We start from the raw sequence: 72,089 nt of genomic DNA on the forward strand, positions 1-72,089 counted from the left end.
AACAAGGAGACATTAATATTAATTTACAAAAAAAAAAATATTTGAAAATTAAAAACTATTTAAAAAAAATAAAAAATATTTTAAAATAAAAAATTAAAAAAAAAATATTTAAAATAAAAAATTAAAAAAAATATTTAAAAAAATATTTAAAAAAAATATTTAAATAAAATATTTAAAAAAATATTTAAAAAAATATTTAAAAAAATATTTAAAAAAAAATTATAAGAAATCAAAATCCATTTGGGTAACATCAATATTTCGGTAACTTCGAGTTATCGAAAATTATCGATAAACGATAATTAAAAATCCTTTCCCACAGGAAAGTTAATAAAAGATTTACAAACAAATTAAAACATTCGATTTCCATAATAGTCCAGATCTATAGTTATTTATCGAAAATTATCGATAAATTATTTATTGAAAATTATCGATATTTTAATTATTGAAAAATTTTGATAAATTAATGTTTAAAACTTTTCAATAAAATATTAAAAAAAAAAATCAAAATCCATTTCGGTAACTTCAATATAATTCAAAAATATTCAATATTTAAATATTTTAATAAAAAAAAAATAATTTAATAAAAAAAATCAAAATCCATTTCGGTAAATTCAATATTATTCAAAAATATTTCATATTTAAGCATAAAAAAATTCAGATTGGCACACAAAGTGCTTTAAAATCGCCATTTTAAGGAGTAATTACATTTCGATAACTCTCGATAACACAATGGATTACGAAAATTTGTGATTTTTTCGCCTTATTATTCCCGGGAAATAATAATTTATAATAAGAAGCCCTCCGAAATGAAAAAATTCATTAATGCGATAGTTGTGCTTTTCGATAACTTTCGATAAACGCATTATTTTGGCAAAATTTAGCTAATTTTATCATATTTATTCCAGGGGAGTCATAATTTTACTGCTTTTAAGAAAGCTCAGACCTTTGGATACACAATTTTTCCCCCATTCATTAATTTTTACATTTCGATAACTATCGATAAAATCAATATTTTTGGGGAAATACATGTAAATTTTTCACATTTATTGCAGAGGAAGCAATAAAGAAGCCTTTCAAAACGGAAATTTTTACTTATGCCATAGTTGTGCATTTCGATAACTTTCGATAAATGCATTATTTTAGCCAAATTCAGCTAATTTTATCATAATTAATCCAGGGGAACAATAATTTTACTGCTTTTAAGAAAGCTCAGACCTTTGGATACACAATTTTCCCCCATTCATTAATTTTTACATTTCGATAACTATCGATAAAATCAATATTTTTGGGGAAATACATGTAAATTTTTCACATTTATTGCAGAGGAAGCAATAAAGAAGCCTTTCAAAACGGAAATTTTTACTTATGCCATAGTTGTGCATTTCGATAACTTTCGATAAATGCATTATTTCAGTAAAATTTAACTAATTTTATCATAATTATTTCAGGGGAGTCATAATTTTACTGCTTTGAAGAAAGCTCAGACCTTTTGGATACATAATTTTCCCCCATTCAATGGTTTTTACATTTCGATAACTATCGATAAACTCGATATTTTTCGAAATTTGTTTACATTTTATACGGGTAAAGAAAATGCAACCTTCCGAAACAGAAATTTTCAATTATGCGATAATTGTGCATTTCGATAACTTTCGATAAATGCATTATTTCGGCAAAATGTAGCTAATTTTGACATATTTATTCCAGGGGAACAATAATTTTACTGCCTTGAAGAAAACACAGGCCTTTGGATACACAATTTTCCCTATTCATTGATTTTTACATTTCGATAACTATCGATAAAGTCAATTTTTTGAGAAAAAATATATGTAAATTGTTTACATTTATTGTAGGGAATGAAAATATAACCTTCCGAAACGAAAATTTTCACTAATGTAATATTTGTGCATTTCGATAACATTCGATAAATGCATTATTTTAGCAAAATTCAGCTAATTTTATCATAAAAATGCCAGGGAAGCAATAAGTTTGCTGCTTTGAAGAAAACTCAGGCCTTTGGATAGATAATTTCTCCCGTTCATTAATTTTTACATTTCGATAACTATCGATAAAGTCAATTTTTTTGAGAAAAAAATGTATGTAAATTGTCAATATTTTTGGGAAAATATATAAAAATTGTTTACATTTATTGTAGGGAACGAAAAATTAACCTTCCGAAACGAAAACTTTCACATATGCGGTAGTTGTGCATTTCGATAACTTTCGATAAATGCATTATTTCGGCAAAATTTTCCTAATTTTATTATATTTATTCCAGGGAAACAATAATTCTGTTGCCTTTAAGAAAACAGAGACACTTGAAATGGAAATATACATTTCCCTAAAATTTCCATAGAAACGGCATTTATCGAAAGTTATCGAACGACATTTTCCCTTATTATGCTTGATTTTTTCATGAAATATTCTTCAAAATCATGCATATTTATTATATATCTGCACGATATTTTGTTTCCATTGCAATTTATTGCTCTCAATCATTTATCGAAACTTATCGATAACGTTTTTCTCATGTTTTCTCTTCATGTGTATTGAGACATTTCTTAGAAATTAAATGCAATATCTTAAATTCTGTTCAATATTCCACAATTTAAATATTATTTTGCCATTATTTTGATATTTATCGAAAGTTATCGAAAGAGATTTTGATTATTTGCATCATTTTTCAAGGGATTTTTTAAAGATTCCATATATATTTATTAGTTTTGAGCATAAAATTCAATTTAAGTTGTAATTTTAGTGAATTTTTCTACCAGTTATCGAAATTTATCGAAAGCGTTTTTCTTCTGTTTTCTCTATGATTATCAGATATTAAATATAGTTCCATAAATTTAGCTCAAAATTCCACAAGTTGAATATTAATTTGCCATAATATTTACATTTATCGAAAGTTATCGAAAAAAAATTTTTTTTTTGATATTTTTGTGTAATTTTTCCAAAGAATGATTTTGGAACGTTTCTACGATTTGAAATTGAGTCTCATAATTTATATTGTAATTTATTGCATTTTATCAGTTATCGAAATTTATCGAATGTCGTTTCTCCTGATTTCTGTTTATTTTTAGGGTGTTTAGCCCAGAAAATCGATGTAAATCTATAAATTAAGCTCCATTTAAGTATTATTGTCTCCTTGTTAAATAGTTATTTTCCAAAATTTGAAACTTATCGACATTATCGATTATTAGTTTTTAAAGGTGTTGGTTAATATTCTTTAGAAAAAAAATGTCCAAATAATTATTTGTATTTAGAACGTATTATTTGTGTTATTTTAAATCCCAATTTGAAATTAGTTACAAAAATTATCGATCATTTGTTTGTTTGTCGTCTTATCGATCTTATCGAAATTATTGCTTTATCAAAACAAAAAAATTGCTAACATAATTTATGTTTATTTCTATGTATTTTTCACATTCTCTTTCGTACCAAAAACCAAAAACAAAAAATCGAAAACCAAACCATGGCTAAAAATCTCGCACCACAAAATTCTGTCGAAATTCTTCACCCTGAACGTCTGTCTATGTGCTCTCATCTGTCTCTGTGTAATGCTGAAATTTCATCCAAATATTTAAAAACCAAAAAAATATATATTTTTCGAAACAAACAAAAAAAAAACAAAATCGTGTGATCATCGTTCATCATCAACCACCAAAAATCAAATGCCACGAAACATGTTGCTGTATCCGAAATCGTCAAAAAAAAAACAAAAAACCAAAATCCAATTCCGGCGTCTGAAATTGTCCTAACACCCAACATTTCGTTTGTTCCACTCAATTGGCCCGAATTTGTATTTTTGTTGTGATTTTTAACTGCGTTGTAACCTGAAAATTCAAAATCCAAAACTACACACACATATCCACATGCACCACCACTACCAACCAACCAACAAATCTCACAATCCACCCTACATACTTCTCTCCACACCGAAAAAAAAATCAAAAAACAAAAACATTCAAACAACTCAATAATTGGCTCTACAAAATCAAACATGATTATCAAAATCAAACCAAAAAACAGCTGGTGTAAGACCCATGCCCCAGCCCTATTATCCTCCTGCCCCACTTCCGCACTATTCCACGACAACACCACGTCATCGTGATTTAAGTTTGAAATTGGATCAGCAACATTCGAATTTGCGCGTTGGCGAATCGACCGAGGTGGAGTGCTATTCGTCCGATAACAGCTATACCGATGTCGTTTGGGAACGGGCCGATGGCAAACCACTGCCACTACACATTAAGGTGAGTTGGAAACGAATTGAAAATTTCGATAACCGATAACAAGTTATCGGAATTTATCGATAAACGATAACTAAAAATCTTCGGCACAGGAAAGTTGATAAAAGATTTACAAACAAATTGAAAAATTCAATTTCCATAATAGTCCAGATTTATAGGTATTTATCGAAAATTATCGATAATTATTTATTGGAAATTTTCGATAAATTAATATTTAAAAATTTTCAACAATAATTCGAAATTTTGTATATATTAATTTACTTAGAATAAAAAATACAAAATTTCGATAACATTAAATATCGGAAAAAATATGTAACGAAAGTAATCGAAACTGACGATAAATAAATATTAAAAAACATTTGACTAATATTAAAAATAATGTAGGTAGATAAAAAAAATATTTCGATAACATGAAATATCGAAAAAAAATATTTATCGAAATTTATCGATAATTATTTAACAAAAATTTCCGATAAATTAATATTTACATTTTTTAAATTTTCAATGATTTACCTAGAATCAAAATATACATCATTTCGATAACATTAAATATCGACAAAAATATTTTTCGAAAATAATTGAAATAGGAATGTATCGATAAACAATCGAATTTTATCGAAAATTATTTTTTCTAAAATTATCGATAATCATTTATTGAAAATTTCGATAAATTAACGTTTAACATTTTTCAATAAAAATTAGAAATTTTATATATTTTAATTAACCTAGAATCAAAAAATACAAAATTTCGATAACATTAAATAATCGAAAAGTATGTAACGAAAATAATCGAAACTAACGATAAATAAAAATTAAAAAACGTTCGACTAATATTATAAAATAATGTAGGTAGATAGAAAAAAAGAAAACATTTCGATAACATTAAATATCGACAAAATATATTTATCGAAATTTATCGATAATTATTTAACAAAATTTTTCGATAAATTAATATTTTAATTTTTATTTTTTATACAACATTTCGATAACATTAAATTTTAATTATTTATCGAAATTTATCGATAATAAAATTCGATAAATTAATTAATTAATTATTTAAATTAATATTTAAAATTTTTCAATTTTTAATGATTTACTTAGAATCAAAATATACAACATTTCGATAACATTAAATATCGACAAAAAATATTTATCAAAAATAACCGAAATGATCTTCACTAAGGTTATAGGAATGTATCGATAAACAATAACTTTTCACAGAAAACATAAAAAAATGCCAATAAAAAACCTTAGAAACTTAATTTCGATGACATTAAATATCTACAAATGTTTATCGATAATTATTTATCGCCAAAATAATATTTAAATATTTTCGATAAAAATTGACAAAGCATTGTCAATAATTATTAAATTACCTTTATCGATAATTACTATTTATCGAAAAATATCGATATTTTCATTATTAAAAATTTTCGATAAATTAATATTTTACATTAACAAACAATTTTCATTTAAAAGCTTTAGAAACTTAATTACGATAACATTAAAATTTTTTTTCGATAATTATTTATCGATAAAATATTATTTAAATATTTTCGACAAAAATTAAAAGCATTGCCAATATAATATCATGTGAATGGTAATTTAGCCAAATTGGTAGATTACCATTATCCATAATTAGTTATCGAAAATTATCGATATTTTTATTATTAAAAATTTTCGATAAATTAATATTTAACATTTTTCACTAAAAATTCGACATTTTATATATTTTGATTTACCTGGAATCAAAAAATAGAAAATTTCGATAACATTAAATATTGACAGGAAGATATTTATCGAAAATAATCGATATGATTTTCATAGGAATTTATCGGCAGAAAACACTGACAAACTAAAAGCTTTAGAAACTTAATTTCGATAACATTAAACATATAGTGTATGGATAGTCATATCGATATTTTATCGATAACACTGATTTATCGCAATTTACGATTAAACTTGATTTTTTCAGGAAAATTAAAGATGTGATTCGCAAACTTCGAATAAAATGAAAATTTAAATTTATCGATTTTACAAAATTTGAAATGTTCCAATTATGTAATCGATAACACTGATTTATCGAAATCCACTATAAACAAATAAATCTTTTTAATTAAATTTTTCGTTTAAAATAATATTTCCTTATTTAAAAAATCGTATGTTGAGCTGCTTTTGTATAAAATATTATCGATAACATGAATTTATCGAAATCGATTACGGATAAGTTTTATTCATTTTCCAATTTTGTAAATATTTTAAAGGTTGTAAATTTTTAAATGGTTAATTTTTCAATAAATCAATTTTTCGATAACACTAATTATCGAATTATCGATAAAGATTTTAAGTATTTTTTTTCTTTTGTATATATTTCCAAGTATTTTTTACGCGACTTATGTCAAATTAAGTAACTTGAATTACGATAGCTTAAATAACATTTATGTTATCGATAACATGGATTTATCGAAATTCATATTTTTACAATTTCAAATTTTTCAATATTTCAAATATTAAAATTTAAAAGATTTTTAAACTTTTTAAAGGATGTAATACATTTTTTAGATTTTTAAAGTTTTGAATAAATCAATACTTCGATAACACTAATTTATCGATAGCGATTGTAAATAAAATTCAAATATATATTTCTTCAAGTGTTTTTTATCAAATGTTTTTGCAATAATAATATATAATAGTTATTGAAAATTTTTATTTTTTATCGATAACATGGATTTATCGAAATCGATTATTGAGGAAATTACAAAAAATAAATTATTTAATTGTTAAGAGTTTGAAAATGATTAAGTAGAATGAATTTCAAAAGGCACTGGATTTTCCAATTTTATCGATAACATGAATTTATCGAAATCGATTATTTTGGAATTGTTCTTTTTTTCCTTTTTTATTTTAAACATTTAAATCAAAAAATTTTACAGACTTGGAACAATTCAAATTCCTCATTTTATCGATAACACTAATTTATCGAAATCGATTATTAAGAAAAATTAAAAATTTTTAAATTATTTAAATAGTTAAATTCTAATGTTTTCAAAGATCTTTGAATTGATAAAAAATCGAAATCCGTAATTTTTCGATAAATTTTATTTATCGATAACCGATAATTTTTTTTATCGATAACCGATAAATTTATTATTTATTTTATCTTCTTTTCCCCTCCTTAGCAAATTGGCAATCGCCTGATCATCAACCATGTAACACCCGACGATGCCGGCAACTATCTGTGCAAATGCAAGACCGACGAGGGCGACCTCTACACCACCAGCTATGAATTGGCCATTGAAGCCAACACCCATGAATGGAAACATCCCAAAATCGAACATGCCGAGGTGGGTTCAGCTGTAAAACTGCACTGCGATGCCGAAGATGCTCACCTGTCGCCACACTACAGATGGTCCCGCCAATATGGCCAGATGCAAATGGGCACGGATATTTTGAGTGTAAGTGTTCTGAAAATTTTCTGGAAGATTTTTTTTTGAAAAATTAAATTCAATTTTGTTTTCCAGGACACCTTGAGTCTGCAAAATGTCCAGGCCAATGATGCCGGTACCTATGTGTGTACCGCCACCGCTCCCAATGGAGAATCTGTGGACTATCCCACCATCTTGGTTGTGACCGGTGCCATACCCCACTTCCATCAGGAACCCCTCAGCTATATGTCCTTCCCCACCCTCCGTGACTCCTATGTGAAATTCAATTTTGACATCACCTTCCGCCCCGAACAGGGTGATGGTCTGCTACTCTTCAACGGCCAGAAGCGTGGAAACGGTGACTATATCTCCTTGTCCCTGAATGACCAATATCCGGAATTCCGTTTCGATTTGGATGGCAAGACCATGATTGTGCGTGGCGAACAAGCCTTGGCCCTCAATGAGTGGCACACCATTAGGGTACATCGTTTCCGTCGCGATGGCTACATGCAGGTCGATGGTGAACATCCCATTGCCTTCCCCACCTTGTCCGCCTCCTCATCCTTGGATTTGGCTGAAGATTTGTATTTGGGTGGTGTGCCCAGCTGGGATATTCTACCCGAAGAGGCCATTGAACAGCAGGTTGGCTTTGCCGGTTGCATCAGCCGCCTGACCCTGCAGGACAGCATCATTGAGCTGATGAAAGAGGCTAAGATGAAGGAAGGCATTACCGCCTGCAAACCATGTGACTCGAATCCCTGCTCGAACAGCGGCATTTGCCTGGAGAGTCAAACGGAAATGGGTTACACCTGTGTTTGCCAACAGGGCTGGACTGGACGTCATTGTGCCGTTGAGGGTACCCAATGTACGCCCGGCATCTGTGGTACCGGACGTTGTGAAAACACCGAAACCGGCATGGAATGCCTGTGTCCCCTGAACAAGACCGGAGATCGTTGCCAGTACATTGAACACCTGAACGAGAATAGCTTGGCCTTCAAGAAGAACAGTTTCGCCGCCTATGGGTAAGCTATTGGGGCAATTCCGCTCTATTAGACACTAGACTTAATTTGTTTTCTTTTCAGTACCCCCCGGGCCTCCAAACTGAACATCAAATTCCAAGTTCGCCCCAATAGTCTAGAGGATGCCGTGCTCTTGTATGCCGCCGAATCTCGCCTGCCCAGCGGTGACTATGTCGCGGTCGTCTTGCGCAACAAACATGTCGAATTGATCATCAACACCGGAGCTCGTTTGAAACCGGTCGTGGTGAGATCCCTACATCCTTTGCCCGCCAATAAATGGACTGAAATTGAAATTGCCCGTCGCTTCGGTGAGGGTATTTTGCGTGTCGGCACCGATCCCGAACAGAAGGCCAAGGCTGCTGGAGCTGCCAGAACTCTGTACATCAAGACACCAATGTATGTTGGCGGTTTCGATCATGAAAAGATTACCCTGAATCGCGATGTGAATATTACCCAAGGATTTGATGGCTGTATATCGAATGTAAGTAGTCACGGTGGAGGGAAAAAGGGAGCGAAATTGAAATTGGGGAAATTTTGGCATTATTTTTGCCTTGCATTTTTAACAAAAACTTAACATTTTTTGAAAAGTGGGGAACATAAGGGGATTTTGAAAATCTCCCGGGCTAGTGGAATTTGTGGGAAAAATTAGGAAATATTATTCGGAATGTTAGAAAAAATAATTTTTTATTTTTCCACGTTTTTTGAAAAATGGGGAAAATGAGGGGATTTTTGAAAATCTCTCGGATTTTAGTGGATTTTGTGTGAAAAAATTAACAAATTTTATCCAGAATGTTAGAAAACACACACATTTTATTTTTTTCGTTTTTTTGAAAAGTGGGGAAAATGAGGGAATTTTTTAAAATCTCCCGGGCTAGGGGATTTTGTGGAAAAAATTAACCAATATTACCCAGAATGTTCGAAAAACACAATTTTTAAAAATCATTTTAATTTTTTGACAACTGGGGAAATTGAGGGAATTTTTGAAAATCTCTCGGGCTAGTGGATTTTGTAAAAAAAATTCAACAAATATATTATTAGAAAAAGAAAAAATTGAATGTTAGAAAAACATAATTTTTATAAACTATTTAAATTTTTTGAAAAGTGGGGAAAATGAGGGGATTTTTGAAAATCTTTCGGGCTAGTGGATTTTGTGGAAAAAATTAACAAATATTATCCAGAATGTTCGAAAAACACATTTTATACAAATTATTTTAATTTTTTGAAAAGTGGTGAAAATAAGGGGATTTTTGAAAATCTCCCGGACTTGTGGATTTAGTGCAAAAAATTAAGTAATATTTCCCAGAATGTTCGGAAATCACCTTTTTTATTTTTTTCGTTTTTTGAAAAGTGGAAAAAATGAGGGGATTTTTGCAAATCTCTCAGGCTAGTGGATTTTGTGGAAAAAATTAACAAATATTAACCAGAATGTTCGAAAAACACAATTTTTACAAATTATATCAATTTTTTGAAAAGTGGGGAAATGGAGGATATTCGAAAATCTCTCGGGCTAGTGGATTTTGTGGAAAAATAACAAATATTACACAGAATGTTCGAAAATCACAAATTTTTATATTATTTTGGTTTTTTGAAAAGTGGGGAAAATGAGGGGATTTTTAAAAAATTGATGATTTTTGAAAATCTATGGAAATTGTTCATATTTGCAAACCAGTATTTAAGTCAAAAATTTCTTTGAGGTAATTTTGCTAAAAATTGAGATTTTAGGAAGAGTGGGAAAACTGTGGGGATTTTTTGAAAATCTTAAGGGATAGGGAAATTTTTGAAAAAAAAAATTACAATTATTACTCAGATATTTCGACTTTTTTTAAAGTATCGTTTTTTGACAAGTGGGGAAAATGAGGGAATTTTTAAATTGATTTTGGAATTTAAGATTTTGTGAAAAATGACAGAATTATTACGCGGAAATTTCGAAAACAAACATTTTTTGCACTTAATTTTCATTTTATGACAAGTGGGAACATTTTTTGAAAAGTGGGGAAAATGAGGGGATTTTTAAAAATATCTCGGGCTAGTGGATTTTTTGCAAAGAATTAACAAATATGTTCAAAAAAAAAAAATTTACAAATTATTTGAATTTTTGACAAGTGGGGAAAATTAGGGGATTTTTAAAAATTTAATGATTTTTGAAAAATTAAATGTAAATATTTGCAAACAAGTATTTAAGTCAAAAATTACTTTGAGATAATTTTGCCACTAATTGAAATTTTAGGTAGAGTTTGTGGGGATTTTTGAAAATCTCACGGGATAGGGAAATTTTCGGGAAAATTATAATTATTTCTTAGATATTTAGACAACAATTTTTTTTTTTGAAAATATTATTTTTTGATAAGTGTGGAAAATGAGGGAATTTTTCAATTGATTTTGGAATTTAAGACTTTGAGATAAAATGACAATTAAATTAAAAAATTTGTAATATAATGACAATTTTTGCTGTGCGATATCGAAAGCAGATATTTTTCGCGATTAATTTTCATTTTTTGAAAAGTGGGGAAAATACGGTAGTTTTTAAAAATCTCTCGATATAAGAGATTTTATGATAATGTGTCAATTATTACTCAGAAACTTCCACAACAAACATATTTCCCCAATAATTTTCATATTTCCACAAAAGGATTAAAATTTAGGAATTTTTAAAAATCCAAGGGATTATTGAAGTTAAAGGGGAAATTGTTATTTTTTTGCAAATAAATCTTTTATTTTGAAATATTTTTTAATAATTTAAAATAAGCGGGGAGAATTGAGGGATATTTAAAAAAGTTTCAAAAATTTCTTCTTAGATTTCTAAAATTTCTTTACCGGAGAAAATTGAGGACATGTAAAAATTCGAGTTAATTTGGCTCAATATCTGATTCACACCACACCAGGAACATACTTTTTCTAAGAAAACGGCTGTTAATTTGTCAAAATTGCCTGATTTTTAAAAAGTGGGGAAAATGAGGAAATTCTTGAAAAAGTTTGGGAATTAGGGAAAATAGAGAAAAAAAAATTAATTAGCGATATATAATTAAGTTTAAAATCATTTACATTAATTATTTGACAATCCTTGCAAATTTCCACATTTTCCCCATCTGGGGAAATTTGGGAATTTTCTGAAAAATTACGAATTTCTAAAAAAAAAATATAAATATGACTAGCTAATGTATTCAGAAAAGCAATGAAATGAAATTTGTTTGTTTTCTTTATAAAAATTTTCGGATTTTCTAAAAGTGGGGAAAATAAGGGAATTTTTTTGAACAAATGCGATTTTTTTAAAAAATATATAAATCTGACTAGGTAATGTATTCAGAAATCCAATGAAATGAAATTAATAAAATTTTAGAACTTTCAAAAATTTCCCAAAAAAGGAAATTTGTAGATTTTTCGAAAAATGGAATTTTTTGAAAAAAAAATTGTAAAACCGACTAGTTAATGTAGCCAGAAAAGGGAGAAACAATATTTTGTTGAGAAATTTTGCCTTTTTTTGGGAAATATTAATTTTTTAAAAGTGCGGATAATGAGGGAATTTTGGAAAAAAAAAACTTGGAATTGTGAAAATTTAAGAAAAGTGCCATATTATCAAGAAATGCTATTACCTACTTTGATAAGAATTTATTTCTTCAATATTTTTCAGCAATGAGGGAATTTTAGAAAATCTTTGAAAATTGGGATTTATTGAAAAATGAATTATTCATATTATCCAGAAGTAATGATATTTACATTAGTTTGCGTTAATTTTGTTACAAAAAGGGAAATTTGTAGATTTTTCGAAAAATGGAATTTTTGAAAAAAAAAGTAAAACCCAACTGTTTAATGTAGTCAGAAACGGGGCAAACAATATTTTGTTGAGAAATGTGGGTTTTTTTGGAAATATTATGCGATTTCCTGAAAGTGGGGTTAATGAGGGAATTTTGGCAAAAATCTTGGAATTGTGGAAATTTTAGAAAATTATCATATTTTTAATTACAATTACATTGATTACAATTTATCTTTTCAGTAGTTCTCAGAAAGTTTGGGATTTTTTTTGGAAATGGGGAAAAAGAGGGAATTTTAGAAAAAAAAAAAAAAAAATCTTGGAATTATCAAATATTTTCCAAAGAGGTTCAGGTTGTAATGATATTGTGATTCATGCATTATTAGAAATTTCTTTTATTTTACACTCAGCCGAAATACCCAAAATGGGAAAATGGAAGTTTTTTTGGAAATGGGGAAAATGAGGGAATTTTAGAAAAAAAACTTGGAATTAGGGAATATTTTCCAAAGAGTTTCAGGTTATAATAGTATTGTGATGCATACATAATAGTGCAGATTTTTTTATCTCTCACCCACCCGAAATTTGAAAATGGGGAAAATGAGGGATTTTTAGAAAAAATTGGAAAATTGGAAATTGAAGTTCGGGTTATAATAATAATTACTTTATCTCTCACTCACCCGAAATATCCAAATTTTCCCCTTTAGGGGAAATTGGGGGATTTTTTTTAAAAAAAAAATGAAAAACCTAACAGTTTATCTAGTCAGAAAAGGGGAAACAATATTTTGTTGACAAATTTTGCATTTTTTGGAAATATTGTGCGATTTTCTGAAAGTGGGGATAATGAGGGAATTTTGGAAAAAATCTAGGAATTGTGGAAAATTAAGAAAAGTGCCATATTATCAAGGAATGCCGTTACCTACTTTGATTAGAGCTTATCTTTTCAGAAATTTTCGGATTTTTATGGAAAAAATGGGGAAAATGAGGGAATTAAAAAAAAAAGCTTGGAGTTGGGGAATATTTTCCAGAGAAGTTCAGATTATAATAATATTGTGATACATACATTATTTTGAAATTTGTTTTATTTTACACTCACCCGAAACATCCAAATTTTCCCCTTTTGGGGAAAATGGGGGCTTTTTTGGAAATGGGGAAAATGAGGGAATTTTAGAAAAAAATCTTGGAATTAGGGAATATTTTCCAAAAAGTTTTGGCTATAATTAAATTGTGATAGGTACATAATTTTGCAGTTTTTTTGTTTTATCTCTCACCCATCCGAATTTTTGAAATGGGGAAAATAAGGGAATTTTAGAAAAAAATTGGGGAATTTTTTACAAAGAGGTTTAGGCTATAATAATATTGTAATACATACATTATTTTGCAGTTTCTTTTATTTTATCTCTCACCCGAAATATCCAAATTTTCTGAATTTTTCCATTTTTTTTTTTTTTGAAAATTGATTTTCTTTTTTTTTTTGTATTTTTAATAAATTTAATTTTTTTTTTGTTTTTTTTTTGTAGCTCTTTGAGGGACAACGCCAATTGAATCTGATTGCCGATATCCAGGATGCTGCCAATATTCAAAACTGTGGTGAAATCAATGAAATCGAACAGAACGAAACCTTTGACCACGATGTCGAACAAAATGCCTGCTCCAGTGACCCGTGTGAAAATGGCGGGACCTGTGTTGTGGAAAACGACGAGGCTGTGTGTCTGTGTAACATAGGCTTTGCCGGCAAACATTGTGAAGATCGTGAGTTGGGAAAATTTTCAAAAAATTTGAGAATTTTTTTTAATTTTCTATTTTTTAGATATTTCCCTACAATTCGATGCCAATTTCCATGGCAATGGCTATTTGGAATTGAATCGTTCACAGTTCGATGAAAATGTTGAGCAAAAATTCTCCAGTGCTGCCATGGTATTCTCCACAACCGCTCCGGATGGTCTCTTGCTGTGGTGGGGCCAGCCCAAGGGCGAAGCCTATACCGGCCAAGATTTCATGGCCGTGGCCATTGTTGATGGCATTGCCGAATTTGCATTCCGTTTGAATGGTGAAGAGAAGGTCATTCGCAATCCCGACAAGCGTGTGGATGATGGTATACGCCATATTCTCTTGATTAAACGTACCGACAATACCGCCATCTTGGAGCTGGATCATATTCTGTATGCCGATGAGACCAAGGATACTGGTAAAGATACCATGAGCCTGCCAGGTCATGTGTTTATTGGTAAGTGGAAGTCGGAAGATTTCTTTGAGGAAAAAATAAACATTTTTTTATAATGTCCACAGGTGGCGCTCCCAATCTGGAATCATTTACTGGTGGCCGTTACAAACATCACTTCAACGGCTGTGTACGAGTTGTGGAAGGCGAAGCCAGCGGCATCATAGAAGTAGGCAAGGTAGCAATAAGCGGTAATAACGTCGACACCTGTCCAAAGTAAGTATGCTCTCCCGCTCTCTCATCTCTCTCTCTCTTTTTACTAAATTTTTGGTAAATTCTCTTTAATGCTGCCCTCTACCGGGAAAAAAATTAGAAACTGGATACCCTCTAGTCTAGTTGAAAATAGTTTAGTTTTAAAAACCGATTTCCATTTTGATCCAAATTTTTTCGATGATTTCGATCAGCCGCCACCCGTACACATAATTTATCCCCACCCACCGTTTTCGACAATTCCGACAAGTGGTTCCCCCCTGAATTCTTTGAATTTTTTACACAATTTTTATCAGCTGCATGCGTTGAGGCCTCCCCAACACATATCATGTTTGGGTTTGATTTCAACACTAATCTGCCGCCTTTTAGAATCCTTGCTACTGAGTAAAGGAGATTTTATTTTATTTTTAAAAATTTCCCTCAAAACATAGAGACGAGAAGGAAAAACTAGAAGTCCATTGGAAGTCAATTTTTTTCTTCGCCACATTTTAAGGTTACGAATGGCCGGGATGGCAACCCTTAATGTGTCTTCAAAAAGAATTTTTTTTGGAAAAAAATTTCCAATTGGGATATAGAATGATAATGGCAATCCTATAATCAATTCGAAAATATTGAATTTCGCAATTTCCCAATTAAACGGGGAAAATATGGAAATTTTTGAAAATAACGGAGAAAATATGGCAATTTAAAAAAAAAAAAAAACGGGGAAAATATGGAAAATTTTGAAAAAGTAAAACGGAAAAATTATTTCCCCATTCCATAATTATTTTAATTTTTCAATGCCAACCACTTTTAGGAATGTGGGGAAAATGAGGGAATTTTTGTAAAAATTGAGGAGACAATACATTTTATAAAAAATGTTAATTAATCTGACTAGGAAATGTTACAGCCATAGGCAAGACATACTGTCATATTGAAAAATTTCGGTTTTTGGAAAAATTTTCGAATTTTGTAGATGTGGGGAAAATGGGGGAATTTTTGGAAAATTTTCGGAATTTATGATAATATGGGAAAAATTGCACATTATCGAAAGATGCAGTTATTTACATTAGTTGGCATTATTTTTATCGATATTTCTCAAAATTTTTGTTGAAAATGGGGAAAATGAGGGGATGACAGAAAAAAAATATTTCCAATAAAACGTGGAAAATATGGTAATTTTTGAAAAAAAATTAAGAATTTCAGAGGAATTATTATAAGATTTGCTAATTTGATAACAGTCACAAATTTTGTAAATGTAGGGAAAAAGAGGGCATTTTTGCGAAATGGCGAAGGCCATCTATTGCCTAAAAAATTTGAATGAAACTGACTAGCAAATGTTAAAACCATAGGTAAGGTAGTATCTTATTGTAAATTTTCGGTTTTTGGAACAACTATCGAATTTTGTAAAAATGGGGAAAATGAGGGAATTTTTGGAAAATTTAGGAATTTATGATAACATGGGAAAAAGTTCATATTAACAATAGATGCAGTTATTTACATTAGTTTGCATTATTTTTTTCGATTATCTTCAGAATTTTTGTTGAAAATGGGGAAAATGAGGGGATGAGAGAAAAATCGGCTTCCCAAAAAAAAAAAAAAAAACGTGAAAAACATAGGACTCTTCGAAAAAAAAAAAAAAATGGAGAATAGATTCCCCTTTTCAGAGGAGTTTTTATCAGATTTTGTAATTTAATAACATTCCCAAATTTTGGAAATGTGGGGAAAAAGAGGGAATTTTTGCAAAAATGGCGGAGGCAATACATGATATAAAAAATTTGAATGAAACTGTCTAGCAAATGTTAAAACCATAGGCAAAGCAGTATATTATTAGAAAATTTCATTTTTTGGAATAACTTTCAATTTTTTTAAATGTGGGGTAAATGAGGGAATTTTTGGAAAAATGTCGGAATTTATGATAATATGGGAAAAATTGCATATTATCGAAAGATGCAGTTATTTACATGAGTTGGTATAACTTTTTTTAATATTTCTGAGAATTTTTATAGAAAATGGGGAAAATCCGTTTCCCAATAAAACGTGGAAAATATAGGAATTTTCGGGAAAAATAAATGACGAATTGATTCTCCTTTTCAGAAGAATTTTTATCAGATTAATTTAATGACTGTCACAAATTTTGCTTTTTTTTTAGAAAAACTTTGGAAATTTGTAAATGTGGGGAAAATGAGGGAATTTTTAAAAAATTTAGGAATTTCGGACAATATGGTTCATATTATCAAGGGCTGCAGTTATTTACGTTAGTTTGCATTATTTTTTCCGGTATTTCCCAGAATTTTTGTTGAAAACAGGGAAAATATAGGGGATTACAGAAAAAATCGGTTTCCCAATAAAAACGTGGAAAATTGGAATTTTCGAAAAAAAATGAAGAATTGATTCCCCTTTTCAAAGGAATTTTTATCAGATTTTGTAATTTAATAACATTCCCAAATTTTGTAAATGTAGGGAAAATGAGGGAATTTTTGCAAAAATTGGCTGAGACAATACATGATATAAAAAATTTGAATGAATCTGACTAGAAATGTTAAAACTATAGGCAAGACAGTATTTTATTGGAAAATATTGTTTTTTATTTGGAAAAATGATCGAATTTTTTGAAAAATGTAGGAATTTAGGACAATATGGAAAAAATTAAATATTATCAAGAGATGCAGTTATTTACTTTAGTTTGCATTATTTTTATCGATATTCCACAGAATTTTTGTTAAAAATGGGGAAAATGAGGGGATGACAAAATAAAATCTGTTTCCCAATAAAACGTGGAAAAATGGGAATTTTCGGGAGAAAGAAATGATGAATTTTTTCCCCTTTTCAGAGGAATTTATTAGGTTATGACGCAAATTTTCGGAATATGGGGAAAATGAGGGAATTTTTGAAAATTTTCAAAAATATCTCCAATTTATTAAAAATAATCCAAATACTATGCCAGCCTTCTCACCACCCTTGCAAAAAGTTCCTTATTTACAACACAATATTTCCATCTCTGGTGACAACAATTTCACAGAAAAAAAGGAATATGAGGGAATTTTAAAATTTTTCGGGGATCGTGGAAAATATGAGTGAATTTTTTAATAAAATAAGGAAAATTTGAAGCCTTAGCATGAGAACATTTAAAAACCTATTTCAAGAGTTTCAAAATATTTGCTTTAAAGAAAGTGGGGAAAGTAAGGGAATTTTCTAAATATTTCGAGGAAAAATACACAATTTAATAAAAATAATCCAAATACTATGCCAGCCTTCTCACAATGCAATATTTCCATCTCCGGTGCTATTCACTGAAAGGAGATTGAAATAATTACAATTCTCTCTCTCTCTCGCTTTGATTGCTGTCCGTTATCTCTGTTATGTTGTGTGGCTAATTAAGCGTTTTTTGTCCAAGTTTGCGTTTTTGCCTAGTATTTAAATAGACAAATGATTTTTACACATAAAAGTAGCAAAAATGGGAAAATAATAAACATTGTCATTCGCAACAACCTTAAAATTGTTGGCGGAATATCATTAAATTCTAAGAAAAAAAAAACTAAACTATCATATCCAGATATAAAAATATCATTGTAACACATAAAGCATTTGTATCATAAAAATCGCATCTAATATATATAGGAAAAATATAAAAGTATCTTATCATGGAACATATACTTATAATAGTTATGCAAACAAGAATAGCTAAGCTTTTAAAGAATATATTAAATATTGTTATTATTGAATGAGTAAGCTGTTATTTGTTTTTAAAATCAAAGAAAAAAATAGGATTTTTAAAAGTGATTTTAGGTATTTCTTTTAGGTCTTAACTAAAATTATTATTTTTTATGTATTTATATTTTTTTTTTTGCTTAAATAATTTAAAAAAAAAAATAAAAAATGCTATATTTTCTTAATAAAAATTAAAAATCAGGTTTTTTTTTTAAATTTTTATTTGAGTTATTAAAACTGATTTTAGGCATTTCCTTCAGATTTTTAATATATTTATCTTTTTTTTTGTTATTTATATATATTAAATAGTTTTTGTTAAGTTAAAAAATAATAAAAATACTTTTAAATTATATTTTAAATTATTTTTTTTTTATAAAATTTATTTTTTATTTTTATTTCTTTTGGGTCTTACCTAAAATTATTTTGTTTTTTTTTTTTTAAATATAAATATTGTTTTAAAAATAAAAAATCAGGATTGCTTAAAATTTAAATTTAAGTTCTTAAAACAGATTTTAGGCATATCTTTCAGATTTCTTATTAATTAATTTATTTATTTTTTGTTTTTTAATATTTTTGTTAAGTTATAAAAAATGTATATCTTTAATAAAAAAACTATTATTTTTTAAGATAATATGAGTTTTTAAACCTTTATCTTCTAATTTTATATTTTTTATATTTATATTTTATATATTTTTTATATTTATATATTTTATAGTATTTTTTTTTATTTTATAATTTTTTTCATTTTTATATTTTTTAAACTTATTGTTATTATAATCTTGTATTATTTTTATTGATAAACGAAAAGTATACTATTAATTATAAAAATAAAAAAATATTATTAAATAAACATATTATAAAGCGCTGTGAAATAAATCAATAATTGATATTATAGCATAATATTGTGTATTATACAAACTGTATGTGAAAAACTGCACCTGATTTTTTTCCAATTTTATAAATATGAAATTTTATTTTAAATATACATATATTTTAAATATTATTTATTTATTTTTAATAATTAATTATATTTCTTAATAATTAAAAACAACATTGATTTTTGTATTGAAACTTTTTCGTCATCTATCATTATTCCTTATTTTATTTTGTTATTATTATGTTTAAATATTTTTTTTTCAATTTTCCAAATGTTTTTTCATTTTTTATGGTTTTACAAAAAATATGACAAAGAAGAAAAAATAATGTTCTTCAATTTGGAGAATTTTTTGCGGTGTGGTGAATTTTGTGGCAAACTCACCACGCCTCTGAAACTTTTTGAAATGCCCAGAAATATAGTCATAAACAGATACAAATAAATATGATTGTTAAAAGAAGAAAAATTATCACTTAAAAATTTTCGATTATCAAACATTTTTACAAAAATATGGCAACCATTTAAGTTACAGATGAGTCTGACGCAAATTTCATGATATTTTTCGTCAAGAAAAATCAATTTTCTTCAATTTGGAGCATTTTTGGTGGTGTGGTGAATTTTCTTCAAAACTCACCACACCTCTCAAACTTTTGGAAATATTCAGAAAAACTCCTGTTATCATACTTAAATAAATTTCATTGATGTTGGAGGTTACATTTCCATTGAAACGCCACAAAAAATAATAATATTCCTTAAAAATAGCGAATAATCAGAGATTTTTTTACAAAAATATGGCAACCATTTACATTACGGTTGAGACTGGCATAAATTTCATGATTTTTTGCTAAGTAAAATCAATTTTCTGCAATTCGGAGCATTTTTTGGTGGTGTGGTGAATTTTCTTCCAAGTTCACCACACCTCTCAAACTTTGAGAAATACTCAGAAAAACAACTGCAATCATATTTAAATAAATTCCATTGTTGTTGAATAATCAGAGATTTTTTACAAAAATGTGGCAACCATTTACGTTACAGTTGAGTCTGACATAAATTTCATGATTTTTTGTTAAGCAAAATCAATTTTCTTCACTTTGGAGCATTTTTGGTGGTGTGGTGAATTTTGTATCAAACTCACCACACCTTTCAAACTTTTGGAAATACTCAGAAAAACACCTATAATCATATTTAAATAAACTCCATTGTTGTTGAAGGTCGAATTTCCATTAAAACGCCATAAAAAAGTTAATATTCCTTGAAAATATGACCAAGAACTTAAGTTACAGTTGCCGTCGACATAAATTTCATGATTTTTTGTCAAGCAAAATAAATTTCCTTCAATTTGGAGCATTTTTTTCGGTGTGGTGAATTTTGTGTCAAAACTCACCACACCTCCCAAACTTTTGGAAATACTCGTAAAAACAATTATAAACACATTTAAATAAATTTAGTGGTTATTGAAGCGTGAAATTCCATTTAAACGCCACAAAACATGATAATATTCCTTGAAAAATGCGAATAACCACAATTTTTTTTTTTTTTTTCAAAAATATATCCAAGAACTTAAGTTACAGTTGCCGTCAACATAAATTTCATGATTTTTTGTTAAGCAAAGTCAATTTTCTTCAATTTGGAGCAGTTTTTATGGTGTGGTGAATTTTCTTCCAAACTCACCACACCACTTTAACTTTTGGAAATACTCAGAAAAACACCTACAAACATATTTAAATAGATTTTAATATTGTTTAAGGTCGAATTCTTTTGTTATAAGTAAATGTTGAACTTTTTTTTTTAGAATCTTTAATTTTTTCACTTTTTTAATTTTATTTTAATAATTTTTTATTTTTTATTATTTTTTTTAGTGCGGATGAGGATGTTGATTTCGATGGTACCGAGCCCCCAGTCGTTTAATAGTTTTTTTAGTTAAAAAAAATTATTATTTAAAACATTTTTCTTAAAAAACCCCCCCAAACTTGGATTATACTGCACTTTTGCAACAACCACACAAAAAAAAAAAAAAACAAAAACCAAACTATGAAAAATCTAACTCAAAATCAAAATTTCAAAAAAAAAAAAAACAACACACTAATTTAGTTTCTTTTTTTACAAAATAAAAAATAAAAAACTAAATATTAAGCCAAAACTAACGTAATGAAAAACAAAAACAACAAGAAAATAATTTTTAAACAAACAACAAAAACGAATCCAGATGTGTCATATTTTTAAATTTAAGTGAGTGAAGATGACGACGAAGAAGAAGAAAAAAAGAATAACATATCGCGCCAAAACCTTACGACGAACGAACAAACCTAACTATGGATAATGCACAATAACAAAGAAAAATCAAAGAAAACTCCGAAACACGCTTAAGACAATGCAATTCCTGGAAAATTACAAAATTCGAGCATGCAACATATCCAGCTAACTATAAACAAATAGATAAATAAAATATTTTACCAAAAATATCTCCAAACAAAAACACTCTCTCAAAATGAATTCTCAACTTTTTTTCAAATTCTCTCATTACCCAATCTCTGCCTTTATTTTTATACTCAAAAAAAATAGAATTCCATTGAAATTTTCTCTTTGCTTAAATGTGTTCTTCTTTTTTATTATTATATAATAATTAAATATAATTTTTAATAAGCCATTAAAAAAAAAACGAAAATATCATAAACAAATACTAATTTAATTTTTTACCATTAACGATTTGTTTCTAATTACATATATATTTTTTGTAAATGTTAAATCACAAAAGAGAAACAAAAAATGGAAAGTAAAAAACAAAAATGGTATATAATAAATAATAAGAGAAGCATATACATATACATATAAAAATAAAACAACAAAATCCCAATACAATTGTAATAACACTAAATAATACTATTGTAAAAAGTTTGTTAAGTATACAAAAATAAAAGAAGCCAAATTATGAAAACAAAAATACTTAAAATTAGAACTGTTTTATTTATTTGAAAAATACAGGAGGTGATGGCAACACTGTTCGGGCTAAGAAAATAATGAATTACAGCGTTATCTAAAATTCGACATAGCGTAAACAATGTTTTGTACGTCCGTATTAGCCAAATATACCTGGCCCATGTCTTTTTTACTTTTTTTTTTTTTTTTGAAAAAAATTTCTTCAGAATATTAATAGCGACAATAATGACATGACATGTAGAAAAAAACATTTTAATATTGTTTTCTTACGTTAAATCAATGTAGCAATAATTTTGAACAATATACGCGTTGTGGTGAATTTTCATCAAAACTCACCACACCTCTAAAACCTCTGGAAATGCACGAAAAGATACTGAAAAACATAATTAAATAAATTGCAACGTTTTTTAAGGTCGGATTCCTTTCAAAACATTTAAAATTCTCCTTTTTTACAAATGGTAAACAAAGATTTTTACGAAAATATGGCAACCATTTACGTTATAGTTGTGCCAGACATAAATTTCACGATTTTTTTGAAAAGGAAAATTAATATCCTTCTATTTAGAGTATTTTTAGTGGTGTGGTGAATTTCCATCAAAACTCACCACACCTTTCAAACCTCTGGAAATGCAGGAAAAGTTACTCATAAACATAATTAAATAAATTGCAATGTTTTTTAGGGTACGATTCCTATCAAAAAGCTCAAAATATTTAAAATTTTCCTTATTTGGTAACGGTAAACGAAGTTTTTTTTTCACTTATTTAAGCCACAGTTGTACCAGCCATCAAATTTAAGGTTTTTTGCTAAGCAAAATGAATAACCATCAATTTAGAGCATTTTTAGTGGTGTGGTGAATTTTCTTCAAAACTCGCCACACATTTTAAACTTTTGGAAATGCACAAAAAGATACTCATAAACAGAATTAAGTAAATTACAATGTTTTTTTGAGGTCGACTTCCTGTCTAAAAGTGCAAAATATTGAAAATTTGCCTTATTTGCTAACGGTAAACAACAATTTTGAAAAAATATGGCAACCATTTACGTTACAGCTGTGCCAGACAAAAAAATTTATGAGTTTTTGAAAAGGAAAATGAAAATACTTCAATTTAGAGCATTTTTGGCGGTGTGGTGAATTATGTTTCAAACTCACCACACCTTTTAAACTTTTGAAAAGGCACGAAAAGTTACTCATAAACATTATTAAATAAATTGCAACGTTTTTTAAGGTCGAATTCCTATCAAAAGGCGCAAAATATTGAAAATTTGCATCATTTGCTAACGGTAAACAAAGATTTCTAGAAAAATATGGCAACCATTTATGTTACCGCTGTGCCAGACATAAATTTTATGATTTTTTGAAAAGGACAATAAATGTCCTTCAATTTAGAGCATTTTTGGTGGTGTGGTGAATTTCCATCAAAACTCACCACACCTTTTAAACTTTTGGAAAAGCAGGAAAAGTTACTCATAAACATAATTAAATAAATAGCAACGTTTTTTTTAAGGTCAGATTCCTATCTAAAAACGCAAATATTGAAAAATTGCCTCATTTGCTAACGGTAACCAGAAATTTTTACAGAAATATGGCAACCATTTACATTACAGTTGAGCCAGACATTAATTTTATGATTTTTTTAAAAAGGAAAATGAATATTCCTTAATTTAGAGCATTTTTGGCAGTGTGGTGAATTTCCATCAAAACTCACCACACCTTTCAAACCTCTGGAAATGCACAAAAAGATACTTATAAACAGAAATAAATCAATTGCAACGTTTTTTTAAGGTCGAATTCCTGTCTTAAAGCGCAAAAAGTTCAAAATTTTGCCTATTTGTACCGGTAAACAAAAATTTTGAAAATAAAATATGGCAACCATTTACGTTACACTTGTGTAGGATATAAATTTTATGATTTTTTGAAAAGGAAATTGAATATCCTTCAATTAAGAGCATTTTTTGTGGTGTGGTGAATTTCCATCAAAACTCACCACACCATTAAAACTTTTGGAAATTACACGAAAAATGCTTAAAAACATATTTAAATACATTTTATCATTGCTTAAGGTCGAATTCTATTCAAAACTCGGGCCTAAAACTCACCTCATGCGCCAAAGCTTCCACATCCATCGAAAAATGTTTAAAAACGTCTTTAGTAGGGCGGAAATATATATTTGGACGTTATAGCGTATTCTTCAACAGTTTTCTGAATGTGACCATAAATCCTTAAACATAGGCCATTTTTAAAATGTCCATAACTCTTTAAATGTTAACTTTTCAAAAGGCAAAAATTGTCTATTTTCAAATCGCCATATGGAGTAAAGTATCGACTTTTCGGCATTTTTAGCATGTTTTTAGCATCAGGTATTTTTTTAATGGCCATAACTCCTTCAATGTTGACTCTTTGGCGTTTTTAAGCAAGTTTTTTCTGAAGTTTATATTTTTTGTTGTTGTTGTCTTTTAAATAATTAGTATATATCTATCTAGTGAAATTTGATTTAGAATAATTTCTCCTTTCACACCATACCCCCAAGGTGAAAAATTAGGACAAATTTGAGTCAGGTTTCAAAAGACTCAAAAATTCTCAACAAAAAACAGATTCACAATTTTAAAGCCTTTATTTTCTTTTTAATTACTACACCTACCGATTTCTTTTGCTCTGGAGCCCCTAGTGGAATTTTATGTAGAATATTTTTCCATTTGACACCATATCCCTATAGTAAAAATTAGGAGGAAATTTGGGCCAAATTTCAAAAAGACCCAAAAATGCTTTATTAGACCCTATTCACAATTTCAAGCCTATATTATATTGTTATATATTACTCCTACCGATTTCTTTTGCTTTAGAGCCCATAGTGGAATTTCTTGTAAAATATTTTCCCCTTTGACACTATACCCCTATAGTCTAAATTAAAGGAAAATTTGGACCAAATTTCAAAAAGACCCAAAAATGCTTTATTGAAACATATTCACAATTTTTAAACCTATATTTTATTGCTAAATAGTATTCCGACCGATTTCTTTTACTCTAGAACTTCTAGTGAAATTTGATGTAGAAAATTTTTCCCTTTGGTATCATAACCCTAAGGTGAAAAAATAGGGGAAATTTGGACCTAATTCAACAACGCCTCAAAAAATGCTCAACAAAAATTACATTGACAATTTGCCAACTGATATTTAACTACTATATATTATTTATAACGATTTCTTCAACTTGAGGACTCATAATGGATTTTGCTGTAGAACATTTTGTCCTTTGACACCAAGCTTGTGAAATCAAAAATTATGGGATTTTTGGGCGAAATTTAGAAAAGACCAAAAAATTACAAAACAAAAAGTTTTACTATTTTCTAGTCTCCCAATTTAAAACGGTTATTTTTCAAAGTTTATATTCAGCCTAGCGATTTCTTTTGTTCGGGGACTTATGTTACAATTTGACATAGAATAATTTCTCCTTTGACACCAAGCCCCTACAATGGCAAATTGTGGGAAATATTTGCATAATTTGAAAAGGCACTTACTTCTACGAACTGTACAATGGCAATTTCGGTTTAATGCCGTTTATAGTAAATTTATATAACAATAATGGTATTTAGTGTAGACAAGAACCATACATAGAAGAGTATAAGCTCTTCTATAAAAAATATAACATATAACAGTTAGTCATGTTTATATAAATTTACTAAAAAAGGCCTTAAAACGAATTTGCCACTCTACAGAAGTGCCTCCTCAAATTATCCAAATATTTCCCTCAATTCGCCATTGTAGGGTATTGGTGTCAAAGGTGAAATTATTCGATGTCAAATACTACCATAAGTCCTCAAAAAAAAATCACTAGACGAAATAAAATTTTCGAAAAATAGCCGTTTTAAATTGGGAAGCAAAAAAATCGTAAAACTTTTTTTTGCGTTTTTTTGGTCTTTTCTGAATTTGGCCCAAAAATCCCATAATTTTTGACTTTACAAGCTTGGTGTCGAAGGACAAAATGTTCTATATCAAATTCCAGTATGAGTCCTCAAGTAGAAGAAACCGTTATAAACAATATTTAGTAGTTAAATATCAGTTGGCAAATTGTAAATGTGATTTTTATTAAGTCTTTTTGGGGCGTTTTGGAATTATGCCCAAATTTTAAATATTTTTCCTTCTTAGGGTTATGGTGTCAATGGAGAAAATATTCTACATGAAATTCCACTAGAGGCTTTGGAGTAATTGAAATCGGCAGGAGTGATATAAAGCAATAAAATCTAGGCTTGCAAATTGTGAATATGAATGGGTAAAACATTTTTGGATCGATTTGAAATTAGGCTCAAATTTTCCCTAATTTTCCACCTTAGGGTTATGGTGCCAAAGAGAAAAATATTTCAAATCAAATTTCACTAGTGGTTCTAGAGTAAAAGAAATCGATGGGAATCATATATAGCAATTAAATATAGTTTCAAAATTATGAATATGGTTTAATAAAGCATTTTTGGGTCCTTTTGAAATTTGACCCAAATTTTCCTCAAAATTTTACTATAGGGGTATGGTGTCAATGGAAAAAATATTCTACATGAAATTCCACTAGAGGCTTTGGAGTATTTGAAATTGGCAGGAGTGATATAAAGCAATAAAATATAGGCTTACAAATTGTGAATATGAATGGGTAAAATATTTTGGATCGGTTTGAAATTAGACACAAATTTCCCCTAATTTTCCACCTTAGGGTTATGCTACGAAAGGGAAAAATATTTCAAATCAAATTTCACTAGTGGTTCTAGAGTAAAAGAAATCGATGGGAATCATATATAGCAATTAAATATAGGTTCAAATTTATGAATATGGCTTAATAAAGCATTTTTGCTTCTTTTTGAAATTTGGCCCCAAATCTCCTCTAAGTTTTACTATAGGGGTATGGTGTCAAAGGGAAAAATATTGTGCATGAAATTCATATCATGAAATGATATAAAGCAATAAAGTATAGGCTTACAAATTGTGAATATGTATTGGTAAAACATTTTTGGATCGATTTGAAATTGCGCTCAAATTTCCCCTAATTTTCCACCTTAGACCTATGTCGCCAAAGGGAAAAATATTCTACGTGAAATTCCAACACGCGCTTTAGAGTAATAGAAATCGCTAGGTGAATTTTTATGGATTTTTTTGGCATAAAAATAACTCCTAGAAAGCTTTGCTCCAAAACATCAGGCTTTCTTATCTTGGATTATTTCAATTTTCCGATTGAATATTATTCCATTGTCTTCCTTTTGCTTAAAACAATTTCGCTTCTCCATTTCTCCAAATTGAAGAAAACTCCATTTCGCCAGATAGTTGCTTAAGTTTTCAGTTTTATTTCATAATTTCTACTTCCTCTTCATTTCCTCAAAATAAAGCATTTCTAAATTTAAGGGAGGTGTGTAAGTAAATGTTTTGCAATTTTCATTGGCATTTAAATGTGATTTTAAGATAACTACAATATCATTATCATGGTGTCTTTTTCTTAGGCGGTAATAATGGTAACTAAAACAGAAAATAATTAGTAGAAGCCTTTAAGCAACCAAAAAAAATTAAGGGTTATTTTTAATTGAGAATAATTTTTGTTTTTTTTTTTTTAATTAGTAGTTTTAAATGTGATAATTATAGAGTTTTGTATACAAATAATTCATAAGAAAAATATAGAAGTTTATTTTTTTTGGCTTTACACACAAGTAGTATACAAACAAAGTAAAATTAGTAGAAGTTTTATAGGTTATTAACTTCACACCTTTTTTTCTTTTCATTTTTCTTCTTTCTACAATCCTAGATATCACACAAATGTATTTTGTTTCACGTATTTCTTTTTTTTTTAAACATTGTTTGCCAGACTTTTGTTTGATTGAGAAAATTATTTAAAAAAAAAATAAATTATAATTTTTTGCAAAAATTTTAAAGGAAACAAAATGGAGATACAATCGTTCGTTTTAATGATCGTTGAAAATTTAAACCACGGTACTTTGTATCCAATTGAGGGCTCCACGTATGCGTCGTAGCCTGGCCCTGGCCAGGAAGCTGCAGATCAATAAATACTCTACATAAGTACGACGACCCGTTTGCTGATATTGACCCAATGGGGGAACAGGTTTCGAATTGGCCTCACACATGATTTTGGTGGTCAAGGACAAAAGCCATTGCAAGATCTAAAAGAATAGACATTTTCACACCAAATATCACAAATTATAAAACCATTTCCACCTACCTCTGCACTGTTGGGCATACCACCCACCTTGAGCCACTTGGAAGGAGCCCACAAAAACAATTGCATAACATTGGCGGCAATATCTGGGCTAACACGTTTCGAAGGATTGGGTGACAAAATATTGTAGATCAATTGCTGCACCAACGTGGGACATTCCTCCGACAGCTGTGGCAAATCCTCATCCTTATAATCGGAATTGCGCAGCGAATAGGTTTCAATTGCCAATCCGCCACTGGAAGAATAAAATGGATTACGCATACCAAATATTTCATAAGCAATGGCACCGCAGGCCCACAAATCTGCTTTGGCATAATTCAAGACCGCAAAGGGCCCTGGCTGCTTGTTAATAATTTCCGGTGCCATCAATGCGGCATTGCCACCCTTGTCAATATCAAACGAAGTATAAGGCACTTGTAGACCATTCAAGCGATCGGCCAGGCAACAACCAAAATCGGACAGCACCAATATTGGTGGTGAGTCATCATCGTTCAATTCAATTAATATATTATCCGATTTAATATCCCGATGGGCGATACCATGACGACTAATATGGGCCACCGCCTCCAGCAGCTGGGTTAAAAGCAACAATTTCGATCGGGTACTCAATTGATGTGAATCCAAATAGGAACGTAAACTATAGTCGTAACGTTTCATTAACAAATACAGCGACATATTGCGCCCGTAGCCGTTGGGATTAATACGCTGCGGCTGGGCAATAGGGTACAGCAGATGGCCATCGGGGAAATTACCCACCTCATCACAAAAGAAGCCATACATACAAACAATATTGGGATGTGGTGGTAGGGTCAACGTTTGATCTTGTAAATGTTGTTCCCACGACTCGGCCGCCTCGTTAATGTAGCGTTGACGTGCCGGCACAGTTTCCTTATACATGGCTCTTAAAATGGCCAAGGCATTACTTTGGATGTCATAGTTAAACATCATTTTCAAGGCCAAGGGATAGCGATGTATATTGGCGCTGGCCGAAGGCGTGTCCATTGTTTGCTAAAAAAGGAGAAAAAACATAAAGTTTTTAAAACGGAGGTATTTTAAGTCCAGATAGGACAAAATTGCATTTCTCATACTCACCAAGCCCATGGTACCGCTGCTAACTCCGGAAAATCCAGTCTCAGCTTTTGATTGTATCTTAAAATCTTTACTCCGCTCAATGTCCTCTAAATTCCTTTCCGCCTGCAAGACATCTCTAAATTGTGCTGCAGCTGATGTTTGACTAAATAGCTGGACATTATCCACCGAACCGCCAAAATTATGGACAAAACGTGATATATTTTGTATGGGTGTAATATATTCCGGACGGAAAGATTGCTGTTGCAGTGGTTGACGGCCAGCCGGGGAATTATGCTCGGAAGGTGCGGGGGTACCAACGATTTCGGGTGCATTTTCTGGTACATCTAATGTGGAGTTATTTTTAAAGGAAGCAGCATAAACAACAGCAGCACAACCCTTAGCTATTGCCGGTCCAATGGAAAGTTTATCAATACTAAATGAGGAATCCAAGGTCTCAGATACTTCATCATAGTTCCAGGAGGATTGAAGACGATTTGCTGCCTCTCGAATTTCCCAGCACACGCCTTCCAATTCATCTTCTTTTGTCAAAACACCAGCTCCGGATGCCAAGCTAACACCAATGAGAGCAAAAAACGGGGCCGAATCGCCATAGAATAGTTTCTTTGTGGCCTGGGTACGTAATTCAGCTGAATAGGTTGTGGTGACGCGATTTAGGATGTTATCAATAAAAAGCTTACGTGCCTGTTGGCCAAAGCGGAAAATGCCTGCAGAATGGGGGACATTTGCAGCCAACTGGCCAGTGGCTGCACCCGCTTTTGAGCTACCAGCTACTGCATTTATGGCACCTCGGGCAACGGATTTCTAAGGGGGTGAAAGGGAACGCAAATTAGAATGAGAAAAAATCAAGGCAACAACTTTTAGGAAATATTCTCATAAATGCATAAGGTATTGGAAATGACAATAGCTATCTTCTTCTAAGATAAATTCTATGATTTTAAATCCAAAAATATTTCCTAAATTCTTAAAATGCGATGAATACCCACCTTTACCACCGATGATCCGGGTGGTATACGTTGTTGACGTGTTCGTTGTTGATTTTGTTCCAAAATGTTGGTGTGTATATCTCTTTTCCAATAGCTTTGGAGCAAAAAACGACCATGTTTAAAAAGTCGCGAGGTCAATAAACGTACAGACATGCTGGCCACCACCACTGCAAGCCCCTCAAAACAGCAGCTACACAATCAAAACCTTTTTAGCAGAAAGAAAATCCTTTTCTACTTGGTGATGTCTTTTGAGCGATTTCTGAAAATAGATATTGCGTTGTATTTTAAATATGTTATGTTGTTTTGGATTTATTTTTTCACATACAAATTCATTACCTACCCTTTGTTACGTTTCCCCTCTTCCGACTGCGTTGTTTTTTTTTTTTTTTTGTGTGTTTCGATTTATTATTTTTCTCTGATTTGTTTTATTTTCCAATAATAATGTGCTCACCGCTTGATGCGGTTTCCACAAGTTCTAACATAACAACAACAAAAAATATGTGCAATTGGCCTGGGTGATGGAATCCAACAGCAGTGCAGCGACAACTTCCTTGCCTAAAAACAAAATGACCAACAGATGTGAGTGTGATGATGTTATTGTTTTGTTTGTTGCCTTCTATGGCCTTTCTTTGTTTTGTTTTTTCTTCTTCCTAACTTGTTTTGTTTTTGTGTCTTTTCTTGCTTATTTCTTTATATTTTTTATGTAATCAATCACAAAAATCACATCGTCGTCTGGGTTTACAAAATGTCCTTCCTTTAGGAATAGTAGAATACTTAATTCATGGCCAATTATCACCATTAACAAGTTTTTAATGTTTTTGTTTACTTCGTTACACAATTAACACCCACCTTTGTGTATATTTCACGTTTTATCGGCCTTAAAAAGACTAAATTTTTATCAATTTCCAATTTGTTTGATGCGTACAATGCAAAACCAAAAATGACAACTGACAACCCTACAACCTGGTTGCAATTCACTCGGAATTAATAGCATGTAGTGCGGCCAAATGAGAGACGTGTGGCAAAAAGCAAATGTTTGTCATTTAAAAACGCATTTCATTTCTATCGCAAAGGATACCATGGCACAATTACAGAAGGTAGAACAAAGCTACCCCCTAAATACAAAAGATGGATTACTAGGACTCGTGGCAAAAATATCAATCAATAATCCTTCCAATTTTCAGAAATATTTCACATTATTAAAGGTGGGGATACATAAAGCGCTTATCTGGTTGGTTTAAGTCATCGGCTGGCATGTTCGGAAATGAAAGGAGAAATGAAAGGAGCCAAGGGCCAAAATCGAACAAAGTCAACCTAAAACTCCTTTCTTCATCTACGAAGAAGCCGGCCGATGACTTAAGCCAGCCAAATATGCGCTTTATGTATTTCCACCCTAAGGTAATGATATATAAAGAGCTATATAAAGAGCATCAGGGCATGACATATTTAGTGATATATTATAAAGGAATGCCAGAGCCGCACTCGAATTCCTTTACAATTTGACTGTCAAATTAATAAACTGTCAAGCTGTTTTTGAATCATTACCTTTAATTATGTGCATGGTACAATGACAGGAGATAAAATTACCCGGCGTTTATAAAAAGACAAAATGTCTTGAATCAGAGTTGTATTTTACTGCCACTTACACATTTTCGTCAATGTCAAGAATTTTTCAAAGACAAACAAGTAAAAAAGCTGTAAGTTCGGCCGGGTCGAACGTTGAATACCCTCCACCATTTGGAACGAATTTAGCAATTCTCAACAACAATAAAATCCGTTAAAATCTTAAAAATGCCGAATGTAGCTGTTATTTTGGGGTCTATACGACGATATGATATGGAGGTAACATTTATCATAAGCCATTACAATATTCAAATGCGAAACTTAAAAACAATCGGTAACGATGTAGCTAAAATTATCAAAATGCCTAATATCGGGAGGTACTGTTATATAAGAGCTATACGAAGTCGTGGACCGTCACAGACAATTTTCTGCCTTAGACTGCAGTATCTATTACGAATTGCCAAATATGAAACAATTTCGGTGAATAATGTCGCTAAGATCATCAAAATACCGAATATCGGGAGGTACCGTTGCATGGGGGCTATACGAAGACATGGACTTGCACAGACAATATTCTATCTTAGGCTGTAGAATCCATTACGAAGTTCAAATACCAATTTTGATATCCAACTAAATCGGTTTAAAATTATTGCTGAAACACCAAAAAAAACCTTAAATATGCCGGTACAGTTATATGGGGGCCTACAGACCAAACACACATCTGAGTAAAATGTTATAAACCTATTTCGTTCGGGAGCTAGAGTGACAGAATTTTATGCTGGTCATAAATATATATGCTCTGTTCCAGTACCAGCAAGAATCTACTAGTTCTGCAATATTTTTTTTTTTTTTCTTCAAAGTGTGTCCGACTTCTGCCAATTTTGTGTATGTATTTATTGTTTTGAAAAATAAAAACAAAATATTTTCAAAATCAACGATTGGAAGTAACAAAAAGTGCGGGGCGCGCATTGATGATACCAACGGGCGGGCATAGCCTCAGGGCTGTATTTCTGCAGTTTTACGAAGCTGTTCTACCTCCATATTGTACCATGATAAAAGCTTCTAAATTCTTGCAATTCTGGAACAGACTTTGTAGGGGTTTAAATATTATATTCGTAGGGTCTTAAATATTATATTTCGAAGTGTTGCAAATGGAATGACAAACCTTATATACCCTCCATACCATGGTACAATAAAATCATGTTAGGGCACTGCTATCAATCGATTTTATTTTAAATTTTTTGATTAACGTTATTTTAGAAAATATTGATATTCAGTTGACCTCAAAATGCTTATTACTACATATTTATACAAAAAAATTAAAATTTTTGTGGCTAAGTAAATTTTGGAGATTTATAGGACATGATTTTGAAAAGAAATTTAAAACGTTTTGGTGTTATCTTCTTAATTTTAATATCTCTACGCAATTTCATAAAACAATTTTTCTTACAAACGCCAAAATCACAATTTTACTACTATTTTTACGGTGTTGGCGTCCACTACGTCACCCAAGTAACTTATGCAAAAGCTCAGTTGCCTTTTCTATTTTTTTAACTAAAACTGTTGATTTCCCCTCCATTATTTCGGTTTAGTTTCACAGTCTATAGCACCCTTGATGTTTACAGACATTTTCCCTTTATAACTCGCGCACCTACAGAACCCTAGTCTACTACCAAAAAAATACAGCCCCCATTGGTAAATTTGACAGTTGTCACAAGACCCAATAATCACATATGACCGTATTGTAGATTTTCTTCGTCCCCATTGAATTTTTGTTCGTGTACGGAGGAAATTTTTTATTAAATTTTCAGCAAATACCCTAATTTTTGGAGGAAATTTGTGTAAAAATCAAAAACAACAAATATGTCTGGAAAGGATAGGTTACCAATTTTCCCCTCTCGTGGGTAAGTAAATTGGAAAACCAAAGGCAAAGTGAATTTTGCTGAAAAGTGGTTGTGTGACATGAACAATTTTGCTGATTCGTTGCATTTTTTTCATGTTTTTTCTCCGATAGTGCCCAAATGTTGATGAAGGCACGTTTGGCTGGTGCACAAAAGGGTCATGGTTTGCTGAAAAAAAAGGCTGATGCCTTGCAAATGCGTTTCCGTATGATTTTGGGTAAAATCATTGAGGTAAGTGATTGCTTGGAGTTGGGGATGTTGGGGGTGGGGGAAGTATTGTGTGAAAAATGTTATGTATGTTTAATTGTGGTGTTTTCTCTTTTCTTTTATTCTACAGACCAAAACTTTAATGGGGGAAGTTATGAAAGAGGCTGCCTTCTCCTTGGCCGAGGCCAAATTCACAACCGGTGACTTCAATCAGGTGGTTTTGCAAAATGTCACCAAAGCCCAAATTAAAATTCGCACAAAGAAAGACAATGTGGCTGGTGTTACACTGCCCGTCTTCGAGTCGTATCAAGATGGTGCTGATACCTATGAATTGGCTGGTTTGGCTCGTGGTGGTCAACAATTGGCCAAATTGAAGAAAAACTATCAAAGTGCTGTCAAGCTATTGGTGGAATTAGCTTCCTTGCAGACCTCCTTTGTGACCTTGGATGAAGTCATTAAGATCACCAACAGAAGAGTTAATGCCATTGAACATGGTAGGTTGTTATAAGTCGTTTGAAATGGAATATTTCCAAGATTAATTTAAAATGTTCTTGATTTTAGTCATTATTCCCCGTATTGACCGTACCTTGGCCTACATTATCTCCGAATTGGATGAATTGGAACGTGAAGAATTCTACCGTCTAAAGAAGATCCAAGATAAGAAACGTGAGGCCCGTTCCAAACAGGAAGCCCACAAGGCTGAACTCTTAAAGAAGGGCATCGATGTCCGTGAGGTGGCCAATATCTTGGATGAGGGTGATGATGATGTTCTATTCTAAGTCCACTTTGTAAAGTTATATAGAGCATAAAGAAATCTACTCTTAGACAAACAACCAACAAAAAGCAAAAGAAACAATAATAACAACAACCCAACACACTACGATCAGTGTTTTAAGTTATAAGTCCAAACGGGAAAAAAATACCTGAAAATTATTGTTGTTTTTTTATTTTATTTCAATTTGATGTTTAGTTTCATTTCGTTATTGTTTTTTGTGACTGTCTTCCCCGGTTTTGTTTTTTTTTTTTTTCATTTTCATTTGAAACTTTTATTTCACTCTGCTAACGAAAAAAGACACTTAACACAGTATTCTTTGCCAAGTAGTGATTATTTGTTTGTTTTGTTGAATATGGTTTTTAAGAACAATATAAAATTTGCATCAGTTTTAAATAAAATTCCATAAAATTATCGTAATATACTACTGTATTATATATTAAAAAAAAGAATTAGAAAAAAAAAACGAAATCTTCATAAAATCTATTGTTATAATTAATAAGTAACGCCTGCATTATGGTATTCAAATAAATAATATATAAATGTTAATGGATATTTGAGTCTTCTCAGTTTCAATGAATTAATATTCAGCATCAATGAAAGGAGGGTGTGGGGGAAGGAACGATTTGTGAATTTTTTTGTGTTTTTAATTTAATTTTCTTTATGATTGCCTGAGAAATGTGTATGTGTTTTGACACCTATTTTGCATGCGCCGAAATAGCTCAGTTGGGAGAGCGTTAGACTGAAGATCTAAAGGTCCCCGGTTCAATCCCGGGTTTCGGCAAGCAATCCTTTTTAATTTTTTTTATATATTTTTTTTTATAAAAAATATTTGTTTTAAAAAAATTTTAATTTTGTGTTGTTGTTTTTTTTGTATTTTTGTGTTATTCAAAGTTGAGAAAAAATATTTTTACACTTTTAAATTAAAAAAAAATATATATATTTTATTTAATGTTAACATATAACAGGGTGAGATAAAAAAACTGCAACAAAGTCAAACGCCTTAATTTTTAAAATTTATTTTTTTTTTAATTTATTTTTTTTAATTTTAATTTTTTTTTACATTTTTTTTATTTTATTAAATGAAAGCACAATGGCCACCAAAATCTCCGGATACCAATCCGTTGGACTATTGTGTCTGGAGTATTTTGAAAAGCAAGGTTGGCACTAAAAATACGAAAGTGACGGAAATGGCATCAACTTTTAGAATAAGTTTAGATTTGTTCGAATTGGTCACCTTTGGCACGAATTATGGCCAATGAAACCGTCACACGCTGCCCGAATGTTGCTCTGCGATATTTTGGCCCATTCCCGGCGAAGCACTTGCTTTAGGTGATCGAAATTTTGGTATTTTTTAGTGGGCCAACCTTGCTTTTCAAAATACTCCAGACACAATAGTCCAACTGTTTGGTATCCTGAGATTTTGGTGGCTATTGTGCGTTGGAAATGAAGCGAGGAACCACATTTTGTAACCATTCTTGGGTGGCACATGCTGAGTGCGATGGTGCTGGAGTCCTTATGGAATGTCCAAGGTATGCGACCAAAATGTTTGCGTGCCCAAGGCTTTAATACAACCTCCAGAATATTTTCGCGATAATATTCTTCATTTATTCTGATGCCACAGTCGATTAATACGAGCGGAGAGCGACCTTCGGCTGTTATGGCGGCCCACACCATCACCATGGCCGGCGTTGGACCTCCCTCTCTAGATCATGTATATCCTTCCTGAGACGCCTGGGTGGGGGAGATTTATCCACCATATTATGGTTGGGATGACTCTCACGGTAACACCCAAGCATGTACTGCAACGAAAGCATATGATCATGCTGACGTAAAGGAAGGACATTCGTCTCCTCATGTAGATGGTCCACTGGTGGTCTCATACGAAGGCACCCAGTCGCAGTTCTCAGGGCAGCGTTCTGGCAGGTTTGGATGGGCTTCCATTGCATAGCACTAGTATTCGTAGACCACAATGGAGCCGCATAGCTGATCACAAACCGACCTACCGCGTTATAAGAGGTCAACAAGGTTTTTGTTGTCCTATCAAGAAGCCTATCAGGCAGGTCTGAGTGCCTTTCATACCGATGCAGTCGCGAATGCTAATGGCAGTTATAAAATGAATGCCATCCTCGGAGTCCACCCACCCATCCATTGCAGCTGAAGAACGTCAGCTGGCTAGAAAAACCAGGGCAGTTTTGAAGCAATTACGTTCAGGATGTTGTAGTCATCTCAATTTGTATTGGGCACGAATTAATGAAGATGTGCGTGACGCCTGCCCGGCGTGTGATACAGGCCCAAACATTACGCTTCATCTCTTTAATTGCACAGCCAAATCAGCCCATTAAAATAGTCGAATTTCTAAACCTGGAGCTGGAGCCAGATTAGCAGAACGTAAAAACTTGCATGTACTACTGCTACAACAGCAACAACCATGGTCGACGCATGAGTTCTGGTGGCCAATCGAAGGTACACATTTTCAGCTGACCCAGAAAACGCGATCATTTTTTTGTTCACAAACTACTGGACAACGGAATGAAATGTTTTCTCATCGGAGAAAACCAAATTCGGCAGTTCACACCTTTTCGACCAAGCAAAGCAACTCTTTAGCTGTTTTGAGTCTATTTTCTTTCTGTTGGGGTGTAAGTTCTTGCACTTTTTGGAATTTCAATGGCTTTGCCCCTAGCTCGAGCTCATTTTTCAATATTTGCCGAATGGAATATTGCGATATGTTCAGCTCACGAGCCATTTTTCGGCCATTGTTTTCTTCCGATGGTACGAGACACAAAAGATTTATTTATTTAGCATTCAAATTACCAAAGCTTATCCCTAAGAGAGACTTCTAAAATCCTCCTAGCCAAACTGCAAGCAGGCATTTGTGCAAAATGCCTTCAAAGATCTTTCTAACTTTTTGTTGTTGTTTTGTTTTTTTTTTTTTGGCCTGCAAAAAGATCCAACAATGTAAATTGGATTGAAAATGCCGAAACCCGGGATTGAACCGGGGACCTTTAGATCTTCAGTCTAACGCTCTCCCAACTGAGCTATTTCGGCAATAGGGAAGTTCTGAAACTAGCTCTAACATAAAGTGAAAATTCTGACATTGCTAGGATAGAGGAGAATAAGGGCGAGCAAGTAAGGGGGTGGATGAAAAAGCGGTTTGCATTCAGGATTATAATTGTTTCCCAAAAAGTTTTTTTAACAAAAAAATGTATTTCGAATTTTCAGCAGCTTCAAACCGTACGTGAAAGATTTGTGTAGAGTTGCCAAATGTTTGCAGAATATTGTAAAGTTGTATTAGCAAGGCATTTTAAGAAGTTGTCCTCGTTCAGAACGGTTATGTTTTTGGGCATTTTTTTTAAATGTCAAATTACCAAATTTTGAAATTAAACCAGAGACTTTCTGAAGATTTTTCGAATGTGGAGAATGGTATATTTTTTGGAAACAATAAACTTTTTAATTTAAATAATTTATTATTTCAATAAAGTTGTTATTATTTTTTTTTTGTAAATTTCTTGTTGATCGATCTCAGAATGTTGAGGTATAACGACACCCAATCTCGTTTTCATATAAAATTTGGAACAAAAATTGGCTTCCAAACCCCGTAATTGAATTAAACACGATCTTAAGTTTCTTTCAATATTTTTATTTTTAATAAAATCGTATTATAAAATTTTTCTTATACGTTTTTTATTTTCTTTATAATTTTTCACATTATTTTTATATGAAAAAAATAAATTTTACTTTAAATTAAATTTCTTTCAATAATATCAAATATGTTATTGTTTATAATAATATCCAAATTATTATTTTTTTATAAATTTCTTGTAGTTTGAACTCGAAACGTTTAGGTCATACTAAACCCAAAATCTTTTTTCATCTAAAATTCAAAAAAAATGGTTTCCAAACCACAAAATTGAATCAAACATGCTCTTAAGTCTCTTTAAATATTTTCTAAATTTTTATTTTTAATGAAATCGTCATTTAAAATTTATCATATAATTTTTTTTTCTTTAAATAATTTTTTTTTATGAAAAATTAATTTTTATTTTAAATTAAAAAACAAAAAAATCGTCTGCCGAAACCCGGGATTGAACCGGGGACCTTTAGATCTTCAGTCTAACGCTCTCCCAACTGAGCTATTTCGGCACATGCTCAACACACTGCAATTTAATAATTTTCCCAGAAATTATTTAAAATAAAATTTAATTTTATTTCAATTAAATTCCATAAATTTGTTGTTCTAATATTATTTATTAATTATACAAACAAATAACAATATTATCTATTAATTAAAGAGACAAATAAACACCCTCTAACAACTAAACAGTAGTTGTGTGACGCTATGCATCTTTACTAATAGTAATGCCTAAAACTATGCTACACATTTGAGCAATCACAGATAATCACAAGCAAAACATTGATTGGAGACATACTTGCCGACCGCTGAGTTTTATTCGCACATCATGGCCTTCTTGTGGCAGGAAATTGAGGATACCAACTTGGGAAAAACGTGTTATCATTTGCCACACAGCCAAAATGAAGAATCACTGCTTTATGCCAAGTTCAATGAAATCAATTTGGTAATGCTGATTTGCCGCCACCATCAAATCCCATGATCCAACATCGTTGAACTTCGGGGATATTTGATGGGAAAGGTGTGAGAAAATGAGTCAAGAAAAAGCCAGGAGTAAAAGCATCAGCTCAATGTGAAATAATATTTGAAATTAAATAGAATTTATAATTTTAGTCACGATTTGTTGAACGTGTGTTCACTTTAATGATTCACTGAACAAAGCAACTGAACTAGTTGCCAAATTGAAATACCCTTAAATTGTCAAAATGTAAAGGAGATGGTCTGTTTTATTTGCAAATAACTGTAGCCATGCGCCATGGTAGAAGAATATAGGTAGACGCATCGACACAGCTGCTCGGACTATGAACTGTCAAACCAATTTTGGAATTGAAAATGTTGAATGAAAAATTATTGATGAAAAACGCGAAAAAATTTAAAACTCTACTTATATTTGAAAAAAAAAAACATATAAATTATTTTGACATATCAATGCTCCCAAGCGTTGATGCATGTACCTGTATTTTTCTGCCATGCCATGCGCTTTATGTGAGTTTTAATGATATTATTATAATATTAATGATATTATCATGGTACAATAAAAAGGTGAGGTAGACATACCAGCTGATTGTAATTTTGTCTAAATGTGCCAGACTTCTGCCAATTTCTGGTGTGTTATACTTTAACTGATTTCCCCTTTATGATATCGAAGAAAATTGTAAAACTAGTAGATTCTTTCAGTTTCTGGAACAGACCATTTTTGTATATATTTGTTGTTTTAAAAAATAAAAACAAAATATTTTCAAATAATAAAAATATTTTCAAAATTAATGATTGGAAGAAACTTGAATTTGCGGGGCGCGCATTCATAATATTAACCAGATTTGCCATGGAAGATTGAACACTTAGGATCATCTTTTTGAGAGAACATCCAGACATTTCATTCATCTTTCGCTATTTGACTCATTTTAAAAATTAACAAAAATTTGATATTTTTGAAATAAAAATAAACTTGTTGCCTAAATTTTGAATATTTTTGCCAGGAAGCGGGCATAGCCTCAGGACTGTATTTCTGTAGTTTTACGAAGCTGTTCTACATCCTTATTGCACCATGATTGCGACCAGAATTCCTATCCTATTGCCAATCAGAATTCCTACCGATAGCAAGAGCATTGCCAACTTTAATTTGGACTTTTCATTCACAATTTTGCGTTTTAATTTTACCGATATTTGTCGGTAACTCAAAAATTTCGTTAGAGAATCCCACTACAGATGAGTTAACATCGGTTGACGGAAAAGGCGTACAACAACTATTCAAGGACCATTCAGGAGTAAATGCCTCAGGTTCTTCCATACATATGCCTCAATAAGAATAAGTTTAAATTCCAATTTGTTGAACGTATATTCGCCTGGCATTTATTTGAACGATTCACTAAAAAGAGCAATTGAACTAGTTGCAAACTTAAATGCCCACAAATTATCCCCATGTGAAGGAGAAGGAATGTGTTTTAATTGCATAAAACGGTAGCCATGCGACTAGAATTGGGGATATTGACAAATATGTGTCATTACTTGCCACACAGCCAAAAAAAAATCGCTGCCTTTCTTGTGTGAAGTTTAATGATATTTTTGCAGTCATGTTGGTTACCAATCAGGTGAGTTGCCATCGGTTGATTGGAAATGCGTACAAAAATTAGTCAAGGGCAATTCAGGAGTAAATGCCTCAGGTTCTTCCATACATCTATGGCCCATTAAATATAATTTTAATCCCGATTTGTTGAACGTGTATTCGTCTGGCTTTCATATGAACCATTCACTGAAAAGAGCCATTGAACTAGTTGCAAATTTAAATGTCCTGTCCTCCTGAAGGAGTGTGTTTTATTTGCAAATATCGGTAACCATGCGACCAGAATTGGGGATATTGACAAATATGTGTTATTACTTACCACACAGCCAAAATAAGAGTCGGTGTCTTTTGTGTGAGGTTTTAGATATTATTGCGGCCATCAGGTTAGTTACCACTGGTTGATTGGAAATGTGTACAGAAATTCGTCAAGGGTAATTCAGGAGTGAATGCCTCAGGTTCTTCCATACATCTATGGCCCATTAAATATAATTTTAATCCCGATTTGTTGAACGTGTATTCGTCTGGAATTCATTTGAACGATTCACTGAAAAGAGCCATTGAACTAGTTGCACATTTAAATGTCCTCAAATTATCCTCATATGTGAAGGAGAAGGAGTGTGATTTATTCGCAAATAACGACAGTAATTCGAGCAGAAATTGGGAATATGGGGCGGAATTCTTGTTCCATGAAAGTGTGAAATGAATTTTTTTTACTTTAAAAAAAAATGTTTCATTTGACACATCTTTAATTTATAAAAGTTTTTATGTTACATTTTTATAGAAGTAGAATTGAGACCATAGACTTGGAGAGTATGCCTAATATGTTTTATTACTTGCCACACACAGGCAAAAAAAAACGCATCACTGATTTATGTGAAGTTCAATGATATTTCATTTTGCGTTCAATTTAAAATTCACTGAAATGAGCAACAAAACTAGTTGCAAATTAAAATACCCTTCAATTGACAAATGTTTAGGAAATTTACTGGTCTTTGATTTATGTTAAGTTTAATGATATTTCATTTTACAATTCACTGAAATGAGCAACTAAAGTAGTTGCAAATTGAAATGCCATAAAATTGCCAAAATGTGTAGGAGATTTGCTGGCCGTTGATTTATGTGAAGTTCAATGATATTTCTTTAGACAATTCACTGAAATGAGCAACTAAACTAGTTGCAAATTGAAATACCCTCCAATTGCCAAAATGTGTAAGAGATATGCTGGTTTTTGTCGGCAACGGATGCATCCGATTTTTTTTGGCTTTCAAGTCTTTGATTGAATTTTTTTCTAAATTTCTTAATATTTTAAAAATACAAGTTATCATAACTACTCATGGTAAAATTATACAAGGTAATCTCATGTTGACATATGAAATATACTTTTTTCATAACATTTAATCAACAACATCCAACCTTCAAAATTAAAAAAAAAACCATTAGATCTTATAAACCCAGCTGGTTAATCTTCAATTGTATAAACGCGCTATATATTAAAACTTTCTAATCAACAACCTGTTTTGAATTGTGGCGTTTACACCATACTTACCATTTTGGGAGGTTTAATTAAAATTAATTTTATTTTTGGAACTTACATTGAAATCGTTTTTATTTTATTAAATAAATTATAAAAAGTAATTATTTTTCTTAAAACTTAAAAAAACCAACACCAATACTTCATTTTTTGTTTGTTTATCCTTAAAAAAATAATCGTTGGAGCTTTAAGCTCGTTTTTGTGGTTTATCTTCTAAAGAGAAATACTTAATTTATAGAGGGACCTTTAAGGTTTCGTTCTTAAGTGAGAATATAGTATCTTTTTTTTTTTCTTCTTCTAAAAATAAACGTATATAATTAGGTTCGTGTAGAGGAATGGTTTGTGGGAGATCTGAAAGAGTATCGAAAACATTTTATAAATACCAAGAACTAAAATGGTTTTCGAAATCCTTTCCAGGGGTTTGTGAGGGAGAAAGTTGTGTAGACACATAAGGAGTTGAGTAAAGCATAAAAAAAATAATGTAAATGTATAAAAATCAGTCTTAAAAAAACACACACATAAAATATACGTAAGTAAAGGAAATGTAAATAGAATTATATAAAGAGCTGCGAAAGAGATTTATACTACAAAAAATTGGGAATATCAATGAAGATGTTAGTAATTTAAAACGCTTTACCTTAATACTATTCTGTGATGATCTGTGCCTTGTAGCCTACTATTTAAAATACCAATTAATTAGAAAATACCAGAGTCAAACTTAAGTAGAGTACACCCTATGGTAATTGGGAAATAACTTCTAAACTAATTTTGTTTTTAAATATTTTCTTATATTTTGTCCTACGGCGCCTATTTGGATATGTATTTTTCAACAATTTTAATTAATTTAAGTATTCTTTAGTTTAAAATGTTTTATTCCAAAAATGGTTCATTGTAGCATAAGTTGTCTTGGTGCGACTATCTGCATTGTCATGATCGTCAAACTCGAATTGGCAACGAAAATATTAGTTCTGAGCAAATATTTTAATGTTTCTATGCATTTTAAGGATGGCCAAATGTTTGATGAGTTGTAATATTTTTTTTTATCTCAAAAAAAAAAAAAATAAGAAAATAAAAAATAAAACAAAATAATCCTCAGTTTGGATAGGAATATTTTTTTAAATTAAAATAAGCAGATTATTTGTTCAAATTTAAGTTTTTCCAATTTTTGGGTCCATTTGTTTGTCAAGCTTTTAATAAAAATAATTAATAAAAAGATTGTCGCTACGTTTAATCCAAATAAATTCAAGTAACTGATAGTGTTTACTCATCTTTAAAACTAATTCGCCATGGCTCTCTTAATTTTGGCGTTTGCCAAAGCTGGTGAAGTTAAATCAAATAACTATAAGTAACTGATAGTGTGTACTCATCTTTAAAACTTTTTCGCTATGGCTCCTTTAATTTTGGCGTTTGCCAAAGCTTTTAAAATTTAATCCAAATAAATTGAAGTAACTGATAGTGTGTACTCATCTCTAAGATTATGTCGTCGTGGCTCCTTTAATTTTGGCGTTTGCCAAAGCTGGAGAAATTAATTTAAATAAATTCAAATAACTGATTGTGTGTACTCATCTTTAAAATTATGTCACCGTGGCTTCTTTAATTTTGGCGCCTGCCAAAACTGGTGACGTAAAATCAAATAAATTCAAGTAACTGATAGTGTGTATTCATATTTAAAATTATGTCGCCGTGGCTCCTTTAAATTTGGTGTTCGCCAGAGGTGGTGAAGTTTAATACAAATAAATTCATGTAACTGATAGTGTGTACTCATCTTTAATTATGTCGCCGTGGCTCCTTTAATTTTGGCGTCTGCCAAAAATGATGAAGTTTAATTTAAATTAATTCAAGTAACTAAAAGTGTGTACTCATCTTTAAAACTATTTCGCCACGGCTCCTTTAGTTTTGGCGTTTGCCAAAGCTGGTGAAGGATAATCCAAATAAATTGAAGTAACTGATAGTGTGTACTCATCTTATGTCGCCGTGGCTCCTAATTCAAGTAACTGATAGTGTGTACTCATCTTTAAAATTATTTCGTCACGGCTCCTTTAATGTAGGCGCTTGCCAAAACTGGTGAAGTTTAATCCAAATAAATTGAAGTAAATAATAGTGTGTACCATGGTAGAAGAATATAGGTAGACGCATCGATACAGCTGCTTAGACAATGAGCTGTCAAATCAATTTTGGAATTGAATATAATGGAATATAATAACCTCCGAATGACGTCGTATAGGAAAATATATGAAAATCTACTTATATTTGAAAAAACATTTAAATTTGTTTGACATATCAATGCTCCCAAGCGTTGATGCATCTACCTGTATTCTTCTGCCATGGTGTGCACTCATCTTTAAAATTATGTCGCCGGGGCTCCTTCAAATTTGGCGTTTGCCAAAGCTGGTGAAGTTAAATCAAATAAATTCAAGTAATTGATAGTGTGTACTCATCTTATGTCGCCGTGGCTCCTAATTCAAGTAAATGATAGTGTGTACCATGGTAGAGGAATATAGGTAGACGCATCGACACAGCTGCTGGGACAATGAGCTGTCCAACTAATTTTGGAATTGAAAATGTTAAATGAAAAATTATTTCAATTTGTAAAAATTGTCGAAAAATGTGAATTATAGTAACCTCCGAATGACGTTGTATAAGAAAACATATAAAAATCTACTTATATTTGAAAAAAAAAACATTTAAATTTGTTTGACATATCAATGCTCCCAAGCGTTGATGCATCTACCTGTATTTTTGTGCTATGGTGTGTACTCATCTTTAAAATGTTGTTACCGTGGCTCCTTTAATTTTGGCGTTGCCAAAGCTCTTGAAATTGTTTTGTTTTGGGGATAAATTTAATAAAAAGTAAATTTGTCGGAATTTTAGATGTCTCTCTATCTTCGCAGCTCCTTTTTTGAAAGATTATAATTACTACTAGGCCATAAAAAATAAATAGATAAAATTAATAAAAAAATACTGAGGCCAAAATTTTTGTTAACTTAAAAAATATTGAAGTGGTTTGTCAATTTAACGACATGGTAATAACTTTCCAAGGTTTATTAAATGTCAGCTGTCAAGAAAAACAGTTGTTGTCATCCATGATCTTCATTTTTAGGAAAAAAACATAATGGGGGCTTGCTTTGTTCCGTTAAAGTTAAATTCATTGTACAATTAAATCAAGGATATCTTATGTCAGAAAAATCTTCGTCGAAAACAGAATATAATCAGGGCTGTCACAGAAACCATGTTGGTTTAGCTTATTGTCGTTTTTGTAAACCAATATTGGTTTCATTTGGTGTCATGAATCCAAGTTGGTTTTGTCAATTTCGAATGTAAATAAAACCTATGTTCGAAACAGCTGTTGTTGCTTACATGTGTTGTTTGTTTATTTGTCATTGAAATATCAGTAAAAGTAAAGTAAATAAAAAAAGAAATAAGTCGCTATAAAAAAAGTAAGATGGCATCAGCAGTGGTAGTTTTTGCAAGAAAAGCTCTTAGAGGTTTCAGCAACCCACTGGAGTTGCCGGAGATAGCGTAAATACAATTTTTTATTGTGAACTTTCTCATAAAGCTGCTTTGCAGATTTATGGTTTATGGTCCTTTAAAAATTCTTTAAAAAATCCTTAAAAATCCACGTTAATGGTCCTTTAAAAAATTCTTTAAAAAATCCAGGTTTCTAGTCGTTTAAAAATTGTTTAAAAAATCCACATTTTTAGTCCTTTGAATATCCTTTAAAAATTGTTTAAAAATCCAAAGCAAATGAAAAGTGACAGCTCTAAGCAGCTTGGTTTATTTCCAATAACAAAACCAATAACATTGGCTTCTATGACAACCAAAACCGATAAAATTCTAATTCGAAAATAAAACCGATAACATTGATTTTCATGACACCAAAGCATTTTTTCTTGTCGTTTTTAAAACCAATAGTGATAAAATTGGTTTCTATGACAGCCCTGAATATATAATTTTATATTTTTTATAATGCTAGCTTTACCGTGCTTAAATCGTAAAAATTCAATATTTTCAAATAAATGAATTTTATTGTTAGAAATAAAATTTCTACGGAAAAAAGCTTCAATGTTTTTTTTCAACTTTTATCCATTTCGAAATTACCTATCGTTTGCCTTGACCTTCCACTTCCAAAAAATTGGAAATGCAATATGAGGCCATATTTACATTAAATGTATTCTTCTGTATCACAAAAAAACATTGATTTTAATGTAAACACTAGTTAAACCTCATGCTTTACTTTGCCTTGCAACATTGCCGCCATCATAAAAGGATGCACATGCAAATGGCAATTCTGTGTTGTAAAATCACTTGTGAGGATGGCAATGCTTTGAACTCAGAGTAAAGCATGATGGCCACACATTGCATTTTCTTTTACACTACATTCTTTTTAGACTACATTATAAATGCAGTAGCTACAAACTAATTGGGATTGGGATATGAGGGGGATTCTCGGAATTCCCACACACTCAAACACCCACATTTCTCCCGTCTCAACTAACTTAGGGGCTAATTTAAACTAATTAATATACTCTACCATACGGCAGTGTATTCGGATAATAAGGCATAAAGAATTTTGTACCAAATCTAGCGGATTGAGCCGATTCACTGCTGCAAAATGAGAAGAAGAAGAGAAAGAAAATATTAGAAATCATTTTTTTTTCCAGTCTTTTTGTCAAAATCCTTACCTTGAACTAAACATCGATGTACACACCTCGGCCCGATGCAGCCGACTGCTATTATTCGACAGACTGCCACAATTGTGTATAGCTGCAATACGTCGGCGGGAACGTATCAATGACGTTATGGCCACAATGACAGCTATCAAAAATATCAAACCCAATACACAAAAGGACATGGCCAGTTTGGAGACGGATAAACACAGGGTGCCATCGTTGATCAGAGGCCGGACATAGGGTGGATATTCTTCTGCTAAGTGAAAAAAGAAAGGAAAAAGTAAAGGGATATTAGAAAAGAAAGCCAAAAGGTAAAAAGTAAATTTGTTTTTTTCTGAAAATAACGCTTCACTTCCTTACCACTCATATTGTGTCGCCTATCATAGCGCAAACGATCCACCTCAATTTGTGGCGCTGTCACGGCCAGCGAATTGAAAACTTCAATGCGTGCCAAATGTTTATCGGTGCTTAGTATTAGTTTTTCGCTGGTACGGCAATTTACCTGAAATAAATAAAAAAAAAATAAAATAAAATTAATTAAAAAAATATTTTGAAAATTACAGAGAAGTGGAACAAAATATCAGGAAGCAAAAATCGTATTTAAAGAGCCATGACGATATCATCGGTGGCCATATGTAATTATGTCATAGCCTGGAAAAGAGTCGAATAGAGAAAGTTTTAAATTATCAAAAAGATAACAGTTCTAGAAATTGAAATTCATTTTGAATTTAATCACCACATTTTTAAATGAAATTTTCTAAGAGAGACGTACTTAATTTTTTAAATATCAAAAATATCTCTCGGAGAATTTTTGCATTTTTTGCAAACTTCAACTTCAGTCTGTTGTCATTTCTAAGCCACTCGTTCGACAGCTGTTTAAAGTTATTCCAGTGACAGCTCATTACATTGTTTACACGCATACAAAAGCATTTTGGTCAGAAAACAGCAACAACAGCAGAAATGCTTCGAAAAGTAAAGAAGCGACTTCCGATCGAAACCCGTAGCTTCGCAGTGGCCGAAAAATGGCTCGTGAGCTGAACATATCGCAATATTCCATTCGGCAAATATTGAAAAATGAGCTCGGGGTGAAGCCATTGAAATTCCAAAAAGTGCAAGAACTTACACCGCAACAGAAAGAAAATAGACTCAAAAGAGGTAAAGAGTTGCTTCGCTTGGCCGAAAGTGGTGAACTGCCGAATTTGGGTTTCTCCGATGAGAAAACATTCCATTCCGTTTTCCAGCAGTTTGTAAGCAAACACAAAATAATCGTGTTTACTTGCCAAAGAGGTCAGCTGAAAATGTGCACCTTCGGTTGGCCACCAGAACCCAAGCGCCGGCCATGGTCATGATGGTGTGGGCCGCCATAACAGCCGGTGGTCGCTCTCCGCTCGTATTAATCGACCGTGGCATCAGAATAAATGCCGAATATTATCGTGAAAATATTCTGGAGGGTGTATTAAAGCCTTGGGCACGCAAACATTTTGGCCGCAGATCTTGAACATTCCCACAAGTCTCCAGCACCATCGCACTTAGCACGCGCCACCCAAGAATGATTACAAATTGAAGTTCCCCGCTTCATTTCCAGCGCACAATGGCCACCAAAAATCTCCGGATACCAATTCGTTGGACTATTGTGTCCGGAGTATTTTGGAAGGACACCAAAGTGAAGGACACCAAGCAAGCGCTTCGCCGAGAATTGGCCAAAATACCGCAGAGCAACATTCGGGCAGCTTGTGACGGTTTCATTGGCCGTTTGAAGGCCAGAATTAGTGCCAACAGCGACCAATTCGAACAAATCTAAACTTATTCTAAAATTTGATGCTATTTCCGATATGTTAGCATTCATTCAATAAAATTAAAAAAAAAAATGTAAAAATTATGGCGTTTGACTTTGTTGGAGTTTTTTTTTTGTATCTCCCCCTGTAATTATACCCTACACCACAAGGTGGTCAGGGTATTATGTCTTTATGCATTTGTTTGTAACAGGCAAAAGGAAACGAGATAGACCCATAGTTCCTTTTGATGAATCACTTTCTGAGTTGATTTATGCATGTCAGTCCGTCTGTTCGTCGGACTGATTGGAGATAATCAGTAAAAATTTAGATATAGCTCCCATATATATCTTCGTCCGATTTGCCTTTAATTGTGCACCAAACGTGTAATATCAGCCCGAATATTATGGAATTTGGCACATACAACCAAATTAGGCCAAAAAATAAGTATGCCAAATTTGATCAAAATCGGTTCAGATATAGCTATAGCTCCCATATATATTGTTCATCCGATTTGTTATTTTTGTCCTCCGCAGCCGTAATATGCACTCTGTAACAACAATATTTGGGGAAATATATCAAATACAGCTCAGAAATACCTTTGCTAAATTTGATCGAGATCGGTTCAGATTTAGATATAGCTCCCATATATAACTTCGTCCGATTTAATTTTTATTGTACACCAAACGCCTAATATTTGCCCAAATGGTATGGAATTTGGCACATACGACCGAATTGAGTCTAGAAGGTATTATGCCAAATTTGGTGAAGATCGGTTCAGATATAGCTATAACTCCCATATACATATCTTCGTCCGATTTGCCTTTTATTGTGCACCGGAACGTGTAATATCAGCCCGAATAGCATGAAATTTGGCACATACAACCAAATTAGGCCAGAAAATAAGTATGGCAAATTTGATCGAAATCGCTTCAGATATAGCTATAGCTCCCATATATATTGTTCATCCGATTTGTTTTTTTTTTTTGTCCTCCACAGCCGTAATATGCACTCCGTAACAACGATATTCAGGGAAATATATCAAATACAGCTCAAAAATACCTTTGCTAAATTTTATCGAGATCGGTTCAGATTTGGATATAGCTCCCATATATATCTTTATCTGATTTCAAATTAATTTTGCACCAAATGGACAATACAAGTCCGAATTTAAAAAGATACAAATGCTTCGGCATATTTAGTCCTTTGAATTTTAAATTATAATTATAATCATAGCGTGTATGATTGAATTCTCCCATAAAAACTTTTAATTTTTATGTGGAGCTCAACTAAATTAGCAAAGTGGTGTAGGGGTATCATAAAATCGGCCCCGCCCGACTTTAGGACTTTCTTTACTGGTTTTGATTTGAAATTTAAACAAAGTCAAATCACAATAGTTAATTAGCAATAAGTTTATTGTCAAACTGTTGTTACAAGTAGTCTTCTTGTCCAACCTTAAATAGACTTTGGGCCGTTATTATTTTTTGTCTAAATTAAAAGTTATGAAATAAATAACATTGCGTAAAAATTGCTATAACCACTACATAAAACAGCCAAAGTAGCGATTTAAAAAAAAATCTCTACAACCCTTAAATAGGGGTTTTTATGTCTCAAAAATCACCAAAATTAGCGAGAAAACTATCGAAGTGGAAAAAAACAATTTTCTCAAAGGCCCACTACTTTTCAGCCCTGGCCGAAATTGGCTTAATTTAAATTTGAAAAATTCCCTCAATATTTGCATTGAAAATAAAATAGATTTATGTTAAAAATTTTCTAAATTTTGAAATATTTTTCTCAAATGATCTCCTTTCGAAAAACAATTTTCTCAAAGGCTCACAACTTTTCAGCCCTGGCCAAAATTGGCTTAATTTAAATTTGAAAAATTCCCTCAATATTTGCATTGAAAATAAACTAGATTTATGTTAAATAGTGGTTTTTATGCCTCAAAAATCACCAAAATTAGCGAGAAAACTATCGAATTGGCATCTCTGGTGCTAACATACGGTTATGAGCAATGCTGCATTATACAGGCATGTCACAGAATGTAAAATCGTTCAAGAGTGAAAACGAAAACGGTTTTAGCTTCTCTAAAAAACGGAAAACGCAAAAATTTTGCGTTTTGATATCACTTTCAAAAAGCAGGGTGAAATTGAAATGTTTAGTGATTTTAACGTAAAAAATTAACAGAAGACACATACATTTAACAGAAAATATTGTATTAACCAAATTCTCTTAGAATGAACTTGTTTTTGGAATTTATTTTACAAAAAATCTATTATTTTTCTAATCCATGACGAAAACGCAAAAAAATATGCAGAAATGAACGGCAGACTTGTATTGTTGAATTATTGCCATATGTGTTGAAGAAGAAGGTGTAGAAATGTATAACTGACAGACCAAAAAGCAATGTCCCTTTTCTATTATAAAAAAGGGATTCGTCTTCGGAAGGTTTAACCATTCTAACGTGAGTTCCGTCAATGCATCCTACAATTCCTGGAATTTCATAATTTTCAAAAAAGTACAATTTCGACTATCTTTTTTCTTCGGAAGACATTCTTAATTTGATCCAATGTGGACAAATTTCAGCTTCAATTGCATTAATAACTCTCCACATAATTGTAGAAACTGTACTTCTCCCAAGGCTTAGCTCCACATCTCTACCTATAACTCCTTGAAATGCACCCGTAGCCAAAAACCTAAGCGTTGTTGCAAGCTGGATAATAGCCGGTATATTGGAACGTTTGAGGTGGGGAGAAATTTTTTCCAAAACTAAAACAAAAGCTTCTTTATTTAGCCGATAATAAGTTATAAATCTGTAGAAATAAATTATTATTAAAATACATTTGAAAATAACTCATTGCTGGTGGAGCCTTACTCTGCATTTGAGTGAGATAAAGGATCTGATGCGTTCCTCAATGTCCGGCGACGAATTTTTCAGTAGACCGCTGATTTATTTCTTCATCAGCAAGTATTGAAGCCCCTGGCATTTTTACTTTTGGTGTTTATATTATAAAAAACAATTTAAACTCCTTTTTTAATTGTCAATAATTTGTTTACGACTTTTTTTTCATGGAGTTACCATATTTTTATTTCAAAAATGTGAAATGATTTTTTTTCCGGATTAGTCAAAACGTACCAGTGCTGAAGAAGCAAAAGCAAATCGTAACGATTTGGAAAAGGTGAAATAAATCGATTTCGTAAAATTTCTGTGACATGCCTGATAGACTCTCTTTAATTTCATCTCTGTTAAGAAAATTCTCTGAGAGAATTTTTTAATGAATTTCTGTTTTTTAATTAATTTCTCTTTAATTTTTTTTTAATATAAAGAAATTTCAAAGAGAATTTACTTTCTTAAACCCTTTTAATAATTTCTTTATCATTTTATTTCTCTTAACAAATTTCTCTTTGGAAATTCCCTGAGCTGAATTCTATTCCGAAATTTCTCTGAGATATTCTACTTTATTTTATTGCCAAACCCCCCCCCCCCCCTACACTCCTTTTTAGAGAATTTCTAAATGTGGTGTAAAAATTCTCTCTCATTTCATTGCTCTTAAGAAATTCCCTCTCTAACCCCCTCCCCTTTTTTTTCACCACAGTACATTAACTCCAAACTAACTTCATTTCGATAGTAAAAAATCACCTGAAATCTCATTCAGGTGTAATTAACGCTTAGCTGATTACATGAAATCGCCAAACTTGCATTTTTCATTTGCCTCGTTACAAAATCATCTTGGATTTCATTTGAAAAATTGCATTTCTTTATTTTTTTTTCGTTTCTCTCTCTCTCTCACACACACACACACTGTTGGATAATTTATAACCACAGAGCAGAGCATGTCGCTGGAATTGGACCGCATTGTAACATGCATGTAATACCATTACAACTTACATTGGGACAACGTCCTTTGCACAATTGAACGCCACAGCTGACGTGTAGACGTTCTCGATCCGGAAATTTGAAAGCTGGAAATGTTGCCGTATAGGTTTTCTCCACCAAATCCTCCTCGTCGAGTTTGGACCAACCCTCTTCGGCCGGTTTGATGGTGGTGTGCAGGGCAGGCATGACCTGGAATTAAAGAAAAAAAAACAAAAAAAAAATTATAGAAAAATTGTTTAATTTTCAAAAGACCAAGATCTCAATTCCTTTTTCATGAAAATTTGAAATCAAGACTTTTTTAAAGAACATATTTTTCCCATCACTTTTTTTATGGAGCCCTGGGTTTTTGGGCTTTTTAGCCTTTTCCAATCAACTTTGAAAATTTCCTTACAATTTGCGTAGGAAAACGAATTGCTTCAAAAAATAAATTTTACCAAATTTTGAAAAAAAAAAGATCAGTTAAATATACAGACAAATTGTTTAATCTTCAAAAGACCAGGATCTCAATTTCTTCTTCATGAAAATTTAAAATAATTTTTTTTAAAGAAAATATTTTCCCATAGCTTTTTTTTACAGAACAAGAATCCTGGACTTTTTAGCCTTTTCCAATACTTGGAATTTAAATTTTAATTTTTCCGAATGCAAGATATTTCATGGACTTTTAATAAATTAATGAAAATTTAAAGGAAAATAAAAAAAAATTATTAATAAGCCCGAGACTTTTCAGCCCTAGCCAATGTTTATGTTATTGGAATTTTAAAAATTTTCCAAGTATCTACGTATTAAAGCTAATATGAAAAAATTGGCTTTTGTTTATGTTATTGGAATTTTAAAAACTTTCTTGGAATCTGTGTATTAAAGCTAATATGAAAAAATTTTTAAAGTGTGTTTTTTTTTAAATTTGGAAAAAAAGAAAATAATTTAAAAAAATAAAAAGCCCGAGACTTTTCAGCCCTGGCCTTATTTATATTATTGGAATTTTGAAAATATTCTAGGTATATGCTTATTAAAACTAATGGTTTAAAATGCAAAAAATTCTTAAATTTTGTTTTTTAAAAAAATTGGAAAAACCAAATAATTTTTAAAGGTCCGGTACTTTTCAGTCCTGCTCAGAAATCATTTAATTTCAAATTTGAAAATTTCCTTAAAATTTGCGTTGGAACTTTAACAAATTTTGAAAAAAAGATCAGGTAAATCTAAATAATTTTTTTTAATTTTCAAAAGACCAGCAACTCAATTCCTTTTTCTCGAAAATTTGAAATTAGGTCTTTTTTACAATATTCAAAAGCGATACTTTAAAAAAATCGCCGAAAAATTTAGCTAAAATCATCAAAATACCGAATATTGGGAGGTACCGTTATATGGGGGCTATACGAAGACATGGACCTGCACAGACAATTTTCTTTCATAGGCTGTAGCGTTCATTTCGAACTTCAAATACCAAATTTGAAACAATTCCGGTGAATAATGTCGCTAAAATCATCAAAATACCGAATATCGGGAGGTACCGTTATATGGGGGCTATACGAAGACGTGGACCTGCACAGACAATTTTCTGTCTTAGGCTGTAGTATTCATTACGAACTTCAAATACCAAATTTGAAACAATTCCGGTGAATAATGTCGCTAAAATCATCCAAATACCCAATATCGGGAGGTAGCGTTATATGGGGGCTGTACCAAAACGTGGACCTACATGGCCCATTTTCAATACCAAAAGTCCTGCAGATATAATATACATTTGAGTACAATTTTATCAATCTACTTTAATTCGTTCGGAAGCTAGAGTGAGTTCCACAGACGCATAGACGGACGGCTATCACTAAATCGACATAGAATTTTATGCTGATCAAGAATACATATACTTTGTGGGGTCTAAAATGTATATTTCGAGGTGTTACAAACGGAATGACAAACTTAATATACCCTCCATACTATGGTGGAGGGTATAAAAATGGATTTTTCTCTCTGAGCCCGAAACTTTTCAGTCCTGGCCAGTTCTCGGTTTATTAAAATTTTAAAAATTTCCTAGGGATCCGTGTTTGAAGCCGAATGGCCGTTTGAAATATTTTTTAATATTTTTTGTTAATTAGAAATTTTATAAAAAAAATTCTAAATTTCTCAAAGGCCCACAACTTTTCAGCCCTGGCCAAAAATGGCTTAATTTAAATTTGAAAAATTCCTTCAATATTTGCAGTGAAAATAGAATAGATTTAAGTCAAAATTTCCTAAATTTTGAAATATTTTTTCTCAAATTATCTCCTTTCGAAAAACAATTTTCTGAAAGGCCCACTACTTTTCAGCCCTGGGCAAAATTGGCTTAATTTAAATTTGAAAAATTTCCTCAGTATTTGCATTGAAAAAAAACTAGATTTGTGTTAAAAATTTCCTAAATTTTGAAATATTTTTTTTTTCAAATTATCTCCTTTCGAAAAACAATTTTCTCAAAGGCCCACTACTTTTCAGCCCTGGCCAAAATTAGCTTAATTTAAATTTGAAAAATTCCCTCAATATTTGCATTGAAAATAAACTAGATTTATGTTAAAAATTTCCTAAATTTTGAAATTAGTTTTTTTTTTCAAATTATCTCCTTTTTAAAAACAATTTTCTCAAAGGCCCACAACTTTTCAGCCCTGGCCAAAATTGGCCGAATTTAAATTTGAAAAATTATCTAAATATTTGCATTGAAAAAAAACTAGATTTGTGTAAAAAATTTCCTAAATTTTGAAATATTTTTTTTTTCAAATTATCTCCTTTCGAAAAACAATTTTCTCAAAGGCCCACTACTTTTCAGCCCTGGCCAAAATTAGCTTAATTTAAATTTGAAAAATTCCCTCAATATTTGCATTGAAAATAAACTAGATTTATGTTAAAAATTTCTTAAATTTTGAAATTAGTTTTTTTTATCAAATTATCTTTTTAAAAACAATTTTCTCAAAGGCCCACAACTTTTCAGCCCTGGTCAAAATTGGCTGAATTTAAATTTGAAAAATTTCCACAATATTTGTATTGAAAATAAAATAGATTTGTGTCATAATTTCCTAAATTTTTATTTTTTTTTTAAATTATCTCAACACTTTTCTCAAAGGCCCAAAACTTTTCAGCCCTGGCCAAAATTGCCTGAATTTAAATTTGAAAAATTTTCTCAATATTTGCATTGAAAATAAACTAGATTTATGTTAAAAATTTCTTAAACTTATTAATATTTTTATATTTTTTTCTCAAATTTCGAAAAACAATTTTCTCAAAGGCCCACAACTTTTCAGCCCTGGCCAAAATTAACTTAATTTAAGTTTTAAAAATTTCCTCAATATTTATATTGAAAATAAAATAGGTTTATGTTAAAAATTTCCTAAATTTTGAAATATTTTTTTCTCAAATTATCTCCTTTCGAAAAACAATTTTCTCAAAGGCCCACAACTTTTCAGCCCTGGCCAAAATTGGCTTAAATTAAATTTGAAAAATTCCCTTAATATTTGCATTGAAAATAAAATCGATTTAAGTCATAATTACCTCAATTTTGAAATTTGTTTTTTTTTTCAAATTATTTCCTTTCGAAAAACCATTTTCTCAAAGGCCCACAACTTTTCAGCCCTGGCCAAAATTGGCTTAATTTAAATTTGAAAAATTTCCTCAATATTTGTATTGAAAATAGAATAGATTTATGTCGAAATTTCCTAAATTTTGAAATAATCTCCTTTGGAAAAACAATTTTCTCAAAGGCCCACTACTTTTCAGCCCTGGCCAAATTGGCTTAATTTAAATTTGAAAAATTTCCTCAATATTTGTATTGAAAATAGAATAGATTTATGTCGAAATTTCCTAAATTTTGAAATAATCTCCTTTGGAAATACAATTTTCTCAAAGGCCCACTACTTTTCAGCCCTCGCCAAAATTGGCTTAATTTAATTTTGAAAAATTTCCTCAATATTTGCATTGAAAATAAACTAGATTTATGTTAAAAATTTCCTAAAATTTGAAATATTTTTTTTTTCTCTAATAATCTCCTTTCGAAAAACAATTTTCTCAAAGGCCTACTACTTTTCAGCCCTGGCCAAAATTGCCTTAATTTAAATTTAAAAAATTTCCTCAATATTTGCATGGAATATAAAATAGATTTATGTTAAAAATTTCCTAAATTTTGAAATATTTTTTCTCAAATTATCTCCTTTCTAAAGTACTTGGAGGGCCAGTCCGAGAAATAGCATTTTTTTTTCAAACATTTAATTATCAAAACAAAAATACATTTCAACTTTCGCTTTCCATTGCATAAACTGTATACAGCATGCACTCACTTGTTCATGTTTGCAAAATTCAAACAAAACATGAAATAAAAATTTTAAATACCTTTCAGGCTGGGCAGTATCTTTGGAGTTAAACAATGCAGTGCAATTTTTTTTGCAATATTTTTGCCGGTTAAATATACACCAAGCGTAAATTTCGTATATACTTAAAAAACAACAACAACAGCAACAAATAGTGTAAACTACTTAACACAAAAAATGCGATTGCATAGACGACGCATGGGCCCATGGCGGGGTAATGAACTTTCAAAGAAGTCTCCTCAAATGCTGGGCCAGACATTTGTGGTAAAGTGTGTAAACTGCACACAATTGCAACGAGCTCAAATATTAGATTACATCATTGTTTGTTTGGTTCCGTCACCCGAACAGCAAAAAAAAAAAAATGTGAGAGGGGTAATATGATCACATTAGAGAAATAGAAAAAAAAATCCGTCATAATATTGTTTTTTAATTATTTGCTACACTTTTTTATGCCCATTCACACTCACACACACACACACATGGGTGTAGGTATGTGTGCGTGGTTGGCTGGTGTAATTTTAGCCGCCTGCCTTGTTATCATGTTTTATGATTTCATTTCGGCCCCAACATCTTCATACACAACTTTTATGAGCTGCCGAACACCAAGAGTGTGAGCGAGCCATGAATGCAACATGTCTTGTGGGGGCCCTTCAATGATTCAACAACCCTGGATGTCAAGTTCAATGTTTTTTTTTTCTTCACCAATTCTTTGAATTGGCCATGTGAAATTTTGTCACAATGGGTGGTAAAATGTGGGCACAGTGGGTTGATTTTTTCAAAAGGGGTAGACTTGCAGAATCACAAAATTTAAGAAAAATTAAAAAAAAAATTTAGAAAATTTTAAAAATAAAAAAAAAATTGAAGCCCGAGACTTTTCAGTCCTGACCAATATTGACTTATTTTGAATTTCAAAAATTTCCTCAGTATGTACGTCTATAAATGAAGTTCCGGACGTTTAATACTTCAAAAATTTCAAAATTTTTCATCAAGCCCGGGACTTATCAGTCCAGACCAAAAAACTTTTTTTTAAATTTAAAATTTTTTCCTGGTACGCCTTACCGTAAGAAACTGCCAGACATATTTTTCAGTCAACCTTTGTTCCAAAAATATAAAAAAATCCAAGCCCGGGACTTTTCAGTCCTGGCCAATATTGACTTATTTTGAATTTAAAAAATTTCCTCAGGATTTACGTGTAAAAATTAAGTTCCGGACGTTTAAAAATCCAATCATTTTCAAAAAATTTTACCAAAAATATAAAAAAAAAATCCAAGCCCGGGACTTTTCAGTCCTGGCCAATATTGACTTATTTTGAAATTCAAAAATTTCGTCAGTATGTATGTCTATAAATTAAGTTTTAGACGTTTAAAAATCCAAAATTTTTCCAAAAAAAATTACCAATCCCGGGACTTATCAGCCCTGACCAAAATTTATTATTTTGAATTTAAAACATTTTCCTGGTATACATTACCGTTAGAAACTGCCTGGCATATTTTTTTAGTTTATCTAAGCAAAAATGGAATAAAAATCAAAGATTTCAAAAATTTTCCAACAAGCCCGGGACTTTTCAGTCCTGGTCAATATTGACATATTTTCAATTTTAAAAATTTTATTAGTATGTACATTTAAAAATGAATTTCTAGACGTTTAAAAATCCAAAATTTTTCAAAATTTTTTACCAAGCCCGGGACTTATCTGCCCTGATCAATTATTATTATTTTTTTAATTTAAAAAAATTTTCCGGTATATATTACCGTAAGAAACTGCCAGACAATTTTTTTTATTTTATCTAAGCAAAAATGAAATAAAAATCAAAGATTTCAAAATTTTTCTACCAAGCCCGGGACTTTTCAGTCCTCGTCAATATTGACTTATTTTGAATTTTAAAAATTTCCTCAGTATGTACGTCTATAAATAAAGTTTTGGACGTTTAAACATCCAAAAAATTTCAAAATTTTTTACCAGGCCTGGGACTTTTCGGCCCTGACCAAAATTTAATAATTTTAATTTAAAATATTTTCCTGGTATATATTACCGTTAGAAACTGTTATATATATTTTATTTTTATTTTTTCTAAGCAAAAATGAAATAAGAATCACACATTTCAAATATTTTCCAACAAGCCCGAGACTTTTCAGTCCTGGTCAATATTGATATATTTTCAGTTTAAAAAATTTTATTAGTATGTACGTTTAAAAATAAATTTCTAGACATTTAAAAATCCAAAAATTTTCCAATTTTTTTTCAACAAGCCCGGGACTTATCAGCCCAGACCAATTATTATTATTTATTTGTTTATTTATATTTTTTGTGAACATTTTCCTGGTATATATAACCGTAAGAAACTGCCTGGCATATATTTTGTTTCTATTTTGTCTAATATAAAATGGAATAAAAATCAAACATTTCCAAAAATTTCTACCAAGCCCGGGACTTTTCAGTCCTGGTCAATATTGACTTATTTTGAATTTTAAAAATTTCCTCAGTATGTTCGTCTATAAACAAATTTTTGGACGTTTAAACATCCAAAAAAATTTCAAAATTTTTTTCCAAGCCCGGGACTTATCAGCCCTGACCAATTATTATTATTTATTTATTTTTACTTTTTGTGAACATTTTCTTGGCATACATTACCGTAAAAAACTGCCAGACATATTTTGTTTTTATTTTATCTAAGCAAAAAATAAATAAAAATTAAAGATTTCCAAAATTTTCCACCAAGCCCGGAACTTTTCAGTTCTGGTCAATATTGACTTATTTTGAATTTTAAAAATTTCCTCAGTATGTACGTCTATAAAGGAAGTAATGGACGTTTAAAAATCCAAAAATTTTCAAAATTTTTTCACCAAGCCCGGGATTTATCATCCCACATTAAAATTTATTATTTTGAATTTAAAACATTTCCTTGATATAGATCGCCGTAAGAAACTGCCTGACATATTTTGTTTTTATTTTATCTAAATAAAAATGGAAAAAAAATCAAAGATTTCAAAAATTTGCCAACAAGCCCGGGACTTTTCAGTCCTGGTTAATATTGACATATTTTCAATTTTAAAAATTTTATTAGTATGTACATTTAAAAGACAATTTCTAGACGTTTAAAAAACTAAAAATTTTCAAATTTTTTCACCGAGCCCGGGACTTATCAGTTCTGGCCAAAATTTATTATTTTGAATTTAAACATTTTTCCTAGCATATATTACCGTAAAAAACTGCCAGACAATTTTATTTTATTTTATCTAAGCAAAAATGGAATAAAAATCTAAGATTTCAAAAATGTTCTACCAAGCCCTCGTCAATATTAACATATTTTGAATTTCAAAAATTTCCTCAGTATGTACGTCTATAAATGAAGTTTTGGACGTTTAAAAATACAATAATTTATCAGCCCTGACCTAAATTTAATATTTATTTATTTTTCTAATATAAAAATTTGCCGGGACTTTTCAGTCCCGAATTTAAAAAAATTCCTCAGAATGTACGTCTATAAATGAAGTTCTAGACGTATAAAACTCCAACAATTTTTAAATTTTTTTACCAAGCCCGGGACTTATCAGCCCTGACCAAATTTTTGACAATTTTGACTTAATTTGAATTTAAAACATTTCCTCAGAATATACGTTTCAGAACTTTTTTTCAGCCAAACTTTGTTCAAAAAATATTTGAACTCTTCAAAAACCCTTAAATACTGACGAACATTTCTGAATCTGCCAAAGGCCGGAACTTTTCAGACCATGTCAAACTTAATTTCTTTTTTTTTTGGAAAAATATTTATAATATAATGGACAAAATATAATTTTATATTTGAAATCGCTAGATAAGATTTGATTAGTTACAAAATACAAATTATATCACTGGTACAGGACTTTTCAGCCCTCGCCCAAATTTCACTTAATTTACATTGGGAAACCATTCTTGAGTAGTGCATTTGAACATTTGAAAATTCGATAAATTAAAAAAAAAAATATATATCACAGGCCCGGGACTTTTCAGTCTTGGCGAAAAATGACATAGTTTCAATTTTGAAAATTTCCTTGAAATGTCCATTGTCTTAATCCCCATAATAAAACAACATTATTTTTGACTTCTTCGGAGAAAAAAAAAAGAAAAATACAATTTTTATCACTGGCCCGGAATTTTTCAGCCCATGTCAAACTATTTATTTTTTGGAAGAAATATTTGTCAAATACTCCAAAAAAGAGATTTAAGATTCAAAATTTGCGGCGGAAAATTAAAACCACTTAAAATATAAATTTTATCACAAGCTCGGGACTTTTCAGTCCTGGCGAAAAATGACTTCATTTCAATTTTGAAAATTTCCCTGATATTTGCATTGAAAAATGAATAGTTTTTGAAAATATAACAGCAATATTTTTATTTTATATAGACGTTGAGTGGAACTTCTATAGGCCTACCATCGACTAGACCCCCAATTTAAAAATTAACCTTTTGCTAAATTATAATTTTTTTAAGTTTTGTAGAATAAATACAAATGCCATGCCGCCAATTAACTATCCAATAAATCCTGCATTGTCCAAAAATCCCAATTTTATCCCAAGCCCGGGACTTTTCAGTCATTGTCAAAATGTCTCTAATTTTTGGAAAAACACTTTTGACATCATTAAAAATGACATTTAACATTCAAAATATTCCCCGGAAACTTCCAACCATTTGGAATACAAATTATATCACAGGCCCGGGACTTTTCAGTCCTGGTGAAAAATGACTCAATTTTAATTTTGAAAATTTCCTGATATTTACATTGTAAAAAGTTTTATTTTCCATAATAAAACAATATTATTTTGGACTTCTTCAGAAAAAAAAAAACGGAAAATAGAACTTTTATCACAGGCCCTGGACTTTTCAGCCCTGGCCAAAATGTCTCTGATTTTTGGAAAAACATTTGTGATATCCCTAAAAATATTATTAACATTCGAATTTTTTCCAGAAAATTTCCGATCATTTAAAATACAAATTATATCACAGGCCCGGAACTTTTCAGTCCTGGCGAAAAATGACAATTTAAATTTTCGAAATTTCATTAGCACTTGCATTGGAAATCGTGTAAATTTTTGGCAATAAAATATAATAAAATAGGTCCCTAAAATGGTGGAGGTTCAATGGTCCTTCCTTCAAGGAAGGATTTTTTTGTTCTACACTAACAAGAAAACTAAGCCTAGGTCAAAAACTCGTAATTGTTTGTAAAATTTTAAAATTATCATTAAACAGTCAACGATTTCCAAAAATTCTTCAAAAGCAAAATATATCACAGGCCCGGAACTTTTCAGCCCTGGCCAAAAGTGACTTTATTTCAATTTTGAAAATTTCCCATACATTTTGCCAATGTTAGCAATAAAAATATGATGAAATAGATCCCTAAAATAGTGGAGCTTCAATGGTCCTTCCTTCAAAGAAAGACTATTTTACCTAAAAATTTTCACAAGCCCGGAACTTTTCAGCCCAGCTCAAAATCTCTTAATTGTTTGTAAAATGCCTAAAAATATTATTTAACATTCAAAATCTTCTAAATTTGACATTCAATCATTTAAAACACAAATTATATTACAAGCCCGAGAATTTTCATCCCTGGTTAAAAGTGACTTTATTTCAATTTTAAAAATTTCCCTAGCATTTGCGTTGCAAAATGTGTCATATTTTGTGTTTAATATTTTCAAATTATTCTTTTAAATAAAAATATAAAAAATTGAAGCCCGGTACTTTTCAGTCCTGACCAATATTGACTTATTTTGAATTTAAAAAATTTCCTCAGGATTTACGTATAAAAATTAAGTTCTGTACGTTTAAAAATCAAATCATTTTCAAAAATTTTACCAGGCCTGGGACTTATCAGCCCAGACCAACATTTTTTTTTAATTTATTAAATTTTCCTTTTGTATACTGCCTTTTTTACGGTAAGAAACTGCCTGAGATATTTTTTATTTTATCTAAGCAAAAATTGAATAAAAATCAAACATTTCAAAAATTTTCTACCAAGCCCGGGACTTTTCAGTCCTGGCCAATATTGACTTATTTTGAGTTTCAAAAATTTCCTCAGTATGTACGTCTATAACTAAAGTTTTGGACGTTTAAAAATCCAAAAATTTTCAAAAAAAATTACCAAGCCCGGGACTTTTCAGCCCTGGCCAAAAATGACTTTTTTTTATTGTCCCGGAACGCCCGGAACTTTTTAGCCCAGCTCAAAAACTCGTAATAATTTGTAAAATGCCTAAAAATATTCGAAATCTTCCAAATTTGATATCCAATCATTTAAAATACAAATTATATCACAAGCCCGGGACTATTCAGCCCTGGTCAAAAGTGACTTTATTTCAATTTTGAAAATGTACCTATCATTTTCAGCCCATATTAAAATCTCTTCATTGTTTGTACAACGACGCTTTTAGAAACCTTCCAAATTTGATATATAATCATTTGGAATACAAATTATATCACAAGCCCGCGACTTTTCAGCCCTGGCCAAAAATTACTTTATTTCAATTTTGAAAATTTCCCTAGCATTTGCGGCGGAAAATGGGTTGATTTATAAAATAAAAAATCTTTATAGATCTCTCAAAGATAGTGAAGCTTCTATGGCTCATTCAGAAGAATTTGCGTATTATTTTAAAATTATTTTTTTAAATGACATTTTTATTATTATTTTTCAAAAATTATTTTTGTTTTTTGATAAACAATCCATTGTGGATTTCATGGCTCATTAGCTTGAATGTTCGATTTGAAGAAAGCGCGTGTTTTTTATTCTTCACTGATGAGAAATCTAAATTTTTTTACAAGCCCGGAACTTTTCAGCCCAGCTCAAAAACTCGTAATTGTTTGTAAAATGTCTAAAAAATATTATTTAACATTTGAAATCTTCTAAAATGACATTTAATTTTTTAAAATAAAAATTATATCACAAGCCCGGGACTTTTCAGCCCTGGTCAAAAATGATTTTATTTCAATTTTGAAAATTTCCCTAGCATTTGCGGCGGAAAACGGGTGGATTTATAAAATAAAAACTATTTATAGATGTTTCATAGATAGTGAAGCTTCTGTGGCTGCTCGAGAAGAATTGGTGTATTATTTTCAAATAATTTTTTTTAAATTAAATTTTATTGGTATTTTTTTTAAAAATTATTTTTGTTTTTTGTTCACAAGTCCATTGAAGATTTCATGGCTTTAATGCTTCATTTGAAGAAAGCGCGTGTTTTTTATTCTTCACAGGCGAGAAATCTAAAATTTTTTACAAGCCCGGAACTTTTCAGCACATTTCAAATACTCGTAATTGTTTGCAAAATGCCTAAAAATATTATTTAACATTCGAAATCTTCTAAAATGACATTTAATCATTTAAAATAAAAATTATATCACAGGCCCGGGACTTTTCGGCCCTGCCTAAAAATGACTTTATTTCAATTTTAAAAATTTTCTTAGCACTTGCGGTGCTAAATGGGTGGATTTATAAAATAAAAAAAATCTTTATAGATCTTTCATAGATAGTGAAGTTTCTATGGCTTTTCAGAAGAATTTGTTCAATTAAATTTTTATTGTCCCGGAACGCCCGGAACTTTTTAGCCCATCTCAAAAACTGGTAATAATTTGTAAAATGCTTTAAAAAAATATTATTTAACATTCGAAATCTTCTAAAATGACATTTAATCATTTAAAATAAAAATTTTATCACAAGCCCGGGACTTTTCAGCCCTGGCCAAAAGTGACTTTATTTCAATTTTGAAAATTTCCTGAACTTTTCATGGGTCAAAAAATTCGTAATTATTTGTAAAATGCCTAAAAATTTTCGAAATCTTCCAAATTTGACATCCAATCATTTAAAATACAAATTATATCACAGGCCCGGGACTTTTCAGCCCTGGCCAAAAATGACTTTATTTCAATTTAAAAAATTTCCTTAGTATTTGCGGCGGAAAATGGGTGGATTTATAAAACAAAAATTCATTATAGATTCATAGATATTGAAGCTTCTGTGGTTCTTCTAGAAGAATTTGTGTACCTTTTTTAAATTTTTTTTAAAATAAATGTTTTTATTATTATTTTTCAAAAATATTTTTTTTTTCACAAAATTATTGTGGATTTTGAAAATTCCCTAGCATTTGCGTTAAAAATGTGTGGATTTTTAAAATAAAAAATCTTTATAGATCTTCCATAAATAGTGAAACCTCTATGGCTCATCCAAAAGAGTTTGTGGATTTTTTTTCAAATTATTTTTTTAAATTAAATTTTTATTTTTATTTATTATTTTTGAAAAATTATTTATTTTGTCTTCACCAATCCATTGTGCATTTTATGGCTCATTGGCTTTAATGCTCGATTTGAAGAAAGCGCGTGTTAATTGTTACCACACATCAAGCCGGCTTTTATCCACAGCAATTCTCTTCGGTGTTTGTGTGTGTTTTTCGTTTGTTTTCATGAGTTCTTTTATTATTTAATAAAGGGTACTGTTAAGTACTTTAGGTATGCTTGTTAAAAAAAAGACTTGGCTATAACATGCGTTGTTTAAAAAAAGACAAAAAAAAAAAATAATTACTTCAGCTACTGTCTACCGGTTATTTGTCATCAAAAGTTGCTTTGCTGTTGGTTTAGGGAGTTTCCCACAGCTATTTGTAGTTCACTTTTTCTTATTGTTGTTGCTGTTGGTTTGTGTTATGAAAAAAATTCCCAGCAATTTGTTTTTGCAAAGTGATAATCAAAAAAAAAAAAAAAAAAAAATGAAGACTGTGTAATATTTCACTTTTTTAATGGATAAACATTTTATGTTTTCGAAAAAACAAAACATTACTTCCGTAAGAAAAAGAGAAAATAAATCATTTTTCTGAGGGGCGAAGGGTAATACGGAAGTAAAAAAGAAATATAAATAATTTGGAATTGAGAATGGATTACAAGAATATCAAATTTATTAAAAAAATATAATAATCAAAAGACTTAAGACACAAACGTTTTGAATGAGAAAATGTTTTGAGGAATTAAAACTCTCTCTCTCACTCTCTTTGAATTATTACTGAAATGGAACAAAAGACTTAAGACACAAACCTCTTTTATTTGATATTGCTCTGTTTGAGAGTTGGTGCTATCAAAATTACACTCTTTCTCTCTCATTTAATTATCTAAAAGAACAAAAGACTTAAGACACATACTTTGTCATTTGCTACTGAGGAGCACTTAACAAATTGATGCAATGCAGTTATATTCTCTCACTCCCTCCCTCTCTCTCTCTCTCTCTCTCTCTCTCTCTCTCTCTATCGTTTATTACCACAATGGAACCAAAGACTTAAGACACAAACCTAGTGCTTTTATCCAAAGGAACTTATAAATACGATTCAAATTGGGAAAATGGTAATAATTTGAAAACAAATAATTTTAATTAAAATTTCTTTTAATATCGGGTGAGATGAAAAAACTGCAACCAACTTCAGACTGCTGTCATTTCTAAGCCACTCGTTCGACAGCTGTTAAAATTATTCCATAGAAAGCTCATTATATTGTTTACCAGCGTAAAAAAAACATTTTGTTGAGAATTTTCCAGAAAAAAAGTTACGGTGCCAGTACATAAAAAGCTTGAAGTCATGGCTAGGCGTATTAATGTCAAATTATAATGGAAAACGACGGCAGAATTTTAGTGTGGCTCTGTAATCCCTTTATGAAATGTCACAAAATATGCCTAGCCATGACTTCAAGCTTCTTATGCACTTGTACCTTTCAAGTGTGATAGTGTGATTTCTTTATATTTGGCTGGAAAACTACAAGTGGCTATCGCTAGAGCCCGCCAGCATTTAAATGTGAATAAATTTGTTTGTGTCTCGTACCATCGCTCGTTACCGTGATACTGGTAGCGTAGCCCGAGGAAGTCAAGGAATTGGAAGGAAGAAAGCTTCAACATCAGCAGAAATAGTTCGAAAAGTAAAGAAGCGACTTGATCGAAACCCATCGCGTCGCAGTGGCTGAAAAATGGCTCGTGAGATGAACATATCGCAATATTCCATTCGGCAAATATTGAAAAATGAGCTCAGGGTAAAGCCATTGAAATTCCAAAAAAGTGCAAGAACTTACACCGCAACAGAAACAGAACAAAAAATAGACTCAAAAGAGCTTTAAGAGTTGCTTCGCTTGGCCGAAAGTGGTGAACTACCGAATTTGGTTTTCTCCGTTCTCCAATGAGAAAAAATTCGTTGTCCAGCAGTTTGTAAACAAACAAAATGATCTGTTTACTTGCCAAAGAGGTCAGCTGGAAATGTGCCACTTTCGGTTGGCCACCAGAACTCAAGCGCCGGCCATGGTGATGGAGTGGGCCAACATAACAGCCGATGGTCGCTCTCCGCCCGTATTAATCGACCGTGGTATCAGAATAAATGCCGAATATTATCGCAAAAATATACTGAAGGGTGTATTAAAGCCTTTTTGCCGCAGACCTTGGACATTCCAACAGGAATCAGCACCATTTCTCACTTAGCACGCGCCACCCAAGAATGGTTACAAAATGAGGTTTCTCGCTTCATTTGCAGCCAATCCGTTGGACTATTGTGTCTGGAGTTTTTAAAAAAATACCAAAGTGTCGATCACCTCAAACAAGCGCTTCGCCGGGAATGGGCCAAAATACCGCAGAGCAACATTCGGCCAGAGTGTGACGGTTTCATAATTCATACCAAAGGTGACCAATTCGAACAAATCTAAACTTGGATGGGTATTCAAAATTTTGGCCCTTTGTGGGGAAGGTACCAGAAGGAGTGGTCCGATCTCAACCATCTTTATAAAAGATCTTGTGTTGGTGGAAATATTGAGATATGCCTGGTCTGAATGAAATCGCTTGTAAATTTCGCGTTTTATGAGCTTCATGTATATTCACAATTTTTGACGGTTTGTGGGGGAGGTACCAGAAGGATAGGACCGATATAATCCGTGAAGATCTTGTTCTGATAGAAATATTGAGATGTGCCAAGTCTGAATGGAGTCGGATGTTAATTTTGCGTTGTACGAGGTTCGTGGATATTAAAAATTTTGACCCTTTGTGGGGGAGATACTAGAAGGAGATGACCGATATGTTCCATCTTCACAGCAGATCTTGTATTAGTAGAAATATTGAGATGTACCAAGTATGAATGGAATTGTATATTAATTTCGTGTTTTATAAGCTTCGTGGATATTCAAAATTTTGACCGTATGTGGGGAGCTACCAGAAGGAATGGTCCGATCTCTACCATCTTTATAAAAGATCTTGTGTTGATGGAGATATTAAGATGTGCCAAGTCTGGAATGGAATCGGATGTTAATTTCACGTTTTATGATCTTCATGGATATTCAAAATTTTTACCCTTTGTGGTGGAGGTACCACTAGGAGTGAACCGATATTTCCCATTTTCACCGATATATCCCCTAGTAGAAATAATGGCATGTGGGAAATATGAAGAGAACCGAACGCTTATTTCGGATTTTATAATAGTTCGGGTTATTCAAAACGTTGACCCTTTGTGGGCGAGGTACCAGAAGGAATGGTCCGATCTTTACTATCTTTATAACATATCTTATACTGATAGAAATATTGAGATGTACCAAGTATGAATGGAATCGGATGTAAATTTCGCATTTTATGAGCTTCATGGCTATTCAAAATTTTGACCCTTTGTGGGGGAGGTACCAGAAGGAGTGGACCGACATTTTCCATTTTCGCAACTGACATAGAACTGATGCAAATATTAGGATGCGCAAAGTTGGAGAAATATTGGATAATTATTTCTCTTTTTGTACAGAAAATATATTTTTTGAAAATTCCGAGCTTTTGTGGGGGAGGTATCAGAAGGAGTGAACCGATATATTCCATCTTAACATCAGACTTTGGGTTGATAAAAATATTGGGATGTCTGAAATTTGAAGACAATCCGTCTCTTATATTACATTTTATAAGTGTTGCAATAATTCAAAATGTTGACCCTTTGTGGGGGAGGTACTTGATGGAGTGTACCGATATTGTCCATTTTCGCACCTAACCTAGCACTGACGCAAATATTAGGATTTGCAAAGTTGGAGCACTATCGCAGTGTCCATTTTATTTCTGTGCAGAAAATATATATTTTTGAAAATTTCGACCTTTTGTGGGGGAGGTACCAGAAGGTGTGGACCGATATTAACCATCTCCGAACTTGATCTAAGTTTGACAAAAATATTACGATGTACCAAGTTTGGACCAAATCGGATACTCTCTTCGAGAGTTATTGTGCGCAGCAGCCAGACGGATGGACATCGTTAGATCGACTCCAAATGCCCTGAAACGGATTTGGTCCAAAAAGAAATAGGGTCCAAGCCGTTATTTCTATGAGGCACGTTTTGGCCGTATCAAATGATATATATCAGCTCTAGCCATATGGCTGAGGGTATAAAAATCTCTTTCTCTCTTTACTCTTGTTTATTTCTCCAATAAAACAAAAGACTTAAGACACAAACCTAGTGCTTTTATGCAGAGAAATTTATAAATACGATTCAAATTGGGAAAATGGTATTAATTAGAAAACAAAAACATTTTAATTAAATTTTCTTTTAATTTATAAGAAATCGAAAGTAAAAACTTTCCCTCTCTCTCAAACGAAAGACTTAAGACACAAACCTTTTTAATTTGATATTGCTCTGCTAAGGAGTTGATGCAATAAAAAAATTCGCTCTTTCTCTCGCTCTCTCTCTCTCATTTAATAATACCACAGAACAAAGGACTTAAGGCACAAACCTTACCTTTTGAAACTGTGGAGCACTAAACAAATTGATACAACAAAAATCGTATACTCTCTCTCTTCTCTCTCCCCTTGTTTATTTCTCCAATAAAACAAAAGACTTAAGACACAAACCTAGGGCTTTTATGCGGAGAAACTTATAAATGAGACTTAAATTGAGATATTTTTCTTAGATTTAATTTTAAATATTTTATTATTTTTTTTTTGTCTTTAAGAACAAATAATATTAATTAAATAAAAAAAGAAATCTATTGATCAAAATATCTCCCAATTCTTTTCACTATTACTAACCTCATTATTTTTTTTTTCTTTTCATATTTTTTTTTTTAAATATTTCTTCGCAGCAAAATACGAAATATTTCCGTTAATCCACTGGCATTTTGTTCTCCCCATGGCACCCTTATAAAATCAAAACTTTAATTCACATTTAAACATTTCATGGCTATTATCTGTCTAATTTGATAACTCACTTTCACAAAAAAACAAACCCACCGAAAATGACTTATTTAAAATTCATATTTCGAAAATAAAAAAAAATTCTTAAGAAGACTTTAATGAAAGGGAAATTATGATTTTTTGATTCATTCAAGCTATACATCGCCTAAAACCATCATCATTTCATTCTTTAACGGATGTTTTAAACACAATTTATTTTAATTTATGCGTGCATGTGTGTGTCTGTGCTCACCAGGTGTGAAGTGAGGTGATTTGTTCTTTATATTGTCTTCAGGCTATTATAATTCATGCAGTACAGTGAGAAAAATACAGGGGTTGGATATTTCTAATATTTAGGAATTTTAATAAAAAAAAAAATATTCCTTTAGGAAAACGGCACAGAAATATTTTTTACTCGAAATTCCCAAATTTCCAAAAAAAAAAATTAATCAAAGTTTTCTTTTTAAAAAAATGGACCTTCGGTCAAATTAAAAATTTTTAAAATATTTAAATTTTCCAAATTTCAAAAAAATATATAAAATAAGATATAATCAAAAAAAAAATTTTTAATGGACCTTCGAATAAAATAAAAATTCCCAATATAACCAACAAAAAAAAAAAAAAAATAATAATTTAAAAAAAATCTTGTTTTTTATGTAATACAAATTTTATCACTGGCCCGGGACCTTTAAGCCCTCGAACAAATTTCACACAATTTAAATTTAGAGAATTTATTTTGCATTGGAAAACCATTCTTGAAAAAAAATAATCAAAGTTTTTCTTTTTTTTTAATTGGTCCTTCAATCAAATTAAAAATTTTTAATATATTCAAATTTTCCAAATTTCCAAAAAAATATATAAAATAAGATATAATCAATTTTTTTTATTGAACTTCGAAGGAAAGATCTTTGATCTCCTCTCGATATTCGGTATTTTGATGATTTTAGCGACATTATTTACTGGAACTATTTCAAATTTGGTATTTGAAGTTCGTAATAGATACTACAGCATAAGACAGAAAATTGTCTGTGCAGGTCCACGTCTTCGCATAGCCCCCATATAACGGTTCTACACGATATTCGGTATTTTGATGATTTCAGCGACATTTTTCACCGGAATTGTTTCAAATTTAGTATATGAAGTTCATAATGAATGCTACAGCCTATGACAGAAAATTGTCTGTGCAGGTTGACGTCTTCGTATAGCCCCCATATAACTGTACCTCCCGATATTCGGAATTTTAATGATTTAAGCGACATTATTTACCGGAAATGTTTCAAATTTGGTATTCGAAGTTCGTAATGAGTACTACAGTCTATGCCAGAAAATTGTCCGTGCATGTCCACGTCTTCGTATAGCCCCCATATAACCGTACCTCCCGATATTCGGTATTTTGATGATTTTAGCGACATTATTTACCGGAATTATTTCAAATTTTGTATTTGAAGTTCGTAATATATACTAC

The 72,089-nt window shown here is 31.1% G+C and overlaps 4 protein-coding genes, 1 long non-coding RNA gene and 3 other non-coding genes across 12 annotated transcripts; 3 read left to right on the forward strand and 5 right to left on the reverse strand.

Moving 5' to 3' along the window:
- The first annotated feature begins 3,235 nt into the window (after nt 1–3,235).
- Nucleotides 3,236–21,836, forward strand: LOC131800506 (basement membrane-specific heparan sulfate proteoglycan core protein-like). Its single transcript, XM_059118710.1, has 8 exons — nt 3,236–4,256; nt 7,433–7,708; nt 7,775–8,700; nt 8,761–9,178; nt 13,963–14,194; nt 14,253–14,669; nt 14,732–14,879; nt 21,297–21,836. The coding sequence occupies exons 1-8, from the start codon at nt 4,047–4,049 to the stop codon at nt 21,343–21,345; spliced, it is 2,676 nt and encodes an 891-aa protein (XP_058974693.1). The 5' UTR covers nt 3,236–4,046; the 3' UTR covers nt 21,346–21,836.
- Nucleotides 21,837–27,673: 5,837 nt separating this feature from the next.
- Nucleotides 27,674–31,637, reverse strand: LOC101900190 (protein kinase). Of its 4 annotated transcripts, XM_005179973.4 has the most exons (6): nt 31,502–31,637; nt 30,993–31,207; nt 30,653–30,911; nt 29,670–30,470; nt 28,581–29,585; nt 27,674–28,521 (listed from the first exon to the last, which is right to left on the reverse strand). In XM_005179973.4, exons 3-6 carry the CDS (start codon nt 30,803–30,805, stop codon nt 28,324–28,326), a joined length of 2,157 nt encoding a protein of 718 aa, XP_005180030.2. In that variant the 5' UTR covers nt 30,806–30,911; nt 30,993–31,207; nt 31,502–31,637; the 3' UTR covers nt 27,674–28,323. The 4 variants fall into 4 exon arrangements, with proteins under 4 accessions (XP_005180030.2, XP_058974696.1, XP_058974695.1 ...); XM_059118713.1 differs by lacking the exon at nt 30,993–31,207 and having other exon boundaries at nt 31,502–31,605; XM_059118712.1 differs by lacking the exon at nt 31,502–31,637 and having other exon boundaries at nt 30,989–31,203.
- A 2,302-nt stretch (nt 31,638–33,939) lies between these two features.
- LOC131800861 (V-type proton ATPase subunit D 1) lies at nt 33,940–35,648 on the forward strand. The gene is made up of 4 exons (XM_059118714.1): nt 33,940–34,119; nt 34,230–34,347; nt 34,454–34,817; nt 34,885–35,648. Exons 1-4 carry the CDS (start codon nt 34,079–34,081, stop codon nt 35,100–35,102), a joined length of 741 nt encoding a protein of 246 aa, XP_058974697.1. The 5' UTR covers nt 33,940–34,078; the 3' UTR covers nt 35,103–35,648.
- Nucleotides 35,649–35,806: 158 nt separating this feature from the next.
- On the forward strand, nt 35,807–35,879 carry TRNAF-GAA (transfer RNA phenylalanine (anticodon GAA)). The gene has a single exon. It is a non-coding gene; the product is annotated as a tRNA-Phe (tRNA).
- A 2,191-nt stretch (nt 35,880–38,070) lies between these two features.
- TRNAF-GAA (transfer RNA phenylalanine (anticodon GAA)) lies at nt 38,071–38,143 on the reverse strand. The gene has a single exon. It is a non-coding gene; the product is annotated as a tRNA-Phe (tRNA).
- Nucleotides 38,144–39,165: 1,022 nt separating this feature from the next.
- On the reverse strand, nt 39,166–39,238 carry TRNAF-GAA (transfer RNA phenylalanine (anticodon GAA)). The gene has a single exon. It is a non-coding gene; the product is annotated as a tRNA-Phe (tRNA).
- Nucleotides 39,239–47,294: 8,056 nt separating this feature from the next.
- LOC131800775 (uncharacterized) lies at nt 47,295–48,123 on the reverse strand. Of its 2 annotated transcripts, none has more exons than XM_059118465.1 (4): nt 48,052–48,123; nt 47,851–47,992; nt 47,503–47,743; nt 47,295–47,425 (listed from the first exon to the last, which is right to left on the reverse strand). In XM_059118465.1, the coding sequence occupies exons 2-4, from the start codon at nt 47,855–47,857 to the stop codon at nt 47,338–47,340; spliced, it is 336 nt and encodes a 111-aa protein (XP_058974448.1). In that variant the 5' UTR covers nt 47,858–47,992; nt 48,052–48,123; the 3' UTR covers nt 47,295–47,337. The 2 variants fall into 2 exon arrangements, with proteins under 2 accessions (XP_058974448.1, XP_058974447.1); XM_059118464.1 differs by having other exon boundaries at nt 47,503–47,746.
- A 3,728-nt stretch (nt 48,124–51,851) lies between these two features.
- Nucleotides 51,852–52,473, reverse strand: LOC131800776 (uncharacterized). Its single transcript, XR_009341535.1, has 2 exons — nt 52,138–52,473; nt 51,852–52,075 (listed from the first exon to the last, which is right to left on the reverse strand). It is a non-coding gene; the product is annotated as an uncharacterized LOC131800776 (long non-coding RNA).
- Nucleotides 52,474–72,089: the final 19,616 nt, after the last annotated feature.

This window comes from Musca domestica, unplaced genomic scaffold (assembly GCF_030504385.1).
Source record: "Musca domestica strain aabys unplaced genomic scaffold, Musca_domestica.polishedcontigs.V.1.1 13, whole genome shotgun sequence".
NCBI classification, from domain to species: domain Eukaryota; kingdom Metazoa; phylum Arthropoda; class Insecta; order Diptera; family Muscidae; genus Musca; species Musca domestica.

What these genes read in the sequence shown, in the direction of transcription:
- LOC101900190 (XM_005179973.4), bottom strand. Translation starts at nt 30,805, where the DNA reads ATGTCTGTACGTTTATTGACCTCGCGACTTTTTAAACATGGTCGTTTT. An exon ending in CCGGATCATCGGTGGTAAAG is followed by an intron (nt 30,471 to 30,652) that starts GTGGGTATTCAT and finishes TCACCCCCTTAG; the next exon opens with AAATCCGTTGCCCGAGGTGC. An exon ending in GCAGCGGTACCATGGGCTTG is followed by an intron (nt 29,586 to 29,669) that starts GTGAGTATGAGA and finishes CTCCTTTTTTAG; the next exon opens with CAAACAATGGACACGCCTTC.
- LOC131800775 (XM_059118464.1), bottom strand. An exon ending in ACATCGATGTTTAGTTCAAG is followed by an intron (nt 47,426 to 47,502) that starts GTAAGGATTTTG and finishes CTCATTTTGCAG; the next exon opens with CAGTGAATCGGCTCAATCCG.
- LOC131800861 (XM_059118714.1), top strand. Translation starts at nt 34,079, where the DNA reads ATGTCTGGAAAGGATAGGTTACCAATTTTCCCCTCTCGTGG. An exon ending in CCAATTTTCCCCTCTCGTGG is followed by an intron (nt 34,120 to 34,229) that starts GTAAGTAAATTG and finishes TTTCTCCGATAG; the next exon opens with TGCCCAAATGTTGATGAAGG. An exon ending in AGTTAATGCCATTGAACATG is followed by an intron (nt 34,818 to 34,884) that starts GTAGGTTGTTAT and finishes TCTTGATTTTAG; the next exon opens with TCATTATTCCCCGTATTGAC.
- LOC131800506 (XM_059118710.1), top strand. Translation starts at nt 4,047, where the DNA reads ATGCCCCAGCCCTATTATCCTCCTGCCCCACTTCCGCACTATTCCACG. An exon ending in TGGGCACGGATATTTTGAGT is followed by an intron (nt 7,709 to 7,774) that starts GTAAGTGTTCTG and finishes TTTGTTTTCCAG; the next exon opens with GACACCTTGAGTCTGCAAAA. An exon ending in AACAGTTTCGCCGCCTATGG is followed by an intron (nt 8,701 to 8,760) that starts GTAAGCTATTGG and finishes TTTTCTTTTCAG; the next exon opens with TACCCCCCGGGCCTCCAAAC.